The sequence below is a fragment of the Aegilops tauschii genome, chromosome 3, assembly GCF_002575655.3.
Source record: "Aegilops tauschii subsp. strangulata cultivar AL8/78 chromosome 3, Aet v6.0, whole genome shotgun sequence".
In the NCBI taxonomy this organism is placed as follows: domain Eukaryota; kingdom Viridiplantae; phylum Streptophyta; class Magnoliopsida; order Poales; family Poaceae; genus Aegilops; species Aegilops tauschii.
In genome coordinates this window covers 133,515,081-133,587,169 of record NC_053037.3, presented here as the reverse complement: position 1 = coordinate 133,587,169, position 72,089 = coordinate 133,515,081, and the positions used below count along the sequence as shown (strand labels likewise).

At 46.6% G+C, this 72,089-nt stretch overlaps 1 protein-coding gene and 2 long non-coding RNA genes across 3 annotated transcripts; 2 read left to right on the top strand and 1 right to left on the bottom strand.

The window, feature by feature from the left end:
- Positions 1–19,367: 19,367 nt before the first annotated feature.
- Positions 19,368–21,892, bottom strand: LOC141042303 (uncharacterized). Its single transcript, XM_073510143.1, has 2 exons — positions 21,270–21,892; positions 19,368–21,193 (listed from the first exon to the last, which is right to left on the bottom strand). Exon 2 carries the CDS (start codon positions 20,145–20,147, stop codon positions 19,464–19,466), a length of 684 nt encoding a protein of 227 aa, XP_073366244.1. The 5' UTR covers positions 20,148–21,193; positions 21,270–21,892; the 3' UTR covers positions 19,368–19,463.
- A 9,798-nt stretch (positions 21,893–31,690) lies between these two features.
- On the top strand, positions 31,691–32,701 carry LOC120975408 (uncharacterized). Its single transcript, XR_005771178.2, has 2 exons — positions 31,691–32,250; positions 32,421–32,701. It is a non-coding gene; the product is annotated as an uncharacterized lncRNA (long non-coding RNA).
- An 11,789-nt stretch (positions 32,702–44,490) lies between these two features.
- Positions 44,491–47,533, top strand: LOC109777839 (uncharacterized). The gene is made up of 2 exons (XR_005772282.3): positions 44,491–46,120; positions 46,990–47,533. It is a non-coding gene; the product is annotated as an uncharacterized lncRNA (long non-coding RNA).
- Positions 47,534–72,089: the final 24,556 nt, after the last annotated feature.

Here is a 72,089-nt window from a genome sequence, read left to right as displayed (position 1 = left end):
TGGGATATTGCGAGGTTTGAATCCCCGCGCACCTGCAGGCACTGTATTCCCATGGAGACAGCCATCCGAAGACCATGCAATAAGGCCTCATATTCGGCTGCGTTGTTGGAGTCTGTGTATAATATTTGGAGCACGTACTGAACTGTGTCTCCAGTGGGGGACGTTAAGACAACGCCCGCTCCTAAGCCCGCCAGCATGTTGGAACCATCGAAGTGCATGACGCAGTTGGAATATGTGCCGTACTCTTTAGGGAGTTCGGCCTCTGTCCATTCGGCGACGAAGTCGGCCAGTACTTGGGATTTAATGGCCGAGCGCGGTTTGTATGTTATGTCGAATGGAAGGAGCTCAATGGCCCACTTTGCGATCCGGCCCATGGCATCGCGGTTGTTTATTATGTCATTGAGTGGTACTTCGGAAGCCACCGTGATTGAGCACTCTTCAAAGTAGTGTCATAGCTTCTGGGATACCATGAAGACCGCGTATGCTATCTTTTGGTAATGAGGGTACCGGGATTTGCATGGTGTGAGAACAGTGGATACGTAGTATACCGGTTTTTGAAGTGGGAATTTGTGTCCGTCCTCCTCTTGCTCGACGACGAGCACCGCGCTCACCACCTGGTGTGTTGCCGAGATGTATAATAACACGGGCTCACCGACGTTCGGCGCGGCCAGGATTTGGTTGCTCGCTAAAAGAGCCTTTATCTCTTCCAGTCCTTCCGTTGCCGCATCCGTCCACTTGAAGTGGTCGGTGCGTCGGAGAAGGCGATAAAGCGGCAATGTTTTTTCTCCTAGTCTGGAGATAAAGCGGCTTAAAGCTGCCACACATCCGGCTAGTTTTTGGACCTGTTTAAGATCTGTTGGTGTAGCCAATTGTGACAAAGCTCGGATTTTGGCTGGATTTGCCTCAATTCCTCTATTGGAGACGATGAAGCCCAGCAGCTTTCCGGCGGGAACGCCGAAAATGCACTTTTCCGGATTGAGCTTGATGTCATATGTACGGAGGTTGTCGAATGTGAGACGCAGATCATCTATCAATGACTCAACGTGCCTAGTTTTGATGACGACGTCGTCTACATATGCTTCCACTGTCTTGTCGGTCTGTTTCTCCAGGCATGTTTGAATCATGCGTTGGTAGGTGGCGCCGGCGTTTTTAAGTCCAAAGGGCATAGTGTTGAAGCAGAACGGCCCATATGGAGTAATGAATGCCGTTGCAGCTTGGTCGGACTCCTTCATTTTGATTTGATGGTATCCGGAGCATGCGTCGAGGAAACACAGTGAGTCGTGTCCTGCAGTAGCGTCAATAATCTGATCGATGCGAGGGAGGGGGAAGGGATCCTTAGGGAAGGCCTTGTTGAGGTCTTTGAAATCGACGCATAGGTGCCAGGATTTATCCTTCTTTGGCACCATCACCAGGTTTGCTAGCCAGTCCGGGTGTTTTATTTCTCTGATAAATCCGGCCTCGATTAACTTGGCTAGCTCCTCCCCCATAGCTTGTCGTTTGGGTTCGGAAAAGGGCCGTAGTGTTTGCTTGACCGGTTTATATCCCTTCAATATGTTGAGGTTGTGTTCAGCCAACTCGTGTGGGATTCCTGGCATATCAGAAGGGTGCCAAGCGAATATGTCCCAGTTCTCGCGCAGGAACTCTCGTAGCGCGACGTCAACCATTGGGTCCAGTTGTGCCCCGATGGATTCTGTCTTCTTGCGATCCGTCGGGTGGACTTGAAATTTGACTATTTCATCCGATGGTTTAAAGGAGGTGGATTTGGGTCGCTTGTCCAGGATTACGTCGTCCTTATCCACCGTGGAGCGCAATGCGGTTAACTCTTCGGCCGTCAGGGCTTCAGACAGTGCCTCGAGGGCCAGGGATGCGGTTTTGTTTTCGGCGTGGAGTGCTATGTCCGGATCACTGGCAAGAGTGATAATACCATTGGGCCCGGGCATCTTGAGCTTCATGTATCCATAATGAGGTATGGCTTGGAAGCGTGTAAATGCATCTCGCGCCAATAGGGCGTGATATCCACTGTTGAAAGGGGCCACTTGGAAGGTTATATCTTCGGACCGATAATTCTCTGGCGTGCCGAATACCACGTCGAGCGTGATTTTTCCCGCGCATAGCGCCTCCCGACTGGGAATGATTCCATGGGAGGTCATGCTACTTTGCTCGATGCGGCTCCTGTCTATTTCCATTTTGTTGAGTGTGTCCTCGTAGATGAGGTTTAGTCCACTGCCGCCATCCATGAGCACTTTGGTGAGCCGAAAACCGTCCACAATTGGATTGAGGACCAAGGCGGCTGGTGCCCGGACTGTCCGGAATTTTGGTTCGTCACTGGCGTTAAAAGTTATCGCTGTGTCGTTCCAGGGGTTTATTGCTACGATTTGGCATACTTCGGCGAGATCGCGGAGGGCCCTTTTGCGCCGATTGTTTGAAGCGAAGGTCTCGAAGACCGTCAATACTCTGAGGTCGTCGTCTTCTGGGGGGTGTTGCTCTGAGGTACTTTTGGTGAGGAGATCCTCGCCGCTCTTGGCCACTTGCCGGAGTATCCAACATGCTCTAAGGTTGTGGGTTGGTGTGGTATCCGGTGTTGTGTGAATTTTGCATGGCCTATCGAGCCATCCCTCCAGAACGGTTCCGTGCCCCATAATGGGCTTAGATTTCTTTACTATTGGATTGGGCGCCCCACGAGGGTGCATCCTTTTTGCCCGGACGAGGGGTTGAGTGGAAACTGGTGGCTCCCAGCGAGCTGCCTGGGTTTTCCAGGTGCTTTCCATTGCGCAGTACTTATGTACTATGGTTGCCAAGTCAGCGAAGTGTAATACGCGACAGCGGTTGATGGCGTTGAGGATTCCTTCGTCCGTGCAATTGTTGCAGAATAGTGAGATCGCGTCTTCGTCGCAGCAATCTTTAATCTTGTCTTTGACAAGGAGGAATCTAGCCCAAAAGTGATGGACCATTTCCTGAGACTGTTGTCGTATGTACATGAGATCGCGTATATCTGGGTGGGTGGGTGGCTTTAAATCTGAACCCTGGCCCAATTTGGGATCCGGAGTTTGAGAAACTTCCGAACTCAATAGTTCGGTCTCCGGGATATCAACTGATTTTTCAGGCCCGTCGTCCGATTCTAGGTTCGGAGGGCGGGGCGTGTCGTTCCGCAGACAGGTATCCGGCTCTTCGAGCTCGGAAATCCGAACATAGTTCGTCCTTGATATAGAGTAAGAGTTGTTGTCTTGCTCCTCTACTACCGCTATCTGATGGGTGATCGGTGGAGATTTGATTTCTCTCTGATCGGGTTTAAGCCCAATCCGATCGTAGTCCATAGCGACCCCCAAGGCGGCGATGCAGTCAAGGAGTTCATTTAAAGACGACAACTCCGTCGGATTCATCCATTTGGAGTATTCGGAGTCAACACGGAGGCGATTTTCGATGACCCGAGAAGTCATCGTCGGCTTAACGGCCGAACGGGCGGTCATGGTAAAGCCGCCCAGCCGAAGGGTTTGGCCTGGGGCCAGGGCTCCTCCGGAGGTGATACTGTCCTTGACAACAAGGCGAGGCATCAATCCTGTCTTTGATGTCACAGCGGAACTCTCAATGAAAGCACCAATGTCGGTGTCAAAAATGGTGGATCTCGGGTAGGGGTCCCGAACTGTGCGTCTAAGGTCGACGGTAACAGGAGACGGGGGACACGATGTTTACCCAGGTTCGGGCCCTCTCTATGGAGGTAATACCCTACTTCCTGCTTGATTGATCTTGATGAATATGAGTATCACAAGAGTTGATCTACCACGAGATCGTAATGGCTAAAACCTTAGAAGTCTAGCCTATATGATTGTGATTGCCTCTACGGACTAAACCCTCCAGTTTATATAAACACCGGAGGGGACTAGGGTTCTACAAAGTCGGTTACAGAGAAAGGAATCTTCATATCCGAACGCCAGGCTTGCTATCCACACCAAGGAGAGTCCCATCCGGACACGGGAGAGGGTCTTCTGTCTTGTATCTTCACGGCCCATCAGTCCGGCCCATGTCACATAGGCCGGACGCCCGAGAACCCCTTAATCCAGGACTCCCTCAGGGGGCACCCCAAAGGTACACCAAGATTTGTCTTAGCCGTGTGCGGTGCCCCCCTCCACAGTTACACACCTCGATCATATCGTCGTAGTGCTTAGGCGAAGCCCTACGCCAGTAACTTCATCATCAGCGTCACCACGCCGTCGTTCTGACGGAACTCTCCCTCGGCCTCAACTAGATCAAGAGTTCGAGGTACGTCACCAAGCTGATTGTGTGCAGATCGCGGAGGTGCCGTGCGTTCGGTACTTGGATCGGTTGGATCGCGAAGACGTTCGACTACATCAACCGCGTTACCAAAAGCTTCCGCTTTCGGTCTACGAGGGTACGTAGACACACTCTCCCCGCTCGTTGTGATGCTTCTCCTAGATAGATCTTGCGTGATCGTAGGCAATTTTTTTAAAATACTACGTTCCCCAACAAGAATGCTGACAAGGAATGCAAGCTCCAGCGCTCTATCTATGGGCTGGTGCAAGCATCTCAGAGTTGGTTCATTCGCTTTGATGAAATGATCAAAGCGTTTGGGTTTATACAGACTTATGGAGAAGCCTGTATTTACAAGAAAGTGAGTGGGAGCTCTGTAGCATTTCTCATATTATATGTGGATGACATACTGTTGATGGGAAATGATATAGAAATTTTGGAAAGTATAAAGTCCTACTTGAATAAGTGTTTTTCAATGAAGGACCTTGGAGAAGCTGTTTACATATTAGGCATCAAGATCTATAGAGATGGATCGAGACGCCTCATTGGTCTTTCACAAAGCACATACCTTGACAAGATATTGAAGAAGTTCAATATGGATCAGTCCAACAAGGGGTTCTTGCTTGTATTGCAAGGTGTGAGTTGAGGACAGCTCAACGCCCAACCTTGGCAGCAGAAAGAGAAAAGATGAGTGCCATCCCCTATGCCTCTGCCATAGGCTCTATTATGTATGCCATGCTGTGTACCAGACCTGATGTGAACCTTGCCATAAGTTTGGTAGGGAGGTACCAAAGTGATCCCGGAATGGAATACTGGACAACGGTCAAGAATATCCTGAAGTACCTGAAAAGGACTAAGGATATGTTTCTCGTTTATGGAAGTGCCGAAGAGCTCGTCGTAAAGGGTTACGTCGATGCTAGCTTCGACACAGATCCGGATGACTCCAAGTCACAAACCAGATACGTGTATATTATGAATGGTGGGGCAGTCAGCTGGTGCAGTTGCAACCAAAGTGTCGTGGCAGCATCTACATGTGATATTTGTAAAGTACATACGGATCTGAATGTCGCAGATCTGTTGACTAAACCTCTTCCACGAGCAAAACATGATCAGCACCAGAACTCTATGGGATGTTTGATTCATCACAATGTAACTAGATTATTGACTCTCGTGCAAGTGGGAGACTGTTGGAAATATGCCCTAGAGGCAATAATAAAATGGTTATTATTATATTTCCTTGTTCATGATAATTGTCTATTGTTCATGCTATGATTGTATTAACCGGAAACCGTAATACATGTGTTAATACATAGACCACAACATGTCCCTAGTGAGCCTCTAGTTGACTAGATCGTTGATCAATAGATGGTCATGGTTTCCAGACCATGGACATTGGATGTCGTTGATAATGGGATCACATCATTAGGAGAATGATGCGATGGACAAGATCCAATCCTAAGCATAGCACAAGATCGTGTAGTTCGTTTGCTAGAGCCTTTCTAATGTCAAGTATCATTTCCTTAGACCATGAGATTGTACAACTCCCGGATACCGTAGGAATGCTTTGGGTGTATCAAACGTCACAACGTAACTGGGTGACTATAAAGGTGCACTACAGGTATCTCTGAAAGTGTTTGTTGGGTTGGCACAAATCGAGACTCGGATTTGTCACTCCATATGACGGAGAGGTATCTCTGGGCCCACTCGGTAATGCATCATCATAATGAGCTCAATGTGACTAAGGAGTTAGTCACGGGATCATGTGTTGTGGAACGAGTAAAGAGACTTGCCGGTAACGAGATTGAACGAGGTATGGGTATATCGGCGACCGAATCTTGGGCAAGTAACATACCGATGGACAAAGGGAATTGTACACGGGATTGATTGAATCCCCGACATCGTGGTTCATCTGATGAGATCATCGTGGCACGTGTGGGAGCCAATATGGGTATCCAGATCCCGCTATTGGTTATTGGCCGGAGAGGCGTCTCGGTCATGTCTGCATGGTTCCCGAACCCGTAGGGTCTACACACTTAAGGTTCGGTGACGCTATAGTTGTAATGGGAAATGTATGTGGTTACCGAAAGTTGTTCGGAGTCTCGGATGAGAGCCCGGACGTCACGAGGAGTTCTGAAATGGTCCGAAGGTAAAGATTTATATATGGGAAGTCCTATTTTGGCCACCGAAAAAAGTTCGGGATTTTTGGTATTGTACCAGGAAGGTTCTAGAAGGTTCCAGAGTGGGGCCCACCTGCATGGGGGGGCCCACATGAACGTGGGTAGTGGGGGAAAGGCCCCACACCCCTGGTCAAGGCGCACCAAGATCCCCTCTTAGAAGGAATAAGATCATATCCCGAAGGGATAAGATCAAGATCCCTAAAAAGGGGGGATAACAATCGGTGGGGAAGGGAAAGGATGGGATTTCTTTCCTCCCACCTTTGCCAATTCCCCAATGGACTTGGAGGGCAAGAAACCAGCCCCCTCCACCCCTATATATAGTGGGGAGGTGCATGGGAGCTGCAGCCCTAGCCCCTGGCGCAGCCCTCTCCCTCCTCCAACTCCTCCTCCTCCTCTTCTGTAGTGCTTGGCGAAGCCCTGCCGGAGAACCACGAGCTCCACCACCACGCCGTCGTGCTGCCGGAGTTCTCCCTCAACTTCTCCACTACCCTTGCTGGATCAAGAAGGAGGAGATGTACCGGGTTGTACGTGTGTTGAACGCGGAGGCGCCATCCGTTCGGCACTTGGATAGGATCTTCCGCGATTTGAATCGCCGCGAGTACGACTCCATCAACCGCGTTCTTGCAACGCTTCCGCTTAACGATCTTCAAGGGTATGAAGATGCACTCCCTCTCTCTCGTTGCTAGCATCTCCTAGATTGATCTTGGTGACACGTAGGAAATTTTTTGAATTATTACTACATTCCCCAACATGCAGGAATTGGCACCGCGGGCATACGACATGGTTCCGGCGCGAAAGAGGGGAACGAGTACTGTTTTCAAGGACATTGCGCAGGGTGGATGGCCTAGGGACATCGGTCCTATCATCGACATGGATGGCCTTGCGGAGTACATGAGCGTCTGGCCTAGTATAGCAGCGGTGCAACTTCAGGACGGAGCCGCAGGTACTATCATGTGGTCATGGGAGAAAAATGGTGAGTTCTCAGCCAGATCGGCATACACGGCCAAGTTCGCAGGACGCCAGGTATCACCCACCGTGGCATTCACATGGAGCTCACGGACCCCGCTGCGATGCAGATTCTTCGATTGGCCAGCGATCATGAACCGATGCTGGACCTCTGACAGATTGGCGCGACGAGGGCTGCCACACCAGGATTAATGCCCTTTTTGTGACCAACACGACAAGACGATCGGCCATTTGCTCATTGAGTGTGTGCTTGTGTGGGAAGTTTGGGCCAAGGTGTTCATGGCCTCAGGAATTCCGCACGGCGCGCCGCATGCGGGTGAGGCACTGCAGGATTGGTGCACAAGGCAGAGCACGCACGGGCGGCAAGCATAGACGATCCTCACCATTTTCCTTCTCACGATGTGGGAGTGATACGTCTCTAATGTATGTATAATTTTTTATTGTTCCATGCTATTATATTATCTATCTTAGATGTTTTATATGCATTTATATGCTATTTTATATGATTTTTGGGACTAACCTATTAACCTAGAGCCGAGTGTCAGTTTCTGTTTTTCCTTGTTTTTGAGTTTCATAGGAAAGGAATATCAAACGGAATCCAGTTGACCTGAAACTTTACGACGATTGTTTTTGGACCAAAAGAAGCCCTCGAAGCAAAAGAGTTGGGCCAGAAGAGCCACGAGGCCTCCTCAAGGGTGGAGGGCGCGCCCTATCCCCCCTGGGCGCGCCCTCCGACCTTGTGGTTATCTTATCGGATTGAGTCTTTAATGATTTGAGAAGACTTAATGTATGTCTTGCATGTGCTTATTTGTGGTGACAATGGGATATTCACGTGATCTACTTGATGTATGTTTTGGTGATCAACTTACGGGTTCTGTGACCTTGTGAACTTATGCATAGGGGTTGGCACACGTTTTCGTCTTGACTCTCCGATAGAAACTTTAGGGCACTCTTTGAAGTTCTTTGTGTTGGTTTGAATAGATGAATCTGAGATTGTGTGATGCATATCGTATAATCAAACCCGCGGATACTTATGGTGACATTGGAGTATCTAGGTGACATTAGGGTTTTGGTTGATGTGTATCTTAAGGTGTTATTTTAGCACGAACTCTAGGGTTGTTTGTGACACTTATAGGAATAGCCCAATAGATCGATCAGAAAGAATAACTTTGAGGTGGTTTCGTACCCTACAATAATCTCTTCCTTTGTTCTCCGCTATTAGTGACTTTGGAGTGACTCTTTGTTGCATGTTGAGGGATTGTTATATTATCCAATTATGTTATCATTGTTGGGAGAATTTGCACTAGTGAAAGTATGAACCCTATGCCTTGTTTCGAAGCATTGCAATACCGTTTTCGCTCACTTTTACCACTTGCTACCTTGCTGTTTTTATATTTTCAGATTATAAAAACATATATCTATCATCCATATTGCACTTGTATCACCATCTCTTCGCCGAACTAGTGCACTTATACAATTTACCATTGTATTGGGTGTGTTGGGGACACAAGAGACTCTTTGTTATTTGGTTGCAGGGTTGTTTGAGAGAGACCATCTTCATACTACGTCTCCCACGGATTGATAAAACTTAGGTCATCCACTTGAGGGAAATTTACTACTGTCCTACAAAACTCTGCACTTGGAGCCCAACAACGTCAAAGGATAAAGTTGCGTTGTAGACATCAGGGAGTTATGGAAGCATAGGAACGCCATCGTCTTCGACGAGGCGTCGGTCTGTCTTACACGACTTCTAGACCGGATCGCGAGCGAAAGCAAGGTTTAGATGCAGGCAGGTCTATTGCGAGGAGATTTGGTTGCAGCCTTCATGACGGCGCCGGAGTGCGCACATGGCGAATAGTCCGATTAGCTCATAGGTGGACGGCGATGTAACGCCTTGTAATCTGCGTTGTAACTTAACTGTGGAAGACATTTCACACTTTCTTTTATAATATATGGTACCCACACTTGTACGTATTCGAGGGAAAAAAAAGAACCAGCCAGTTTTTCGTGGAAGCAAATTGGAAAATGTACGCCACCGCCCACCAGGAGAAAAGCATAGTACTAGTACGAGTACCTATGCTGACAAGGTGATAGATCCAGATACACGGCATGGCTCATGCACACATGTCGGGACGGATCATCGTCTCAGGTGCACGCATAATCCGAGGTGAGAGGTCGTCGTACGACATGGATGTACCCACCAACTGGGGATCACCATGGCCGGCCTGATCGATCGATCGAGTCTCAAGCGCTCACACGCGCGCGCGCGCGCACACACACACGCAACGAGAAAACATCATGGGAAAAGGGGAAGGACCAATCGCCTGCACGATCGGACGAATCGGGACCATGCCGGCCGGCCGCCCGCCCTGCCCTGCCCACCACCGGCTTTGCATCGATCCTGCCGATCCGTGCTAAGCTCCAAGGAGATGAAGGTCTTCCCTTCTGCTCCCTCATAACGGCATGGGTAAACGATCGGCCGATGCGTTGCGATATCGGCCATCCTGCATGCTTGCTGGCCCTTAACTACACCCAGCTTTCACGACGCAGACCGCCGCTGCCTTCATGTGATCGACATTGTCCTTCCTCGGCACAACCTAGCGGACGTCGTCGTCTCTGCCCCAAGTCTTACCACCCTGCTGCGTGGCTGCGTCAAATAATCATTCATGGCAGTTATGTAAAGGCTGTGCGCATCAGAGGCCCGTCCTCAAGTAGTAACGAAACGCGGCCTACATCGATCAGTCGGTCCACGGCTTGAGCCGGTATGATGATCAATTTGACCGAGGCTCAGAGGCAGTTAATTACGCAAGCTCCGGGAAGGCAGGACACGCACTAGAGGTTATTAGTGCTCCGGCAGCTTGCAAAAGCAACACGTACGACCGCAACGGGTCAAAGTTGAGAGGTGTTCACAGACTCAATCATGTTTCACAAATAGTTTTGGGGAACATAGCCGTAGACAGACACGAGTCCACTGGCTACCGACACCCATGTGACCCATGTGTAGGAGGGTGACCCCGGTCACGGTGCGTCACGACGTTTTGGCATCTTCTCTTGCTCATTTCTCGTCCACGAGCTGTCAATCTGATGGAGATTGGAATTTTGAATTATTATAATTTTTGCGAATCGGGCTACCCCGCTGTGTGTTATACTCCACTGCATCTATATAACGAAATAAAAGAACCCGTATTTTCTCTCAAATCATTTGGCTCGTTTGACCACATAATCTGTGTTGTACTTTGCACCAGTTTTGCATGAATTTTTGGAACTGTGCCTTTTTTTTAGAAAACGTAAATATCTTACCAAATCATGAACAAATTTAAAATCTCAAACATTTTCCGAAAATTCTAATGTTTTGAAAATCTGTTTTTTTTTAATATGATTTTTCAGAAACATCTGGATATTTTTTTAAATGTGAACATTTTTTAAAGCATGAACAAACTTAGAAATTGAGAACAATTTAAGAATGCGAACATTTTTTGAAAGTGCAAACATTTTTATAAAAACACGAATAATTTTTTGAAAACGTGAACAATGACAAAATAAAAAAAATAGAACCATTTTCGAAACAAGAGAACCATTTTTAAAAATTAACGGGGCTAGTTGAACAGTTGGCTGCATATTTACCGAGGTGGAAAGCCGCAAAATGCCTAAGAGCGGTAGGATGGTCCTCATTCAGTCAGTACTCAGTGTCGTACCCTTACATGCAATGATGGCATTGGACATTCTAAATAAAACGATCAAGGCGATGGTCAAAATTTGTCAAGGGTTCTTATGGTGCGCACGAGTGGAAACAAATGGGGACCAATGCTCAGTGGCCTGGGACGATGCTTGGTCGCCACGGTGGGCTGGTGGTCTTGGCATTCCAAACCCGAAGTGGTTAAACGTGGCGATGCTAGCCAGGTGGCCGTGGTTGAAATAGGTCGACCCCTCAAGGCCATGGGCGGAGTTCGATATAACAGTGCCACATGAGTCAATGCAATTGTATAGAGCTCCTACTTGACCTCGGATGGAAACGGAAACAGAGTGCTCTTTTGGGAGGATAGGTGGCTCTAGGACCATCCTGTGGAGGATCTTGCACCTACCATATACGCCCGGGTTAGACAATCCACAAGGGCTACACACATGGTTCACCAAGGTTTGTCGGATGGAAACTGCGCGGTGGATATTGGGCCAGAAGTCACGGGACCGATACTGGATGAATACCTACAGCTTTGGGACCAGATAGTGACTGTCCATCTTGATCCAGAGATCGACGACTCGTGTCGATGGGCATGGGACAAGAGTGGATGGTACACAACGAGATCGGCCTAGGCAACACGGTTCTGGGGGAGAGAGGTGGTGACAGCTGCTAAATTTACATGGGAGTCTAAAGCTCCGCTGAGATGCCAGTTCTTTGCATGCATTGTCCTACAAAACAGATGCCAGACCTCGGATAGACTCGCACGGAGGGGATTAGACCACCAAGAAAACTGCCCATTCTGTGATCAGGAGGAAGAGACCATTGACCACATCCTGCTGTAGTGTGTCTTCGCAAGGGAGGTGTGGACCCGTGTGTGCCTCGCGATGAACATGCCTTGGATACCGACCAATGGATCGATGTTGATGGAATGGTGCAACGAAAAGAATGGGAGCGTCCTACGCAAAAAGGATATTCGCTCGATTATGCTTCTTGTAATGTGGGAGCTATGAAAGCATCGGAACGGAATTGTGATTGACGGTGCTACCCCATCAACCAGACATGTAATTAATAGAATAGATGTTGAGGGAGAGCGTGGATGGCAACGGGCTGCTCAAGGCCGACTTGGAGGCCTTCCTAGTGTCGTTATCGGTGGGCACATTCGCGACTAGTTAGCAACATAGCGGTGGAGTTGGGGTTGCGTATCTGTTGTAGTATGAAACCGCCAGCATGGATGGGCTCTTTACCCCACTCCTTTAATATATAGCACGCACACTCGTGCGTATTCGATGAAAATAAGAAAAGAAACTGAAAAAAAACCAAGAAAAGGGACAATAGAAAAACCAAAAACCCGATCAAGACCTTCTAGAAGTTTCACAAAACTGGCAAATAGCGGTTTGAACCTTCTACAAGGTTCGAGAACAAGAATCAGAAGTACTTTGCCAACTGCTAAAATGGGCCAGCCCAGTTGCTTCGGTACACTTGTCCTGTGCAAAAAGACAGTCGTTTGCGTGCAGCAATTAAAACCCACGAATGCTATATCCTACCGAGAACAAGACTAGCATCTGTCTCACCCGAAGCTTTCTTGCATCGCGCATGCGTATGAGCCGGCCCAATAACGTGTTACTCGTTCGGCGGTCGGTCTGTTCGATTATGTGTTCGTTCGGTTTTTTCTTTCTTTTCCTTTTTCTTTTTTGTTCTGTTTGGTTTTCTTATTTTTTCACCGTTTTAATTTTGGTTTCTTTGTTTCGTCACTATACTTCGCCAATCACTATTTTTCCATTACTGTGCACTTGTTTCTTCGGTTATGTTTGTTGTTTTATTTTTTCTTTGATTTCCTTTATTTCTTTTTTGTTTTTAGAGTTTTTTCATTGTTTCTTTTCGCTTTCATTCCACATTTTTGTATACATCAATAACATTTCCATAATACCATTTATTATTTTTAGAATACATGTTTAACATTTTATTAATATACGGCCAACATTTTTTCTATACACAACTTAATATTTTTCAAATGCTTGATTAATATATTATAAATACAAGATTAACATTTTATAAATACATGCTCAATTTGTTTTCTGTACATAGTTTAACATTTTGCAAATGCTTGATCAACATTTTTCCAATTTAACATTTTTCTATACCCGTTTAACATTTTTTAAATGCTTTATTAACATTTTTGAAAATGCAAAATTAACATTTGCAATTTAAAAGAAATTTTTCGAATGCTTGATTAACATTTTCTAAATACATGATAAATTTTTACATACACAATGTATTTTTTGCATACAGGAGAAACATTTTCTCTATACACATTTAACATTTTTCAAATGCTTGGTTACACATTTTTCAAATATTTGATGTAAAGCATTGTTTGTTAAAAAAGAATGCAAAAAAGAGAAAAACATGAAAAAAGCAGGAAAAAAAATGAGGTTGTAGCCTCCCGCCAAATGGGGCCGCCAATCTGGTGCTTGCCTTGACGCGAGGGTTTCCTACGTCTCCCTACAAACGGGACATAAGGGCGCCCAATAAAATTTGAACCGTTCACATACATACATTAGCTTAGGACATGTAGTGAACAACTGGAAATGTTTTGGGACCCAAAATTTATGTTTTAAAGATATAGGACTAATTTGACACACCCTGAATAGTTATAGGACATACGATTCATTTTACTCTTTAAAAAAATATACGTGATGAAAAAATGTTCATGGGTCCAAGATATGTTTGGGATTTCAGATGATGTCCGTGAATTCAAAATATGTTAGGGAATTAAGAAATATTTGTGAATTATAAAAATATTCGTGATTTCAAAAAATGTGTGTGAACTCAAAAAATCCCAAATTGAAGACACGTTCATGATGTCAAAAAATGTTCTCCAATTTGAAAGTACCATGTGCATTTGTTTTGTTTTGTTTTCCTTTTTTTGAAATTCAAGAATAGAAAAGGCCAAATGGGAATTAAGAATAAAAGAGGAAAAAGATAAAGAGAAAGAGAAAATAAAAATAAAAACAAAAACAAAAACATTGCAAACCGAAATAAAAAAACACTAGAAAAGAAGAAGGTTGGAAGACTTGGTAACCGCTAATTGGGCCGGCCGAATTATTGGGTTGCGACCCACCACTATGCTCAAAGGACAAATGAGGCATCAAAACGAACTAACAAGCGTTTGAAGGTTTTCAGAGAATTTTCTGCAAGAAAAAAGTGAAATTTAGAAAAAGAAATGCATATACAGGTCATGGCTCTGTTTTTTTTAAGGAAGTCATGGCTCTGTTATGCATTTAGGAGGTGTTGAGATCAATCATGTCACGCATCCAGCTGGCTGGAGACAACAATTTTGGTGGAACTGTTTTTTAGAACTAATTTTGGAGGAACTACTCATCAAATTTCGTATCATGACCTTGGAAACAATGAGTTGGTACATCATTCAGGGCGCCCCTATACCTCACATCAAGCGTGCCGAGTCATCTGACTCGCTGAAGCACACGACGATACGGGCTGGCCCAGTTCACGGTATGTACACCGCCTTCTTTTCTTTTCTGTTTTCTTAATTGTTTTTATTCGTTTTTTGATTTCAATGTTTAGTTTTACATACACTTTTAGATATTATAAACATATCTATTAAAAAAATTACTTCATATAATACCATAAAAAAATGTTAATCATGCTTTAAAAAATGTTGAATGCGTATACAAAAAATGTTGACCATGTATTAAACAAATGATAAAATTTCTTGATCATGTATATAAAAATGTTAATCATGCATTAAGAAAATGTTGAACAAGAATTTTTGAAAACTTTGAAAAAATATTTAAAATGTCAAACAAGTACGTATTTGGAAAATCCTGAGTAAGTGTTAAAAAATGTTGAACGAGTATATGGAAAATGTTGAACAAGAATTTAAAAATGTTGACGAAGTATTTAAAATGTTGAAAAAGTATTTAAATAATGATGAATAAGTATTACAAAATGTTGTATGAGTATTTGAAAAATATTGAACAAGTACTTAAAAAATGTTGAATAAATATTAAAATGTCTAACAAGCATTTGAAAAAAATGTTTAATAAGCGTTTGGACAATGTTGAATGTGTATACAAAAATTGTGGATCACTTATTAAAAAAAGGGTTTTGATACATACGAAAATGTAGTGTGGAAACAAAAAGAAACATAAGGAAAACAAAAGCAAACAAAAAATGGAGAGAAAAAATGCAAGAAAAACGAAGAAACAAAATGAAAGAAAAAATGGAGAAGAAAAAATAAAAGAAATAAAAGAACACAGAAAAAACCTGGATCGAATAGCCTCACATAGGACACGCCCTACAACTTACCATGAGAGTGTTCCTAGGCGGAGTGGCTAGCAGCTCCCGATCGAAGCGTGGTTCTCCAACTTCATCTCCTATATTCCTAATCCGTACGCACGCGCCAGTAGGCCGGCCTAACGCATCCCCTCTCGCCTCGCTTAAAGTGACAAATAGTCGCTGCGCATCATCCATGTGGGAAAGGACGTAAGTATGCCTGCAACTGTGGCCTGGAAACAGCTATAGGCCAATAGTCAAGACAGGAAAGGGGCAGATCCTAAATGACGTCCGTCTGAGTCCGATCGCCGCTGTTTCGCTGAAGCGAACGAACAAGCAAACACAGGCCGGCCCACTTCGTGAAAGCACCCTGTTTTCAAAACCTTCTAGTACGTGCCCTGAACGGGAATTTTTTTGCTTTGGCCTTTTTTTTTGGTTTTTTCCTGTTTTCTTTCTTCTTTTTTGTTACTATTTCTTTTCTTTTATTTGATCACTTTTGGTTTTTATTTTATACTTTGTTTTCAAGAAAATGTTTTGGAATCCGATATTTTTTCCATGATTTCGAAAAAAAATATCACGGATTTCAATTTTTTTCTGTTTTTTTCACAATTTAAATTTGTTCAGCTTATAACACAAAATGTTCAATGTGTATCTAAATGTTTGTTCAGTGTATACCACAAAACTGCCCAATGTGTAGTTAAAATTTGTTCAATATATTAAAAAAAAGTTCAATGTATATTTTTTTCATCATATATAAAAAAATGCTTATTGTGTTTGAAATTTTGTTCAGCATATCACAAAGTGTTCACTGTTTAGTTGAAAATTGTTCAGCGTATATACTACAAATTTTTTTATGTATATTTGAACATTGTTCATAGTATGTATATAAATATAACTAATGTGTTTTTTTAAATCATGTTTTCAATAATTGTTCACGTTTTTGAAAAAATAAAATCATCTTTCAAAAGTTTGTTCAAGAAAACATTATTCATTTTTTAAGGAAGATTAACAAATGGATCTGCCGTTGTACATAGTAATTTTAGTTTAGTGCAATAATTTACGACAAACTCAGTCGTAGGTGCAGTGGCTGGCGATGCGTGAGCGTCGAGCAAAGGCAACACCTATTTGGTGCTTCAGCGACAAAAAAGAGTGTGTGAGTTGCGTGTTCGACTTTAACTCACAATCCCCCTGTACAATACGTACTACACTAACAACCCTGGTAATCAAGACTGTTGTGCTTACTCCCCCCCCCCCCCCCCCCCCTTTTTTTTACCTATTTATCTTTTTTTTTTTCGATTTCCTTTTCCTTTTTTTTTTTCGTGAACTTTCTCAAAGTCCATGAATTTTTATCAGAAACTGATGTTTTTTCAAATCGATGAACTTTGTGTGGAATTTGTTAACTCTGTTTTCGAAATCAATGAGTTCTTTTTTAAACCAACAAATATTTTTTTGAATTTCTAAAGTTTTTTTCAAAAAATGATGAACTTTTTTTGGAACCAATTATCTTTTTTTCGAATTTTTGAGCTTCTTTTTGAAAATGGATGAACTTTTTTCAAAATCAATGAATTTTTTTTCAAAATGAATGAACTTTTTTCAAATTTTGTGATCATTTTTTTCAAACCGATGACATTTTTTCCAAATTAATGAAATCTTTTCGAATTCGAAGATCATTTTTCAAAACTGATGATTTTTTGTTAAAATCTATTAACTTTTTTCAAATGGATGATTTTTTTTTTTCAAAATTGGGTGAACTTTTTTCAAAATTGATGGAATTTATTTCGAAACGGTAAACTTTTCTTTCAAATTTGATAAACTCTTTTCAGAACCGTTGAACCTTCTCAATTCGTGAACTTTTTTCAAAAATTTGACGAGCTTTTTTCATTAAAAAAAATCAAGGTGATGCTGCGTAGTAAATAGCACGGCTACGATGGTTCTTATATTGTTCGCGTTGGAAGCAATCGTTGTCGTTCAGTTGGCGTAGTGATTAGCTCAACCATCTGTGCAATATAGTGACGCGAGTTCGAGTCATTGTTCACATTTTTATTAGAATAGTTCATGGCTATTTCCTATTTGCCACTCGTTGCGTCGAAGTGTCGACGTAATGCACAGGAGAACCACATGAGCGCTGGATCTGGGCCGGGCCGCTGCTCAGAGCGTGATTACGGCGGGACATAACCGGTTTTGGGACCCTTCTAGATGGTTCCGAGAACCGGTCTCTTCTGTTTTTTTCTTCTATTGGGTTTTTGGCTTTTTTTTTCTCTTTTTCCTGTTCTTTTTTTCCTATCTTTCCTTCATCTTCTACTTTTTCTTTTTATTTGTTTCTTTTTATTTTCTTTTTTGGTTTATTTATTTTTAAAGTTTAATTTTCTAATCAAGCTTTTTCGAAATTTTCAAAAAAATGGATTTAAAAAATTGTTCTTGTTTTCAAAATTTCTTCACATTTTTAAAAGAATGTTTGTAGATTCAAAATTTTGTTTGTATATTCATAAAATATCCTTGTTTGAATGTTCCAAATTTTATTCACACTAGCAGATTCTTTTTGCAATAAAAAAACAAATTTCGAAATTTGTCCGTGTTTTAGAAAAATGTTGAAATTTTAGAAGGACGGGCTCTCGCGACGCTCCCCGTCAAGCAGCTCAACGCTCCCGCAGCACCATACAATTAGGTGACTTTTTGGTTTGTCGAATTGAGGGCGCCCCACAGGCTGCGTTAACCACAGGCTGACCTGTGCCGGACATGATAGCTGCCTTATTTTTTGGCTGTGAAAGGAATTTTGATCATGCTGGATTATCTTCTGTTGATTGCGTAACTATGAGTTCGGTGCATTGCCACCTCGGGTGTCGTGCGCCCGCGGCTCGCCTCCTGACCATTCCATTAAAGAGGGTTTGGCACGGCGTCTGTGCTTGGGTCTATCCCTGCAGCGTTGCTAAATCCAAGCGATCGACCTCTGGCTCGCGGGGCAGGCCCGTGCACGTAACCTCATTAAGGTCCTTGTGTCTTACCTTTCCATGGGGTGGCTTCGAGACAGTCGGCGAGCGCGCGTCGCTCCCCATATTGCGGATTTCGCTAACATGCAGCTACATCAAGAACCTGGCGCAGACCGCCTAAAGACCGAGGAAGGAGTTCCTGAGCTCAGTGCCTGGAACATCCGACACCTCCTCAAGTTCTGCCCGTGACCATCACGCGTACGAACGAAATAGGGTTGTACATGCCCCGGAGACTCTCCATAGAGCTCCCGCCCACGCCCCAGTGGAAGCCCCATGCCCCGCGCTAGTGGAACGATCGAACCACGGTCATGCCCACGCCCCACTAGAAGCCCCATGCTCCGCGCTGGCGCGATAATCAAATGAGGTTGCCCCACGGGCCGCACTATAACCTCAGGCCGATCTGTGCCAGACACGGCGGTCGCAACCTTTCTCACCGGGCACGCGCTGGCCACCTCCTCCTGGGCCTCACGCGAGCGGGTGCTGGACACGGTGCCTGCGCTCAGGTCAGTCCCAGCAGCACTGAAAAACCCAAGAGATCGGGCTCCGCCTCGCGGGCCTGCTCCCGCGCACGTCACCCCATCAAGGTCCTTGGTGTCTAGTCTCCTCGCGTAACGCCCATGGATGAGTCGACAAGTGCGCGCCGCCCCCGAGGTGGAACCTTCTATATGGAGGATGCCTCAGGAACGTACCACTCGGAGACCTCGCGAGGCTCATCTTACAAGCGATGAGCCGGCAGGCGCTGCGAAAAGCTAAGTTTGAACACTCCCTGAGGTGGCCTCGTCAATGCTGGCCTTTTTTCCCTCGCGCTGGCCGCTTGTGCGTCAAAGGGGGACTCCCTCAGCATCGCCTCAGGAGTCCTCACCAGCTCCCAGAGCCCCTCACCTCTTATCCTTGTCCAGGCATCGCAACCTGATATCCCAAGGACGGCTGAGGTTCACACGGGGCCTGGGCCCTGCCGACGTAGAGCACAAAGGCAAGCGGAAAGGAAAAACAATCATGGGAAGGAAGCCTCGCATGAGCGCGAGCATTCATTACAAGCATTTTAAGTATTTAAATAAATAAAAACCGTCGTCTTCACGCCTCCGCAAGGTGGAATTAGTCTATTACAGGATGATAAAGGGGAGCTCTAAGAAGAACCGGGGTCGTCTCTGTCGTCTTCACGCCGTCGTCTCTGTCGCCGCCGTCCGCCTCAGCCCCGTCGGAGCCCTCGCCGCCGCTGCAGGAGAACTTCCCGAGCAGCACGTCCACGTGGCCCTCCACGGCGCCCGCGAGGCCGTCGCGGAGTTCTTCAGGAACAAGACCTATCACCTTGCCAAAGTCAAAGTTGGGGTCGCCATGGAGAAGGTGGCTGAAGACGCAGGTCGCTGCCAGAGAAAAGAGGTCGCGACACTCCTCCTCCAAGATGCCGTCCACCTTTCGGGCCCCGTCCTGGAGCCGCTCCACGAACTTGGAGGAGAACTCGGCGTAATCAGCGTCACGGGGCACGAGAGGAGTCTCGAGCCTCTCCCTGTAGATGGAGCGTAGGGCACCACGGGCTCGGAGCTCAAGAGATGAGAGCGCCGTGGGGCGTTCGGGCTGCTGCAGCTGCCCCCGGTTCGCGTCGAGCGCCGCCTTGAGCTCGGCAATTTCTTGCCGGAACTTCCCATGCTCCGCCTCAAAAGCGTCCTCCCCACCGCTTCTGCTCCTGGCCATGCTCCTCGGCAAGTTGGCCGCTGTCCGCCTCTGCCTTCGTGTCGGCGTCCGCCTGGATGTTCTTCTCCTTAGCCTCCAATTGGGCATTGGACTCAGAGACGTGCTTTGTGTGGGCCTCCTGAGCGTCAGTCAGCTGGCGCCCCAGTACCTCCAAGTGCTCGCGCTCCACGGCTTGCTCGGTCGATACCTTCACGAGGTCCGCTTCGCGGGCCCCGAGCTAGTCCTCCCGCCATTGGAGCAGTTGTAGTTGCGCGGCCTGCTGGTCCTGGAGCTCCCTCAGGCTGGCCTCCGCCTCTCTGTGGCGCTTGGTAGCCGCCTCGGCCTCCGCCAACACTCTTGGGCGGGTCGCCCTAGCTTCGGTGGCCTCCTTCTCGCTCTCTGCGTGGATGGCCTCGTTTTGACGTTGGCCCGTCTTCATGGCACGTCAAGCTGGCGCCACCCTTCAGCGAGCCTCAGGCGCTCCCCGGCGAGGCGCGCGTCAGCATCCTGGAAGTCCATCCTGAGCTGATCAAGCGCGGCCTTGGCATCGTCCAGGGCGCCGCGCCTGAGCAGAGCACGGCAGCTCACAAGCGCCGAAGCTCGGCCCGGGTTCGCTCCCTCGTTGCCCACGATTGTTACTACTAAGGGGGCCCCGACGTTGTTTCCCAGATGCGGAGGATTCGCCAGGGCAGCAGCCATGCTCGGGCCCGGCGGCGTGCCGTGGGGGCTTGCGGCGCTAACCCCAGGGGCCGTGAGAGCGGATACGGTCCGAGGAGCTACCGCGGCATGCCACACGTCGCTACCCCCAGCATTATGGATGGTGTCCGGTGCGATGAGGGGCGCCTTGGCCGCCTTCGTCACCGCGTCTTCCACCACGTCGGGCCCGGCCGGGGGCGCGCCCCCGCCCCCGTAAGGAGAAACCCGGGGCCGATTGGCTTCGATCTCGTCGATCGCGCTCGCCCGCGACTCAGGCAGAGCATCTAGCTCTCCCCCGCCTTCCTTGCGCCCAACCTCGGCGCCGGTGTGGTAGGCGGCCCCCTCGCCCCCCGGCTCTCTTGGCAGGACCCGACGTTTCCTTCAGGCTGGGGATCACCTTCTTTCCGACCTTCTTCCCGACCGTCTTCTTCCTTTTCTTCTGGTCGCTGACGGGCCGCCTGTGCAAACAAGAACCAGCTCAAGTCAGGGCGGAGAGCACGAGCTCGAGTCGCGGGGGCGCCGCGGGAAACTTACTCATCGGCGGCGACCCATTTCCTCTTCTTCTCCTCAGAGGGTGATGTGGTGTCTTCGATGACGAGCGACGTCCCAGCACCGCCCCAAGCTCGCGAGGCCCTGGTGGGGCTCGGCTACCGGGGGGGGGGGGGGGGGGGGGGGGGGCAGGTTCCGCCCCCGTCGTGAGCATCCCGTCCTAGTGCCGGGCCCCGTTTCGCTCGCCCCGCCGGTTGGGCGAGGAGACGTGTGTCGTCATCCTCAAAGCCAAGGAGGAGCTGGCGACGGGCGACGAGAGCGCGACGGCGTCTGGTCGAAAACCTCTTCCTCGGTCTCTTCCGAGTCTTCTACGCTATTGTTGCTCCCGGACACCTACACCGCCGCAAGGAGGCTCTCGTGAGGCCCGTTGAGGCGCCTCGGCATGAGCCCCCAGTGGTCGAAAAGGGGCATCCGCGCAATCAATTCCGCCCTCTCCTCGTACCGGCACAGGGGGAAGCTCCTTCAGGGGGGTCCGCACTAGTGCTGCCGAGCAAGGTCGCCAGGGCCACCTCCAATACCTCTGGCTTCAGGACACCGGCGTGCAGGCTCATTGCGCCCTTCAGGCCGGAGTACTCCCACGCGAGTCGGGGGCGCTGCTGTAACACCCCAAAATTTTTCCTTTGGATGTTCAAAGTTTTAAAATGGTTTTTATTTGGATGAGTTTTTGGTTTGGTTATTTTTTAAGAAAAAATATCAAAAGCATTTCTCATGTTAGAGGAATTTATGTGGCATTTAAAAATATTCCAAGGATTTGGTCACTTCACTCTTGTCAAAATACTTTTAACTCTTCCCAAAAAAAATATTCTGTCACTCTAAATTCCTCTCCTAGTCTTCCTCACATTCTAGGACAGTGTCTGACATCTTTCCTCTTCACAAAAAAATATTTTTCCCATATTTAATAAATTCCCAAGTTGGAATTTATATTTTTCAGGGTTTCTTTGGTTTACAAAGGAACCATACTCTATTTGACTCCTCTACATCCACAAAAATTACACCAACATATAGACAGTACCCACAACCCATTTCACCAAAAACATGGGGTTCCATAGTTCAAAATTTTCAAACTTCAGACAATTCAAATTTGGACCAGATTCACATTTCATGGTCAAAACCCAATTTTCCTTACTCCAATAATTCTGAAATTTTGCCAGACACTCTCTTATGCATCAACACATCACCACAAAAAATCTCAAAATTTGCTAAAATGCCTAGAGCCCTCTGGCATTTTATCAAACACCTACCGTGCACTGTTCACCACTGTCAAAATCAGTAAAATTCAGAAACGGACAGAGGGAGGGAGCATCGACGTCGTGCACTGCACTCCACTACATCTCCTCCTCATCCGCGCCTACTCTTGCCTTAAATGAGTCACCGAGAACACCCTGGTCAGTGCCTCACCGCCGACCAGCATAGTGGCTGGCCGGTGCACCTGCCATAGCCGTCGGCAGTGGCGGCCGAGCGGATCAGCTCGCCGACCAGTGCCTTCACTCCCCTACTGCTCCGCTTCGTACCTCCTCTCCACGTGGAACCTCCTCTATGGCGTTGACCCACCGCCCGAGCCACCCCGCGCCCTTCTGGCAGTCACCGGAGACGGACACCGCCGCCACACCCATGCGGACACCTCGCCGTGGATAAGTCCATGGAGCTCATGGACGTCGCGCTGGCGCTTCGAGAGACTCCCTCGACCTCATCCACTCCATGACGATCGAACCCGCCGTCCAAACCTACCTCGCCGGCTGGAGTTAACTCCGACGTGATCCACTGCGCCACTGACCTGCTCGGATTGCCTATAAAAGGCTACCCCGAGCCCCGTTCTTCATCCACACCACTCCACCACCATCCCAATCGACCAGCCGCACACCACCTCGACCTCGGGAAGGTCTTCTTCCCCGGCACCCTCCCCGATCAGCTCGACGCCGTTACTCCACCTCCACCTCCAAAACTCCACCAATAGCCTCTAAACACATCCAATAGTCGATCCCACGCTTCAATTCGACGCAAGGAGCCCTCTCCGGTGAGTCCCACAACCACCCGACGCCACCGTCCACCGGAGACGACCTCCCCGTCGTTCTGGTGCTCGCCGATGATGACCACCACCATCCACCGACGCGGGGTGCCACCCCGAACACATCCCGACCATCGCCGCCTCCTGAAACGCCGGTGATCGCCGCCGGTGACCACCGCATCCCCTCTACATACGCGTGCGGAGAGCGTGTTTGGATTTCAAACCTGACGGGTGGGGCCCACCCGTTAGTATTATGTTCTTTTTTGTTATTTTCGAAAGCGTCGTTTGCCTCTTTACGCTTTCTTCTCCAGGAAGCGTATTCCTATCCGAGGCGCTTTCAGTTATTACCACAGGGACCCTCTGGCAGTTACTTTATTTATAGAGAGGTCCCTGTTTTTAAATCCTCAATAACTTTTAAACCACATATCAGTTTCAACTGATTCTTTTTCTGAAATTCTTGTTTTTCACTCTAGTTTACTTTAATATTTAATGAAAAATATTTTGAGACAACATTTTGTACCGTTGCAAAAAAAATTGAATTTGGACTTTAATTTTCAGAAAACGAAGAGGGGGCCTATACCGGGAGTTTTGAAGAAACTCTTGCTGATTACTTTGGTCAAGGCAAGCATTATTGGACTTGGGTTATAATGAATTGCCTGCATGGTTGCATCAGAGTAGTTTTGCACCATATAGTAGTAGTAGAAGCATGCATTGGTCATGTCAATTTGAGCACTATTGCATGAACACTTTTTCATGTCATGTGAGCACTATTGCATTCATCAGGTATTTTGCTAACGTGTGAATATGGTAAGAATCCAGGAGTGTATCTCCTGCCTTGGACGTGCCGATGGGCACGGGCAGTGTTATGACACGACGGTGTCATTGTGGCATGAGAGATATGCCAGTCTTAATAACAACACCTCCCGAGTCGACCTAGAATCGAGTCTTTTTCCATTAAGCCTAACTACACAACGTGCTGCCACTTGTCTTCCCGCAAGGGGAGTGCGATTTAGTAAGTTGTTAGCCCCTTTCCGTGTACACACCACTTAGAGAGGCCACGATGAGGGTTCCACGGCCATGGGCCAATGCTAGTCATCGGGTCAGGGAGCATGGGTGCATCCGGCTAGGCCGAGAGGGGCGCACCCCTTGTAACCCGCGCGTATTAATAGTGATCCCATGCAATTCGAGACGATGGTCTCCCCGACTTAGAGTTTTTCTTGAAAGATGCTTTGGGTGATTCCTGGCATCCGGGAAGTTATTCTGGTGTGTGCTGGTCAGGTGTGTTTCAAACCCAAAAACCGGAATGGAAATTAGTCAAGGTCTAAACATTGGCTACAGAAATTCCATACATGTGGGTAAAGAGCGCAATCTCTGCAGAGTTACATCTATTCGAATAGCCGTGTCCACGGTCAAGGGCATAGTTGGGAAGGGTCAAGTATCGGTCCAAGTGTCAGTCTTTGGAGGAAAATAATTAAGTTGAGCTTGATTCATCTTGCAGGATAATTATGGTCACCACCGAGGATGTCATGAATATTATTGTTATGCATATTGTTGCTGTGGTGGACTAACCCGTTTCTCTTATTCAACTATACTGAGTGTCACTTGGGATGGCTAGACTACCCATGCACTCAGCTTTATTTTCATTTCTGAGTATCACTTGGGATGGCTAGACTACCCAGGTACTCAGTTTTATTTCGAAGACCTCTCATGGCCTCGCTTGAGTTCTCGGGCGGTCCTGTCTCGCCCAATTCTCTTTTAGACATCCATTTGGCATTTCTTTTCAAGACCTTACGAGGCGTCGCTTTTAGACACCCGTCTGGCATTTATTTTAAAGACCTTGTGAGGCGTCGCTTTCAGACACCCGTTTGGCGTTTTTCTTGGAATTTCTCGGGCGGTCTAACGCCCGATGTTCCATTTTAACTTCTTGGTCTTACTACTATTGTATGATTATTTTATCCACACCAAGCTGACATTATCATGCCATGATTTAAATCCAGTCAGCATGTGCATTTAACATAGCCCATCATGAGCATTTGCATTCGTTATATCTTTTGTTCATAATGTTTGCGAGTACATTCCAACATACCCACAGGCTTGTCCCTGGCTATTGTCTTGGCCAGACCAGGAGGAGGACGAGCTTGCGGAGGAAGAGTGCGCTAGCGAGCCCGACACGTAAAGGTGTTCCCAGTCAGTCACCTATGGATTTGGAGTTTACCACGTGTATCATCCACTAGTGCTTCCGCTACACAAATAAAATAGTCAAGTCTCACCCTGACGCTTGACTTACTTTATTGTATCGGTGCTATATCACCGTCACCCACTGTCATATTCCACCGCCACATGTTTACAAGTTTGTAACATATTGTAGAGCACTCTGGCTCAACCCGATGTAATATTATGTTTGTACTGGTTATCTATATCAAGGAAGTCCACCAGCAGTCCTGATCTTGGGGCTGGTGTGACTTTGGGCTATTCTGTGTTTAATTACGGAAGTGACCCTGACAAACCATGGTATCAGAGCCAGGATGACTATAAGAAGCCCTAGGTGCGTTCGCTAGTAATAGGATCACTCCTAACATTTTTAGCATGTATAATATGTCTTGGTGTACTTGCGACTTGGGGGGAGTTGATTTTTAGTCTCTTAAAGATTTGTTTTTCTTCTTAGAAATTCTTTTCTCATCATGTTACACCAATACCCCAGAAAGAAAATGCATCCTCCCTGGACGCGTTCTATGCCCAGTCTGCCAGAGGACAACTTTGCGTAGATGGGAAACAATTTCACACCTGGACAAACAAGTCAGCAAAGCAACGATTCCCCATTTTCACAGGTGTTCCGTCTGTACGAGCAAAGTCAACAACGACACTAGGAAATGATGCAGCATCTAATAAATATGGGGAATCACCAAGGACAACACCAACCCAGGTCAAAATTATCTGAACTCCAGAAGACCAACCCAACAGTCTTTTCTCACGCAGATAAACCTCTGGAGGCAGACGACTGGCTACGTGACATTGAAAGGAAATTGGTCATAGCCCAGTGTACGGACCAGGAAAAAGTATTATATGCTCCGCCTTATTTTTCTAGTACAACAACATCATGGTGGGAAAATCTATGCCACACGCATCCCAATGGAGGGGACATGACTTGGGAGCAATTCAAGGAAAACTTCCAGGGAGCCCATATCCCCAATAGTATCATGAAGTTAAAGAAAAGAGAGTTTGAGGATCACAAGCAACAGGGCACAAGGTAACCCAGTACCTTGACCAATTTACTCAGCTAGCCCGGTACGCCAACGATGAGTACATGACAGAGAGCAAAAAGATGGAAAAAATTCTGGACGGACTTGTTCCATCTCTAAAGTGCCAACTGGTGGTCCACGCCCTTCCAGATTTCAAGACACTGGTAGACAAGGCTCTTATTCTAGAAAATGAGCACCATAACTTGAATGAGATTCACAAGCGCCGCACCGGTCTGCAACACCAGGCCCCGAAATGAGTTTCAGAAGCCTGTGATACCCCGACCAGCAGTACCAACACCATGACCGCAACAGAATCGCAGCACTTTCAACAACCGGGCCAAGGAAACTGTATACCATCCTGGCATCACTTGCTATGCCTGTGGTGCGGAAGGGCAATACGCTAGGCAATACCCAAAACAGGGAAATAATGCTCCAAGACCCAACACCAACGGTCGCGGGACAAACGCAGCCCCACGACACAACAACCCCAATAACAACCAAAGAAAGGGACAGGTTAACCATGTGACATTTGAGGAAGCCCAGAATGCACCAGACATCGTGTTTGGTATGTTCCCCGTCAACACAATTAATGCTACAATTTTATTTGATTCCGGAGCTTCCCATTCGTGCATCTCTAAAAGATTTGCCTTGAAGAATCAATTTTCTTTTTCGCCTTTGGAAAATTCAATGGTTATTCAGTCCCCGGGATCTAAGCAAAGCACATAATGGTACTACAAGGACGTGAGCATTGAAATCAAAGGGCTGAAGTTTCTAGCCAACCTTATTGTACTGGAAGCAGTCGATCTAGACGTCATTCTAGGAATGGACTGGTTGACTACGAATAGAGGTTTTATAGACTGCTACAACCATACAGTAACTCTCACAGATTGTCACGGGAAAACAGTAAAGGTGGGTACAAGGAGAATGTCCACCTCGCAGGGAAAATTAAATCAAGTGGACATGACAGACTTAAGCAAAGTTCCTGTGGTATGTGAATATCCAGATGTATTCCCTGAGGAGCTACCAGGCATGCCACTAGATCGTGAGATTGAGTTCGTTATTGAATTAGCACCCGAAATGGCACCCATCTATAAGAAGCCATATCGCATGGCACCAACAGAGTTGGCTGAGTTGAAAAAGCAAATCAAGGAATTATTGGAGAAGGGTTATGTCCGACCCAGCTCGTCACCATGGGGATCACCGGTTTTATTCGCCAAGAAAAAGGATGGTACCTTAAGGCTGTGTATTGTTTAGAGGGCACTCAACCCGGTTACCATCAAGAATAAATATCCACCACCACGGATCAATGACTTGTTCGACCAACTGGCTGAAGCCAAGGTGTTCTCAAAAATAGACTTGAGATAAGGCTACCACCAATTAAGAATCCGACCGTCGGATGTACCAAAGACTGCCTTTACCACCAGATATGGATTATATGAGTTCACTGTGATGCCTTTTGGGCTCCTGCATATTTTGTGCATCTCATGAACAAGGTCTTTATGAAATACTTGGACAAGTTCGTGGTTGTATTCATCGATGACATACTTATTTATTCCAAGACACCAGAAGAACATGAGCAACATCTTCGGATAGTCCTCGAAGAATTACGGAAAAATCAACTCTATGCCAAATTCAGTAAGTGTGAATTTTGGTTACTAGAAGTTGGCTTTCTAGGACATGTTTTGACACAAGATGGTATAGCAGTGGACCCAAGTAAGGTAAAGGATGTCTTGGGATGGAAGCAACGCACCAGTGTAACTGAAGTCAGAAGTTTTCTTGGTTTTGCTGGCTACTACCGATGATTTATTGAAGGGTTCTCCACCATAGCCAAACCCATGACTAAGTTGCTCAAGAAAGATAAAAGGTTTGAGTGGACCGAAGCATGCGAGAAAAGTTTCCAGGAATTAAAGAAGTGATTAACAATGGTACCCGTTCTGACTGTGCCAGATGTACACAAAATTTTTGATATATACTGTGACACATCCAGAAAGGGCATTGGGTGTGTCTTGATGTAAGAGAGAAAAGTCGTAGCGTATGCTTCAAGGAAACTACGACGACACGAAGAGAATTATCCTACCCATGACTTGGAATTGGAAGCCGTGATACATGCACTCAAGGAACAGCGACATTACCTCCTTGGTAACCGATGTGAAATATACACGGATCACAAAAGCCTTAAGTATATCTTCACCCAGCCAGAACTGAACCTACGGCAACGCCGCTGGCTCAAATTAATTAAGGACTATGATGTGGGAATTCATTACCACCCGGGTAAAGCAAATGTTGTGGCAGACGTCCTCAGCCGAAACCCATGCACCGACAAGGATAGTGTGCGATTTCCACAGCATGAGTTCAACTTGGAGTTTGCCAAACTCAACATGATTTTAGTTACGGAAGGAACTGTTGCTCAGCTAGAAGTAAAGCCGACGATGGAAGCTCAGATCAAAGAAGCTCGGAAAGGACACCCCAGCATTGAAGGAATTAAAAGGAAGGTAAACTTAGGCAAGGCATCTGAGTTTACCATTGATGAGCAGGGAATCCTATGGTACGGAAGAAGGCTTTGCGTGCCCGACAACGAAGAACTAAAGAAACAAATTCTAGCAGAAGCCCATACGACTCCATACTCCATTCACCCAGGAGGAACCAAAATGTACAAGGACCTATAGGAGAACTTTTGGTGGCACGGTATGAAAAGATATATAGTTGTGTATGTTACAGAGTGTGACTCTTGTCAGCGTATAAAGGCAGAACATCAGAGGCCAACAGGATTGTTACAACCGCTCAGAGTGCCTGAATGGAAGTGGGATGAAATAGGAATGGATTTTATTGTTGGATTACCGAGATCATGACACGGGAATGATGCTATCTGGGTTATCACGGATTTATTAACCAAGGTGGCACACTTCATTCCGGTAAAAACAACATACTCAACTCACATGCTTGTAGGGTTATACCTCTCTCTAATTGTTTGCCTACACGGAGTACCCAAGACCATAGTCTCCGACAGAGGCACTCAGTTTGTCTCAAGGTTTTGGGATCACCTGCAGCAGGCCCTAGGAACGCAATTGGTGTTCAGTACGGCATATCACCCACAGACAGTAGGACAGACTGAACGGGTAAACCAGATATTGGAAGACATGCTGAGAGCTTGCGTTCTTACTTATGGAGTCAGTTGGGAGGATAGTTTACCATACACGGAATTTTCATACAACAACAGCTATCAGGCCAGTCTAAAGATGTCACCCTTTGAAGCACTATACGGCCGAAGATGCCGCACCCCACTCAATTGGTCTGAAACTGGAGATAGCCAAATCTTTGGCCCGAAAGTTCTCAAAGAGGCAGAAACAAAAGTGAAACTTATTCGGGACAGACTGAAAACAACTCAGAGCCATCAGAAAAGCTATTATGACAAGAAACACTGCCACAATTTTGAACCTAATGAATATGTGTACCTCAGGGTATCCCCAATGAGAGGACTGCGGAGATTTAAGGTCAAAGGAAAGCTAGCACCACGGTTTGTTGGACCATTTAGAATAATTGCAAGGAGGGCCAAGGTTGCCTGCCAACTGGAGCTACTAGCAGAACTGTCAGATGTTCATGACGTGTTCCATGTATCACAACTAAGGAGATGCGTTAGCAATCCGGACAAACAAGTCCAACACCAGGACCTGGATCTTCAACCAGAGCTTACATATAAGGAGCACCCGATAAAAATCTTGGAGGAGTCTGAACGGAGGACCTAACAGAGTGTGACAAAGTTTTATAAGGTTCAGTGGAGTAATCATACCGAGGAAGAAGCAACTTGGGAAAGAGAGGATCACCTCAGGACTGGATATCCGTACCTGTTTGAGGGTCAACTGAAATCTCGGGGACGAGATTTTTCTTAAGAGGGGTAGGTGTTGTAACACCCCAAAATTTTCCCTTTGGATGTTCAAAGTTTTAAAATGGTTTTTATTTGGATGAGTTTTTGGTTTGGTTATTTTTTTAAGAAAAAATATCAAAAGCATTTCTCATGTTAGAGGAATTTCTGTGGCATTTAAAAATATTCCAAGGATTTGGTTACTTCACTCTTGTCAAAATACTTTTAACTCTTCCGGAAAATTTATTCTATCACTCTAAATTCCTCTCCTAGTCATCCTCACATTCTAGGACACTGTCCAACATCTTTCCTCTTCACAAAAAAATATTTTTATCATATTTAATAAATTCCCAAGTTGGAATTTATATTTATCAGGGTTTCTTTGGTTTACAAAGGAACCATACTCTATTTGACTCGTCTACATCCACAAAAATTACACCAGCATATAGACAGTACCCACAACCCATTTCACCAAAAACATAGGGTTCCACAGTCCAAAATTTTCAAACTTCAGGCAATTCAAATTTGGACCAGATTCACATTTCATGGTCAAAACCCAATTTTCCTTACTCCAATAATTCTGAAATTTTGCCACACACTATCTTATGCATCACCACAAAAATTGTCAAAATTTTCTAAATTGCCTAGAGCTCTCTGGCATTTTATCAAACACATGCCTTGCACTGTTCACCACTGTCAAAATCTTCAGTAAAATTGAGAAACGGACTGAGGGGGGGGGGGGGGGGGGGGGGGGGGTAGCGACGCCGTGCAGTGCACTCCACTGCATCTCCTCCTCATCCACGCCTCCTCTTTCCTTAAATGAGTCGCCGGGACCCCCCTGGTCAGTGCCTCACCGCCGACCAGCACAGTGGCTGACAGGTGCACCTGCCACAGCCCTCGACAGCGGTGGCCGAGCGGATCAGCTCGCCGACCAGCGCCTTCACTCCCCTACTGCTCCCCTTCCTACCTCCTCTCCACGCGGAACCTCCTCTACAGCGTTGACCCACCGCCCGAGCCACACCGCGCCCGTTTGGCAGTCGCCGGAGACAGACACCGCCGCCACACCCATGTGGACACCTCGCCGTGGATAAGGCCGTGGAGCTCGTGGACGTCGCGCTGGCGCTTCAAGAGACTCCCTTGACCTCATCCACTCCACGTCGACCGCACCCGTCATCCAAACCTACCTCACCGGCCAGAGTTAACTCCGACGTGATCCACTCCGCCACGGACCTGCTCGGATCGCCTATAAAAGGCTACCCCGAGCCCCGTTCTTCATCCACACCACGCCACCACCATCCCAATCGACCACCCGCACACCACCTCGACCTTGGGGAGGTCTTCTTCCCCAGCACCGACCACCGATCCGCCGCCATCTTCCCCGATCAGCACGACGCCGTTACTCCACCTCCACCTTCAAAACTCCACCAGTAGCCTCTAAACACATCCAATAGTCGATCCCATGCTTCAATTTGACACAAGGAGCCCTTCCGGCGAGTCCCACAACCACCCGACGCAGCTGTCCGCTGGAGACGACCTCCACGTTGTTCTGGTGCTCGCTGGCGACCACCACCACCCACAGACACGGGGTGCCACCCCGAACACATCTGACCATCGCCGCCTCTTGAAACGCCGGCGATCGCCGCTGGTGACCACCGCATCCCCTCTGTATACGCACGCGGAGAGCGCGTTTGAATTTCAAACCTGACGGGTGGGGCCCACCCGTCAGTATTATGTTCTTTTCTGTTATTTTCAAAAGCGTCTTGTGACTCTTTACGCTTTCTTCTCCAGGAAGCGTATTCCTATCCGAGGCGCTTTCAGTTATTACCTCAAGGACCCGCTGGCAGTTACTTTATTTATAGAGAGGTCTCTGGTTTTAAATCCTTAATAACTTTTAAACCACAGATCATTTTCTACTGATTCTTTTTCTGAAATTCTTGTTTTCCAATCTAGTTTATTTCAATATTTAATTAAAAATATTTTGAGACAACATTTTGTACTGTTGCAAAAAATTGAATTTGGACTTTTATTTTTAGAAAACGAAGAGGGGGACTATACCGGGAGTTTTGAAGAACCTCTTGCTGATTACTTTGGTCAAGGCAAGCATTATTGGACTTGGGTTATAATGAATTGTCTGCATGGTTGCATCGGAGTAGTTTTGCACCATATAGTAGTAGTAGTAGTAGTAGTAGTAGTAGTAGTAGTAGTAGTAGTAGTAGTAGAAGCATGCATTGGTCATGTCAATTTGAGCACTATTGCGCGAACACTGTTGCATGTCATGTGAGCACTATTGCATTCATCAGGTATTTTGCTAACATGTGATTATGGTAAGGATCTAGGGGTGTCCTGCCTTGGACGTGCCGATGGGAACGGACAGTGTTATGACACGACGGTGTCATTGTGGCATGAGAGATATGCCAGTCTTAATAACACACTACAAAAAAAAGACACATACGTGACATTTTGGGCCGAACAATTTTTTTCTGTCATACTTATGACACTTCTATGACGATAATTGTGACAAAACCCGGTATCATCATAGATGTGGTGGGGTCCTACTTCTATGACAAAAATCATGACAGAAAATGGGCTTTTCGTCCTGGTCGGGCCGGAGACGCAGCTGCATGACATTCTTTGGGCCGTCCATGATAAAAAAACCATGGTAGAAGCGAGGGCGAGGAAAATATCGGGGTGTTCCCGGTTATGGTGGGTGGTAGGGGCCGAGCGATGCGCGTTTCTCTCGTACACGCACGCGCGTGGGTGCGAGGCATTGGGCTCTAACTGAACCCGAGCGAGGCGTTGGGCTCTAACTGAACCCGAGCGATTGCACTGCAGGCTACGCGTTACTGAACCCAAGCGATCGATCGATGGCTATTAACTGAACCCGATCGAGTGATTCCTTCGCTACTGCTGCTAACTGAGGCCGATCGATGTTGCCTCTAGATGAATAGTGAGCGTTGCTGGGGGGGTGGATGAACAGTTCCCGGTGGGGGTGGATGAACAGGACCCCGTTGAAAGATTGTGGATGTCGCCTAGAGGGGGGGTGAATAGGCGCTTTAAAATAATTACGGTTGAGGCTTGAACAAAAGCGGAATAAACCTAGCGGTTAATTTGTCAAGCACAAAACCTACAACAACTAGGCTCACCTATGTGCACCAAAAACTTATGCTAAGCAAGAAAAACTACTTAGGTGATAGCAAGATATAAGACAAGAAACAATATGGTTATCACAAAGTAAAGTGCATAAGTAAAGGGCTCGGGTAAGAGATAACCGAGGCACGTGGAGACGACGATGTATCCGGAAGTTCACACCCTTGCGGATGCTAATCTCCGTTTGGAGCGGTGTGGAGGCACAATGCTCCCCAAGAAGCCACTAGGGCCACCGTAATCTTCTCACGCCCTCGCACAATGCAAGATGTCGTGATTCCACTAAGGGACCCTTGAGGGCGGTCACCGAACCCGTACAAATGGCAACCCTTGGGGGCGGTCACCGAACCCGTACACTTTGGCAACCCTTGGGGGCAGTCACCGGTACCCGTCAAATTGCTCGGGGCGATCTCCACAACCTAATTGGAGACCCCGACGCTTGCCCGGAGCTTTACACCACAATGATTGAGCTCTGAACAACACCAACCGTCTAGGACGCCAAGGCACCCAAGAGGAACAAGCTCTAGGGTGCCCAAACACCCAAGAGTAATAAGCTTCTCAAACTTCACTTCCACGTATCACCGTGGAGAACTCAAACCTATGCACCAAATGCAATGGCAAGGGAACACGGAGTGCCCAAGTCCTTCTCTCTCAAATCCCACCGAAGCAACTAATGCTAGGGAGGAAAATGAGAGGAAGAACAAGAAGGAGAACACCAAGAACTCCAAGATCTAGATCCAAGGGGTTCCCCTCACATAGAGGAGAAAGTGATTGGTGGAAATGTGGATCTAGATCTCCTCTCTCTTTTCCCTCAAAAACTAGCAAGAATCCATGGAGGGATTGAGAGTTAGCAAGCTCGAAGAAGGTCAACAATGGGGGAAGAACACGAGCTCAAGAGATAAGGTTCATTGGGGAAGAAGACCCCCTTTTATAGGTGGGGAAAAATCCAACCGTTATGGTCACAGCCCGAACCGAGCGGTACTACCGCTCCAAGGAGCGGTACTACCGCTAGGGCGGTAGTAGCCCTTTGAAACACAACAGCGAGGAGGCAAAAAAGCCAGAAGAACCGTCGGAGCGGTAGTACCGCTTGACCTCACGGTACTACCGCTAGGGGTAGCGGTACTACTGCTAAGGGTAGCGGTACTACTGCTTGCGAGCGGTACTAAAAAATTACATCCGTGCCTACCACCGCTGGACTTGTGACGAGTTTTTGGTCCCGAGCGGCCGCCGTTCACCGGGGCTCCGGTCGCCGGCTTCCCTGTCATCAGTTCACCAACTTCCTTGACCTTCCGGCACTGGGCAGGCGTCAGCCCCCATACATGGTCTTACGACTTTGCGGAGACCTGTGTTTTTGGTAAACAGTCGCCCGGGCCTGGTCACTGCGGCCCCCTTTTGTGAGGGGGCACCCCTTCTAACTATGAATTCAATGTGATGCGGGCTTACAAATGCTCCTGCAACGTTTCAAGCACTCATGAATGATGTGTTCAAGCCCAGAAGATTTGTGTTGGTTTGATGATATACTTCTTGACAGTAAAACAGCGGAAGTAGCCGCGGTAGTACTGCTCCAAGCGGTAGTACCACTCCCAAGAGCGGTAGTACCGCTCCCAAGAGCGGTAATAAAAAATTACATCCGCTCCTGTCCGCGGTAGTACCGCTGCAGCCTTTTCAGAACACCAAAACTGACACAACTTCTGCAAACAGACTCCGATTTCGACGAAACCAAGTTTGTTGGAAAGCTAGCGACAAGGGCTAACACAATATTGATAGAAATACCAATAAGAAGGAAATGAGAAAAGGCCCAAAAGAAAATGGTGAGAACCCTTCCTCGGGTAAGACCGGTAAAACCTCCAACATCGAAAACATCATAGAAGACGCATGCAAACTCCGTTTTCGATGAACTCAAGCTTGTCATCAAGATGACCATAAGCTCTAAGACTCACAAAGAGAACCAAACAAGAACCAAGAAACATGATGCAAGGATGCAATGGTTTGAGCTCTCGACGAACGATATGATCAAGCTACTCACTTGAGAGCCCCCCTTGATAGTACGGCTGTCGATCCTATAACCCGGTCTCCCAACTACCACCATGAGACCGGTAAAATAGAAAACCTATCAAGGGCAAACCTTTGCCTTGCACATGGTCCACTTGAGCTAGATGATGACGATCTTGACTCCCTCAAGTTGGACCACCTTTCTTGATTGCGTTGGCTCGATGAAGATTAGATGATTACTCCCCCATAGTCCATTATGGGTGAGCCACTCTTCGGCACATCTTCACAAGTCCATTGTCACCACAATGGACGGCAAGCTTCAAGCACTTGATCTCTTCGTGATGCTCCACTTGAACTTGCACACGGCAATCTTGATGACGATCACCACTTGATGTCATCCTCTCCATGGGTTGAGTGATATCTTCCTCTTGACGCAAGCCTATGAACACGTACCTAACCCCACATAGAACTCTCACATAGACCATGGGTTAGTACACAAAGCACAATGGATAATGCTTACCATACCATGGGATCACTTGATCCCTCTCGGTACATCTTCTACACTTTGTGAGTTGATCAACTTGATTCACTCTTGACTTAGTCTTGATCAACCTAGAATCTTTCCAACTCTCTTCATTTGGATGATGTCTTGAAGGTAAACATGAATGATCACACAATCTTCTTCTTCAAGACATGCTTGCAATAAGCTCAACTCTCACATGACCAATCTTTGGATAATTCCTTAATAGCACCTTGGTCAACACAAACTCTCCTTGAAACCAACACATGTACTCCAAGAAAAGCCTATGGACAAAACCTTCAAATATAACTCAAGGCAACCATTAGTCCATAGAGATTGTCGTCAATTACCAAAACCAAACATGGGGGCACCACATGTTCTTTCACCCGTGGTGTTGCCTCTGGATGAACAGGACCCCGATCGATCGAGCCGGTTGGGGCTGGATGAACAGGACCCTGTGGAGGGCTAGATGAACAGGACCACCCCGTGAAGGGCTGGATGAACAGTAGATGGTGGAGGGCTGGATGAACAGTAGACGGTGGAGGGGTGGTTGAACAGGAGCCTGTGGAGAGGGCTGGTTGAACAGTAGCCGGTGGAGTAGCGCGCGGTGGAGGCTGGATGAACAGGAGCCCGTGGATGAACAGTCGCAGGTGGAGGCTAGAGGAGGTCGATGGTGGATGAACAGTAGCCCGTGGGGGCTAGAGGGGGTCGATGGTGGAGATGAACAGTATCCCATGGAGTCCCGTTTTGCTGTACGCCACACCCCTCCCGATGAACAGGACCCCCGTTTCGACTGTAGCGCTCCAACACACGTCCGTTTCCTCCGTTTTGCGGTACGCCACACCCCTCCCGATCAACAGGACCCCCATTTCGACCGTAGGAGGTCCGTTTCCTCCGTTTTGCGGTACGCCAGACCCCTCCCGATGAACAGGATCCCGTTTCGAACGTGGCCGGTCGAACACAAGGCCGTTTCCTCCGTTCTGCGGTACGCCAGGCCTCATTTCCATCGGCTGTTCCGTCCAAGCCCTCCCGATGACACGACGACGCATTCTGTTCCGACCCAGCCGGTTGGCTCCCCATGAACATGACGACGACGCAGTTTATCCGTTCCGACCCTGCCATGTACACGAGCCCTGGCCGTACGTATGCGCGAGTAGGCGTTCGAGACCCTGCCCGTATGTACGTACGTGGCCGTATTTTCTTTCTTGCACACTGGCCGCTGTACTTACGTGTACATGCTATGTGCGCGCCTCTACTACGACACGTGCGCGCCTCTACATCGACTAGTATGTACGTACACGTTCGCGACCAGAATGACAACGCCACGTACGCTTCGATCAGGTGGGTCCCGACTGTCAGGCACTTCCTTGCGTGCGAAGATGTAGCTGGTGGGTCCCAGCAGTCAGGGGGCGAATCGTTTTTTTTTTGCCCGGACGCACTTCCTTGCGTGCGAAGATATAGCTGGTGGGTCCCAGCAGTCAGGGGGTAACGTTTTTTCGCAAAATACGGTGGCCCGTTAAGTGGGTCCCCGCTGTCAGGTGGAGGAATAATTATTTTGCGCGTAATAAGGAGGCACTTCCTTGCTGCGTCCGTGGACCCAGCTGTCAGCCTCTCCACGTACAGTACTCTTCCGATGAAAGTCGTTCCTTGACCACGTTAACCACGCTGCGCCGAGAGCACCAGGGCGGTGGACGACGGTGAGGCCTAGGAAGAGGACGACGCGGAGCCGGGGAAGATGCGGCAGTGGAAGCCCGCGTGGAGAGGAGTACGAGGGTTCACTGGTTCGGCTGCGGTGTGAGGCTGCCGTCGCCGCAGGGCCTGGCCAGCGGTGGGAATAGTAGGGGGCGGTGAGGCCTCCGCGGCAGCACAGCCGGCCACGGGAGGCAGGAGCATGCGGCACGACCGGCGCTGCTTTGGGCGGCTGGAGCAAGAAGACCAGAGGTTGAAGAAACACTACGGCCGTTGGATGGACATCGTACGGTCACTGGAGCTAGAATCGTTTATATTGACTAAGTTGACAAAGCACTCCATCCCCGTCAACTTAGTAGGCCCACAAGTCAGCCACCCACCAAGGTGGGTCCCAACTAGCAGGGGGAGTATTCATTTTTTTTGTGTAATAAGGAGGCACTTCCGGTGGGTCCGAGCTGACAGCGGGGGGAACGTTTTTTCGCGAAATATGGTGGCCCGTCCGGTGGGTCCCAGCAGTCAGGGGGAAACTTTTTTTTTGCCAAATACGGTGGCCCGTCCGGTGGGTCCCTGCTGTCAGGTGGAGGAATAATTATTTTCCGCGTAATAAGGAGGCACTTCCTTGCGGATGCCGTGGACCCAGCTGTCAGCCTCACCACGTACAGTACTCTTCCGATGGAAGTCGTTCCTTAACCACGTTGACCACGCCGCGCCGAGAGCACCAGGGCGATGGACGACGGCGAGGCCTAGGAAGGGGACGACGCGGAGCCGGGGAAGACGCGGTAGTGGATGCCCACGCGTAGAGGAGTATGAGGGTTCACTGGTTCGCTGCGGTGTGAGGCTGCCGTCACCGTAGAATAACAGGGGGTGTGGGTGAGTAGAGGGATGGCCTGGCCAGCGGTGAGAGTAGTAGGGGGCGGTGAGGCCTCCGCCGCATCGCAGCCGGCCACGGGAGGCAGGAGCACGAGGCATGACCGGCGCTGGTTTGGGCAGCTGGAGCAAGAAGACCAGAGGTTGAAGAAGCACTACGGCCGTTGGATGGACATCGTACGGTCACTGGAGCTAGAACCGTGCATATTGACTAAGTTGACAAAGCCCTCCGTCCCCGTCAACTTAGTAGGCCCACAAGTCAGCCTGCCACTATACTGGGTCCCAGCTAGCAGGGGGAGTATTCATTTTGTGTGCGTAATAAGGAGGCACTTCCTTGCGTGCGAAGATATAGCTGGTGGGTCCGAGCTGTCAGCGGCGGTAACGTTTTTTCGCGAAATACAGAGGCCCTTTCGGTGGGTCCCAGATGTCAGGTGGAGGAATCATTATTTTGCGCGTAATAAGGAGGCATTTCCTTGCGTGCGGCCGTGGACCCAGCTGTCAGCCTCTCCACGTACAGTCCACTTCAGATGCATGTCGGTCGTTGACCATGTTGACCACGCCGCGCCGAGAGCACCAGGGCGATGGACGACGGCGAGGCCTAGGAAGGGGACGACGCGGAGCCGGGGAAGACGGGGCAGTGGATGCCCACGCGTAGAGGAGTATGAGGGTTCACTGGTTCGCTGCGGTGTGAGGCTGCCGTCACCGTAGAATAACAGGGGGTGTGGGTGAGTAGAGGGATGGCCTGGCCAGCGGTGAGAGTAGTAGGGGGCGGTGAGGCCTCCGCCGCATCGCAGTCGGCCACGGGAGGCAGGAGCACGAGGCATGACCGGCGCTGGTTTGGGCGGCTGGAGCAAGAAGACCAGAGGTTGAAGAAGCACTACGGCCGTTGGATGGACATCGTACGGTCACTGGAGCTAGAATCGTGCATATTGACTAAGTTGACAAAGCCTTCCGTCCCCGTCAACTTAGTAGGCCCACAAGTCAGCCTGCCACTATACTGGGTCCCAGCTAGCAGGGGGAGTATTCATTTTTGTGTGCGTAATAAGGAGGCACTTCCTTGCGTGCGAAGATATAGCTGGTGGGTCCGAGCTGTCAGCGGCGGTAACGTTTTTTCGCGAAATACAGAGGCCCTTTCGGTGGGTCCCAGATGTCAGGTGGAGGAATCATTATTTTGCGCGTAATAAGGAGGCATTTCCTTGCGTGCGGCCGTGGACCCAGCTGTCAGCCTCTCCACGTACAGTCCACTTCAGATGCATGTCGGTCGTTGACCACGTTGACCACGCCGCGCCGAGAGCACCAGGGCGATGGACGACGGCGAGGCCTAGGAAGGGGACGACGCGGAGCCGGGGAAGACGGGGCAGTGGATGCCCACGCGTAGAGGAGTATGAGGGTTCACTGGTTCGCTGCGGTGTGAGGCTGCCGTCACCGTAGAATAACAGGGGGTGTGGGTGAGTAGAGGGATGGCCTGGCCAGCGGTGAGAGTAGTAGGGGGCGGTGAGGCCTCCGCCGCATCGCAGTCGGCCACGGGAGGCAGGAGCACGAGGCATGACCGGCGCTGGTTTGGGCGGCTGGAGCAAGAAGACCAGAGGTTGAAGAAGCACTACGGCCGTTGGATGGACATCGTACGGTCACTGGAGCTAGAATCGTGCATATTGACTAAGTTGACAACGCCCTCCGTCCCCGTCAACTTAGTAGGCCCACAAGTCAGCCTGCCACTATACTGGGTCCCAGCTAGCAGGGGGAGTATTCATTTTTGTGTGCGTAATAAGGAGGCACTTCCTTGCGTGCGAAGATATAGCTGGTGGGTCCGAGCTGTCAGCGGCGGTAACGTTTTTTCGCGAAATACAGAGGCCCTTTCGGTGGGTCCCAGATGTCAGGTGGAGGAATCATTATTTTGCGCGTAATAAGGAGGCATTTCCTTGCGTGCGGCCGTGGACCCAGCTGTCAGCCTCTCCACGTACAGTCCACTTCAAATGCATGTCGGTCGTTGACCACGTTGACCAGGCCGCGCCGAGAGCACCAGGGCGGTGGACGACGGCGAGGCCTAGGAAGGGAATGACACGAAGGCAGGGAAGACTCGACAGTTGTTTCCCACGTGGAGGAGAGTACGACTGTACGAGGGTTTACTGGTTCGTCTGCCGTCACCGGAGAATAACAGCAGGTGTGGGTGAGTAGAGGGATGGCTAGGCCAGCGATGGGAGTACGGCGGGGCGATGAGGCCTGTGCGGTAGCACAGCCGGCCGCGGGGAGGAGGGAGCAGGCAGTCTCGCCGGCGCTTGTTTGAGCGGCTGAAGCAGGAAGAGCAGAGATTGAAGAAGCACGACGGCCGTTGGATGGACATCCAACAGTTAGTGCTTGTGCGTCAACATTTTTTTTAGGAAAGCTTCAAATCTGTGGAAAACAACATACAACCCATCTGCCATTATTTCTAATAATTTACAACCCATTTGCTAATTCTTAAGGTTTTTTTGAGCCCATATTCTTTTTGTTAGCATTACAGCCCATATTGTGGCCACGATTAAAAAATTATATGAAATTTTGTATATTTCGGTGCCGTCCGAACTGTTTTTAATCCCGAAATTTCGAGTCACATTCAAACTGATTTTAAAAATAAATGTATATCAATATAAAATCCAACAAATTGTCCATGCATAAAAATTAATGCAATTTAAAATCTCGAAATGAAAAAAAGAAATTTGAAACTAATTGCCGGTTTGATGTGTTTTAAAAATGTACATCCCATTTCTCATTATTGATAGGCCATTTTCTCGGCCAGCCGAATGAAGCTCTCCTCGTCTTGAAAGATTTGCAGCCCAACAGGCCTGACAAAGCGAATTACTTGGCAAATCACAAAAAAACTGGGCTAGCCATTTTCAGAAAGAAAAAAAAACTACTGGGCTGGTCTGTGGTAAACCTAAAAGAGAAGGCTGTCTAGACAGGCCAGAGTGCCCCGCACAGCCAGTTGACACCCTGCTTCCGTCTCAAAAACAAATTAGATAAATGCCACTCCAATTATGGTGATTCATAAAAATGCACTGCAATTTCCAAACTTTGAAAAATGCCACTACAATTTTTGCAAACTTTGGAAAACGCCACTGCAATTTGCAAACTTTGAAAAACGCCACTCCACACTTCGAAAAATGCCACTGAAAATGGCATGAAATGGCATTTTTCAAAGTTTGGAAATTGCAGTGGCATTTCTCAGAAACACCAGATTTGGAGTGGCATTTATCAAATTAACCCAAAACAAAAATAACTGGGCGAGCTGCTGGGTCCCTGGTGTCAGCCGCTCGTTGTGCAATTCTCTCGTTTATTGACTACGTTGACAATGGCATGGGACCCAGATGTCAGAAATCCATTAGGAGGAGACATTTTTTATTGGCTTGAATAAGGAGGCACTTGCTTGCATACTGCCATGACCTTGGCGGGTCCCTGCTATCATCCTCTCCACGTACAATCATCTCCTGATTGTGTACGCGTCAACTTGGTAGGCCCACAAGTCAGCTTCTAAACCTGTGGAGGACAAATACAACCCATTTAAAAAAATAACAGCCCATTCCATACGTTCAAACGGAAAGTTTAACATTCAGAGCAAAGTAACAGGTCCGATCCACATATAGAGTACTGAACTTCCACGTTGACAACAATCATAGCCAAGTTAACTATCTACTCCCACTAATACTCTAGTAGCTTACAAGTACTAACTTACTCTTAGCTAACTAGACGATGCCGGCCGCCATCTGTGGTACACGCTAAACGCCGGCACTGGCGTCCTCCGTCTCGCCTCAGACTTGCCAGAGGTGCGATAGGGCGCGGTGCTCGCGCGCGTTGGCCCTTTCCATGCCGACGTGGTCCACCGAAGCTTCGGCTTCTAAGCGGAAAACCCACTTGACGAGCTGGTAGTAAAAATCGGCGTCACGAACGCATGCGTGCCCGACAGCCTCCATGGCTATTTGCCGGGCGCCATCCTCCATGGCTATTTGCCGGGCGCCATCCTCCACGTAGTCGGCCCAGTTGCGGGCGCTCTGCTTGCGACTCAGAGCGTCGGTGTGCTGCTGCTCCATGTCCCGCTGGCGGCGCAAATCGGCGATACGCTGCTCCTCCGCCAAGCGGTCGCGCTCCAACAACTCCTGCTCCTCCGCCAGGCGGTCGCACTCCAACAAGTCCTCGATCTCCGCATTGCCATCTAAAGACCGATAGAATGCCTCCTCCCTCTGTCTGCCTTCCGGTGAAAAACCGAACACTAGTTCCAGCGGTGACCGCCTCCGGTGTCGCCTATCGCGGACGGGCGGGGGCATGGCGGACGTGGCGAGAGCGAGGATAAGTGGCGAGCGATGCCAGGCCGGTGGGGGCTTATGAGGATAGGGCGAGTTGGGTGATGGTGCCACCGGAGAAGCCCGGGAAACAGTAATTATAGGCGGAAGGTAGGCGAACTAGCGTGTCGCGGGAAACGCGACGGTCATCGCGGTCATCGGAATTCAATGCATAAGCAGGCATGGCCTTAGCGCGCCAGCTTGCCATGGAAAACTAGAAAAACTGAAATTATGACTGTGACGTCCCGTCCCGTCAGTGGTGCGTCCCGTCCGTGCTGGGTCGCACGCCGGCATGACGGTCAAACAAGTGCACTCAAATCATCTCCCTCCTTGTCAATAATGATTCCATGGATTTCAAAGGCCCGCAACAATTAAAGCGCATCTTTTTCACATTAGTTAGCTGCCTTAATTATGGCCGGCTGCATGCAGGCACTCAAAATCGCTCGCAGCCAGTACGCGAAGCAGCATGCAACGAGTCACAGCCGAGGGCATTATTTGATGAACTTTAGCTGGGAGATAAGGCATTTGCGAACGTTTTTGCTGGTAGTTTTTTCAGATTCGCATGGCATTTTCTTCAGAGCAGCTTATCAGTTTCTTTAGAGGTAGGCATTTTTATTCAAAAAACTGCCACTTCGGATCTTGCGTCGGAACTAAAACTGCCAGGAGCGCATTAGTAGGCTAGCTAGTGACCGATCAGTAACTTGTAAACACCGAGCGAACAGAAATAAGGAACTGCTAATGCATCTCAATGATTCACAGATCATATACAAAATATGTAGCTCCAAAAGCAAAGATCAGCCACTTTGGATCTTGCGTCGCAACTAAAACGAACTAGTATGATTCCCATACATAAGATTAACATGTTAATGCATCTCAATGATTCATAGATCATATACAAATATGTGGCTCCAAAAGCAAAGATCTAGAAAAAACATCTGTTCTGCTTACTAACATGGATGCTTCTCTTGGCACATTCAGTACAGACTGAAAGACAAATTTGTTTGTGAAGTCTACAATTCCTCTTACAAACGTAAGTGGTTTCACCAATAGCTGGAACCATGAGAATGAACCACACATGATGGAGGAATATCCACTGCAATATGATTTGGTCTTCTCTCGATCACACTGCAAGACTATTTTCGGAATACAAACTTTAACTTAGGCAAATGATGCCCATTGTATAATCAGACCAAAGCAATGAAGCACCTAGTGTTGGCCAATAAATAGTACAGTACTACTTTTCTGCTGTCCATGAAGTGACTATCCAATCTTTCTGTGTCTATTTTCAAATGGCACTCCATGCAGGGACTATACTATTCTCTTGTGCAGTTCAACCAAAATTGCGGTCACTTTGTGTGTTTGCCAAATAGCAACGGGCAAACATCTCTGTCTGCACAAATATCAAGCAGCTAGTAAACATATATCCCACCTTGTATTTTTGGTTTAAACATGTCTCTTCCGCTTAGCATCTGTCATGTTTTGCACTGGAAAATTTGATACAGTCATGTTTTGCCCTGAACAATTTCATACTGAATTGATTTGCTGGTTCAGAGCAGAAATATAGTGCCTATTCTTTACCAGACCAAGGATATCCATGTTCGCAGTGATGAAAGAGGTGAAATCGATACAACCGAAATTGAGCATCCAATCATTGAATCCTGTCCTGCACCTCCAATGTAGGTCCACCCTGCCAATAAATTCACATGCAAACCACTAGTATTACTATCTAATGACAGTAGTACAAAAAGAGTAGCAATATAGTAGCAAACCATGTACCTTCGTAATGAACAGCTCATAGTGCCACCAATTGGATATAAAGGTTTGGAAGAAAACATGCTCCTAATGTTGAACAAGTTGGACTTTTTGTGCAGTTCCACTAAAATCGAGCATCCCTGTTTGCATAGATATTGAAAGTGTGATTACTATAAAAGTGGCACTAGTTGAAGCATAGTCTCACAAATATAAGCATTCAAAATTCTTAATGGGAAAAGGTAGCAAGACTGTTTCTAATCACCTGTTTGAAGGAATAAATAAGGCAACAACGGCTGATGTCAGAAAGGCATATATAGTTCTTTCTGAAAGAATGATCGATTCCTGACCTTTCCTCTTCTTTTAAGCATATTTTGTGCAGTTCAACTAAAATAAAATGCCATCACCGCCTTGACAATTCAGTGACACTGTACAAAAGGAAATGACTTAACATTACATCATGATGTCAGGTATGTAGTCGACAGGCATTAGAGACAAACTTACAGACCTCCTCCGATAACATAATGAACATTAATTTTAACAAAGGTGTGACTAGCTTTACTGGGATAATTTGAGTGAACTCTACACCCTCTGTTCCTTAATATAAGACGTTTTTGCGGTTTAATTTAAAGTACCCAAACGTCTAGTATTTAGAAAAACAGGTAGCAGTTTTCTTGAGCACATATCTGGGAAAGCTTGCCACACTTTATTTATGTTCATACGCTAATGCAACACCATTTAAAATTTCGAATACTACAAATATAGACTAATCCAGTGGCTAGTGCAACAGTAGAGTAGTTATTTTATTACAGAGTACAGTACAATGATTTTACTGAACAGATTTCAATAAACTTAGAAGATACTATAAGAATTAACAATACAAAATGTAAAGGTAACACGTTTCAGCATTGATATATTAGCTGTGCATGAGCATTAAACCAAATACAAAAGTCTGAAGGTAACTAGCATTTATTATATTATATATAAAAAACGCTTAACGAGATAACCAGAAAAAAGAGAATTAGTCTAGAAAATCCTACAATAATTAGAAACATCTAGCCATTAATTTAAACTGATTAGGCGACCATAGCCAATGGGTTAAAAGGTAAAGAAATTACCCACCATTGCCTTTGATAAGTTATCTCACCCACGTCATCTACAAAAAACAAACTCGCCCACGTTAAAAAATATTACCAAGGCAACACAATTTTCGTGTAAGATCTCTCCTCTCTCATTAAGAAAAAAAAATGATGCCCGCTAAAGAAAAGGATTATTAGTTTTAAGTTAAAAAAACAACCCCCAAACCTCATAGCTATTCGCTCAATCTTTTCCATCTCTTCTTTCTCTCAAACGTGAAACAGCGGGAGCCAGGGAGGCGACCGGCGATAGCCACGACCGTAACCCAGGCCAGGAACGCTGGAGACGAAGGCTATCACCGGAGACCGAAGAAGACGACCAGGTACACCGCCGACTCCCTTCTTCCACTTATCCCATTGATATGACGCCCCTCCCCAAACCCTAGGCTGTAGATTGGTTAATGTCCATTGTCCCCATTACTTCTATCAAGATTTTCCCATCCCATCTCAATTTCCAACATAGGATGTTCAAAGGTTGATTGAGTAACTTAGTTTCATAGAAAACCATTTAGATTCAAGATAAATTACAGATTGGTTGTAGATAACTATGAATGAACTACAGATGTACAGCTCTCACTAGCCGCTTGCTGAATATGACTGTGTTTTGTTCTTTTTATATATGTTGCCAATCAGTTGTGAGGATCCCTAATGTGGAGCTCCAAGGAAGCGGTACATGAATCACCGTTCATTCAGAACAAAAAAAAAAAATCTTCGTTCAAGTGTAACTGAAAGTTGCATTTTCTGGTAACAAACCTATATGATAGTGAGTTATGGTCCTGCTCATTACGGTTTCTTCAAAGTACCATATTTAGTGGTCACCTTGAAATCAATGACAGCTTAATTATTTTGCTGAATATCTTTGTTTTGATACATATAGGTTGGTGTAACTTCAAGCTTTAGAATTTCAATACATTATTAGGTTATTCAAGGAACTAATATAATTACTCTCATGACCAGCTACAAAATTATCTAAAATACTACTTAATTTCCACATGAGAAGTGCTTCTCTACTTGCTTGTAGCTGAGTGACTAAATGTAGTTCAATGAAGAAATCTCAATGTGATCTGTGTGCGGTCCACTTTGCAAAAAAAGCAAAAAAAAAAAAATTCTTATCTAATTTCCACATGAGTAGAGCTTCACTGCAAAATTTATATAGTCCTTATGTTTCCTAATTGAACCACACGTGGACCAGGACTCCAGGAGCAAACTGATTGATGATGGTCGCCGCCGACTTCTGCTACCAGTTTATTGAATCTTCTTGAACGATCAATTAACCTACCTTGCGCACAGAGGTACATGTAACTCGGCTTCAGGTCCTAGCCAAATCAGTCCTACTGTGCGGCACAGGTAACAACACACGTACAGCTGCAGCCGAAGAAGGAGTTATGTGATATGTGGAGTACGTGCAGATGGAGGCAACAGTGGGAGATGGAGCAGAATAAGATTAGAAACCATGTTCCAGTGTGTCACTATATTGATTCGGCATTTGGTAAGTATGTGTCCGCTGGTGTTACAATAATGCTAGAGTGTGCAAAAAATTATGCCATTATGATCGTGATTTCAGTGCAAGAATTTTGTAGCCGGTGATATGCATGTTTGATAAGCTTTTGGACACTAGCCTACTGAAAACCAAGGCGCGAAATCAATGATTGTTCATCAAATAAAACCCATGTTTACATGTATACCTTTGAGTTAATTTCACTCACGGACCTGTATAACATTCTATAGTTACTGCAGCTATGCGCCTGGACATTAAAATTTATTATGTCTTTAATGGCAGGAAAGTATATAGTCTGTAATAACCGAAATGATAGAGAAGGGGTCCCGAATCTTTTGTTAGTTGGATTCGCAGTAGTGTTACACCCACCATGTTAGGTTCCAGGATTCAAGATGAGGTGGAGGTCCAAGTGAGAGTGCAAACATGTTTCTGCGGTCACCTAAATTTTCTTAGTGTCTAGAGATTTTGTATTCTCTCTGATGTTCTTTGAACTCATGATGTCCAAGATTGCCCATTCGATATGAATTAGAAAAGAATGAATGTACTAATTCGGTTGTTCCCTAGGTTCCTTGCCACCAAGAGGAGCTGTATAATTTTACTTGTGGGGGAAAAAGTAGACATGTGATGATTTGAGTTAAAAGAACATAGAAGGATTTGGCTTTCGTACTAGGTTGTTTACTACCATGAGGAGCTCCAGAGGCTTAACAAAAGCACTTAGCTTAAAGTTGTGGTTTCCGGTTCTTGTGTCTGAGACATGGCACATGAATTTCAGTGACCATTATTTGCAGGAAATCAGTGAGACGTTTGTGTAGTACTATCTTCATATTAATTTGTTCACAAGACTATTCTTAGAGGTGTAGTTAATAACATTGGCCATCATAGCTGCATCAGTAATAATGTTTTCCATAGCATTTTCTTCACAATATTATTTTTTGTACTCTTTTAGCTGCACCTTAAATTCATCTAATATCTAAAATACATGTACAGGACCCCATTGAATGTTGGTGTGATGTAGTTGCAAACAATGGTTATCACAGCCTCATAGGTGCGTCATCTAGATGTTTGTCTTATATGTAGTAGTGTGTATTCTCTCACTCTTTTCAACTATTCTCCATCCAAACAAGTGACACGATGCTAAAAAGTTTCTTCAGCTCGGAGTATTAGTAAGTAAATACTCTTTTGTATGTATATATTATATAGCTGTAAAGGATTTTTTATTTGATATATATTTTACTGTTTAAACAGCCTTGGAAGAGCCCTTGATTTATTTGGGAAAAGAAAGTGGATGCACCATGTGAGTTATTTGGAACCTTGATGTAGCAAATTAATACATATATGACCTTCAGCAGAGCTCATCTATTTAACATAAAAAGTAAATGATGGGTTAACTAGAAAAAAGAAAATACCTTAGAAATTCTAACAAAAATTAGAAACATCTAGCATTAATTTAATAATTCGGGAAACCACAGCCAATAGATCTCAACAATTACCTATCAACGTTACAAATGAAAGAAAATTACCCACCTATGCCATTACTATTTTCCTACGGTACATATGTGCATAAACAAAATCAATCAAAGGTTGCCTGCTATTGCAGCCGGGAAAAAAGGCACTAGAAAAAATAGAAAGAGAACTCCTCGTGAAAAAAAGGGAAAGAAAGCTGCGGGCTATACATCCTCCTGTGGCCGCCATGTCCAATCTATATGCGCCTGCCATGTCTGATCTGTATGCCCTTGACATGTCCTCCCTTCTTCATGAGTTTGATCTGCCTGTCCTCCTTCTCCATGAGTTTGATCTGCCTTGACCTATTCACTAATCTGCAAATAGGAGTAATCTACAAAAAGTTGACCTATCTGCCGCCAAAAATCATCAAGTACCATGGTTCCGAACGATGTTGTGTATGGGCTTCAGTTGTCCGTACACACTGGGTAAGAAAATCGCTTCATGCATCGCGACTGAAAGCAAGCTCTAGGTATTGGTAACTACTAATGTCTTCTGATTCCTCTATGTATAATACTAATTGTCTCCAGATTTATTTAATCATTGGATTAATCCTTTGCTTTCTTACACATTGCCCATGCAGGGGAGACCAATCAATCGACTAAATAGAAGAGTTGTGCTCATAATGGCTTGCATGCAACCATAATATGCATGGAACATGTACGCGTACATTTTTTATTTAATTAGTTCACGCGTCAGTTGCATTTGTGTTCCACTCTGATTTATCTATAATAGCCTATATCTCTATTCTGGGCAAAAATAATAGTATATATGTCTATATGACTGTTACACCATGGTGTTTCTGTCATTATCTATATCTCTATAACAAGTACCCTCTCCACCTGAAGAAACTCACTATTTTCGATCTATATGAAGTCGAGCAGACACTTTCATTGGTCATGTAAGAGGCACCGAAAGAATCAGATCTGCTTTTGTAGATTACTGGATAGCTCAAGGTAGATACATAACGAAACAGTTGTTCAATATTACATATATAGTTGAATTAATTGTCCAGTACATTGGAACCATAAGTACTGTCCTGGTGTGGTCAATAATCTAATGCATGGTCGATCAATTAGGTGGAAAAATACATTTGTTGATTCATATATATATCTTGCTTTGTTAATGTTTCAATAATAAGAGTTTTTGTGCGTGTTAATTATCTGAAAATGGGACCACAAATATACAGGAGGTGCCGACAGAGTAAGATCGGTGTTCGTAGATTACTGGACATGTAAGGTAGACAAGCGCGCTCTCTGGCTCTGTCTTAATCCAACTATTTTGTCATATTAGTTCATTGTAAGTATTCATATTAGTAGATGCCTTCCAAAAATGCTTTTCTTGGATCATTTCCTTTCCTCAGTAGTAGTATGTCATTTGGTATTTTGTTTTCAATTCGACGCTTTCTGATGATGTATTTCTTCCATCGCCAGCAGAATCCACACAGGAAAGCTACCAGACTTGATGGATCAATCGAATCAATCGACTACTTGCATCTAGCAACATGATACTCACACTGATCGGTTTTAATTGCGCCTGTTTCCATGTTTTCCACTACATGAATGAGCAGTCCAAGCGCTGGCAACATGCCTCCGCCGTTTAACCTAATAGGGCATCATGTGCCCATACAAAGTAGAAACTAACGTCACAAGAGGTAGTTTTTATCTTGATGGTGGGTAATTGTTTCGTCGCTACTCTTACAAATCCTCTTGGCAACTATATGCAATCCTTCTCAGAAGTCCTTCGCCGCCACACGAGAGCAAAAAAGTTGGTTGCCGGACATGTGGTTTTATAAGCCGCAGCCGCCGGGGAAGGCCAATGACGATGTACCCCTACAAGCAAATACATAGTCAAGATTTTTTTGGAGAAGACCAATGTTGATGCGCCAGGGTAAGAAGTACAGATAGTCTAGGTTACCTTTTTCTTTGGAGAAATTGAGTTGATTATGACGTTCTACTTGTAGCTCATTTCTTTATAAAATTTACCTATGGATCAAGCAGAGTAAGAGCATCTCCAGCCGTTCGGGCCCCCAGGGCGCCGCCGGCGCTAGTTCGGCCCCTGGGGGCGGCCTAGCTCCCAGCCACGGCCCCAGGCGCCCCCAGCCTTGGCAAATTCAAACTAGTTCATTCCCGCGCCCAAAAATAAACGCCACAATCCGGCGATCAAGCGGCGTATAAAAATCAGAACAGAAACGCGCATCAGACGGCGAGGTCGGCCTTCGGCGGGGCCGGCGTCGGCGGAGTCGGCGTGCGCGGGCTTGACGGGGTCTCTGTGCTTGGCGGCGTGGCTTCTGCGCTGCGGGCAGTCTCGGCGGCATCATCGGTCGGGCTTGTTGGCGGCGTCGGCGTGCGCGTGGGCATGGGCGTGGGCGGCGTCGTCGAGGGAAGCTGGTCCAGGATGAGGCCGACATGCGCCCTGTACCACGCCTTGACCGCCTCGTCGGTGCTCTGGAGCATGTCCGCCCCGCCCAGCAGGAAAGCCAGGTCGGTGTTCCTCTTCTTCGTGACGACGTTGGTCCGGAGAAGGTTGAGCTTGACGGCGCTTGTCGACATCAACGCCGACCACCGCGCCTCGGTCTTCTCTTCATGAAGGACGGCCCGGGCCTATGCGTCGGCGAGGCAGTGCTGGATGGATTCCTGCACGCGAGCGGTGGCCGCGTCGGCGTGTTTCCCCTTCTTGGCACATTTGTTGCCGTCCGGCCGCCCTTCTGACGCGCCCGGAGTCGGCGCGTCCGACTTTATGTCTCCTTGGCCTTCTCGAGGGTGCGCCGGACTTCCGCCCACTTGTCGCACTTGTCAATGCGCTTGTAAACGTGGAGGTACTTGAACTCGGTATCGTTGTTGCTCTGCCTATACAGGCCGAACATGCGCAACAACTGCGCGGGGACGAACAAACAGTTGGCGGGCGCACACGGCGAAGAGAGAAGGGAGACCGGCGTGGCATACCTGATCCTCAATGCTGGCGCCGCTCTCCGGGCGAGCGGCCACCTCCTCGACGACACCATGTCATTTGTTGCACGCCCCTGGATGCGCCCCCAATCGATCGCCATCGCCTTCGACCCGCGCTGCATGTAGACGCCTTTGAAGTAGGGGTCGACGAGCTTGCGCTCGTCGAACTCGGCCTTGATGCGCGTCCAGTACGTGTCGATGCTCTGGTTCGCCCCGGTGGTCGGGTCGAGGCAGACGACTTTCCATGCCTCGGCGAGGCATTCCTCCTCCTTGGACGCCCACTTGATGCGCGGCTCGGCTGACCTGGCCGTCCGCTTCTTCTTGCGCCTCCTCGCCGGCTCCTCCTCGTCCTCGTCCTCGTCCTTTTCCTCCTGCTCCTCGTCGCCGTAGACGTAGCCGAGCTCGCCGTCCATGCCGCCGCTGAGATCCACCGCCTCATCCGCGGTGAACCCGGGAGACGCGGCGGCCGCGGCCGATCCTTCCGCGATGATGTCGTCCATGTCGGTCTCGGTCTCGTCGGCGTCGCCGAGGTGCGAGAACGTGACATTTGGGTTGAACCCACCGTGCACGTCCCCGTCGGCGTAGCCCGGCGATCCCCATGGCTGCGACGTTGGAGACCCGACACCTTGCTGGCCCCAGGGCGCGTACGGCGCGTGGTTGCCGGGGGGATTCATCATCCCTGCGCGTCCCGCCTCGGCCTCGGCTTGGTCCGCGGAAGCGGCAGCGGCAGCGACACCCGCAGCCGCGCGTGCCGCGTAGTCACGGGCCTTCTTGGTGAGGGCCCTGTTCCGCCGGTCGGCGGTGACGGCCTCCCGTCGCTGTACTTCTACCCTCCAATCGGCGTTTGTCATGCCCGGCGGCTTGGACGGCGGCGCCCTCGGCTTCCTCTGCTTCGGTTGGTCGACGGAGGCGGTCGCGGTTGCCGCGGCGCGGGGGACGACGTACTTCTTCGGTGCCATGGCGGCCGGCTGGGAGGCGAGCGGGAGAGAGAATGGCGGGAGGAAAGGAGAAAATGGGAGGGAACTGGGGGAAAAGCGGGGAGAAACGGCGGGAAGAGGCGCTCGACTCGCCGACAGGGCGGACCCACGCGCGCCTTTTCGCTTGTGCCGGCGCCCCAGGCGCCCCCCAGGGCGCCGGGTTCTGCCTGGGTCCGCCGACACCAGATTCGGCCCGAGCCGGCGAAAAACGGGCTTCTGGGGGGGGGGGGGGGGGGCGACTGGGCCGTTTTTTCGGCGCCGGCGCGGCATAAACACATGTGGAAGGCCTATTGGAGGCGCGGCTGGAGATGCTCAAGAGACCCCACACACTGATCCGTGATCAATATTTCAATTTATGACCCTGAATTGTGCAATATAGTATTAGTCTCTACCAATGTATCTAGATATTATTATTTTTTGCTTCTGAAGCATGTGCTTCTATGGTCCTTTCTGGGCATTAAATTGATGTCAGTACATTCATATAATCCTTTCGTAAATATACAAAACACACCATTAACTATAAAGACAAAGATGGGGTCCTGATATTTTTAAAATATGGTAGATAGACTCTTCGAGACCGTTTGAATTGGTGATTTTTTGTAAAAAAATTGAAGGACTACAATTATAGTATAGTGGTGCTTTAAAATTCCTATGCACCTAACAGAAATTCTCTTTTGTGTTTCACAATTCTTTCTTCAACATTTATTTATTCATTTTTTTCATGGAATTTAGCATGCCACAAAATCCTAAATCTTGATGCAATAAAAGTTATGAAAACTTCAAGATCCGCCAATGTAGCAATCTCACGTATAAATGTGTTTTCACACAAATTGCTACATTTAACCTACTAAATCCATTTTATAAACTCAAATGAGAAAACACAATTAAATTTGTTTAAATATATTAGATTAGATATTCAAATGCTAACTATAGAAGTGGTAAAAAATATTAATTTAAATTTGTATTCAATCTCCAATATCATGTTGAATTTTATCTAACTTTGTGCTATTACGCCATACTTTTATTTGTAATAGAAATTATTTTGAAAAAAGACGTAAAAAAAACTAGATGTACTCTACAATGCTTGTATATTGTACTCCAATTGTGGTCAGAAAAATAACAAATTTTTATCACCGTTCTAATTTCTAATGCAAAGGTCGTATTTTAACAACATCTATTTTCTACAAAGGTACCCAAAAATATTATAATGTTTGTTGGCATTATGCTCTTTTATGATTGGTCATTATCTGACAACTATGTTACAAAAACACTACTTACTCCAATCTATATTAGTTGTTTCTGAAACAAATGTATCGTAATTCAGTGCTAGATACATCTATTTGAGCGACAACTAATATGGATCGGAGGGAGTACATAGATTTATCAAAAGTGATCCCTTGCAACATTAAACATTACTCCACACAATTGTAAGAGTTAAACCAAAAATTGTTTGATGCATACAAGATATGGTAATATATTAAAATTTAAATCATTTTTTATATTGTAAAGGGTTGCCCACACATTGTGTGGGCCAAGTGAGAACTACTAAATCAGTGTTTTGAAGAAAATATAAAATAAAGCAACATGGTAAGAATGCCGAAATAATGATTCAAATATAATTTGCACAACACGACTAATCTAAAAAATAAATTTACGTTAATGACTAATAGATAACATAGACATAATTAAATATCAATATAAATCAAAAGTACCTAGGATAAAATTATGTTTAAAAAAATCTTATATTTGTAATTTTCATGACATTGGGTTTTAACATTTTTATAAAATAATCAAATAATATGTTGTTATTATTGAACTTTTTAATGTTCTAGCCCGCGCATCGAGCGGGCCACTTTCCTAGTTATTAACTAATGACAGTATAAAAAAAATTGCAAACCATGTACCTCCAAGGTAAATATCATTTCGAACTCGGGGGACCTTAAAAATTGCTATCCCAATCTTGATAATCGATCAAACATAAAAACTTGATCGAACGAATCAAGAGAACAACCGGAGGAGAAGGTGCCCACTCTTGACCTTTCCTCTTGTCTTCATAATTTTTTTGTGCAGTTTAACCAAAATAAAATGACATCAACGCCTTGGCATTTTCGTGACACTGTACAAAAAAATTAACTTATCTCATGAAAGTGAGGTATGTAATCTATAAGCATTAACAGTGCAAAAATCTAAAGATAGTAACAAGTTTCATCGTTGGTATACTGGCTGTGCAACAACATTAGAATGCCTTAGCTGAAAAATCTTTAATACATCCATAATCAACAGCTAACCCTGAAATAATCCAGTGACATTAAATGACATTGCTTAAATTTATCGGTGGCATTAGACTGAGTGCAGCATTAGTGTAGCGACCAGACCTCAAATGGCCTGTGCTGCTGTGCACCAGTGTCATCCCTGGATCAGTATCAGTAATGCTGACACGCACAGTACAAATGGAGGATTTATAACAGAGTAGCAATCACACACTTATTACATCGGATATCTCCGAAGAGATTAAGTATAAACATGGCTTAAGGCCATCTAATAACGATAACAGCGGAAGACTTGGAAGATAAGTGAGTCCATCAACTCCAGCGGCATCACTGAGTATAAGACCACGACCTAAGGCACCTTACTCGTCGTCTGAAAAGTCTGCAACATGAAACGTTGCAGCCCGAAAACGGGTCAGCACATAGAATATGCTGGCAAAGTAGCACATAGAGAATAATGATCAATGGTAAGGCTATACTACATGCATATATGGCTGGTGGAAAGGCTCTATGGTTACAGTTTTTGCGAAAAGCCAATTTTATCCTACTGCAAAGGAATACATTTTATTTAACTATCATGGTGGTTGAAACATTGAGAAGGTACCTCCAACTCAATCCCAATTAAGTGTCATCATTAACCCAACCAAATTAATTAAAAGTATCACGGTGATGAGATTCAAATGATAATCCAGATACTAGATACTCAAGTTGTCCATAACCGGGGACACGGCTAATCATGATCAGTTTGTACACTCTGCAGAGGTTTGCGCACTTTTCCCCACAAGACTCGATCGCCTCCGCTTGATTCTCGCACTACATGATGTTTGAGAAACGGATGACCGAGACACAGTCTTTCAGAAACAATCACTCTTTACTCTGGATGGACCGGTACACCTACTTTCCCCTACATCTGCTAGTCCACCTCTTCAAGAGATCCTGTAACCTACTCAGCTATGCTAGAGCCCATAATAGCTTGTGGCTGCACACGGAAGTTTCTAGCATGAATAATCTTATGATCCCTTTGAGCCTGGGTGGCGGACCTTATACAAACAGACAACACTGGGTTCTCCAGGTGCCTCAATCCACCCAGATGTGAGTTTTAGTTGCCACCTTAAGTTGAACCATTATTAAGCATCTCACATCTGTCATGAATATCTCTCAAACCCAATCCACGTCTACGAGCATAGCATGGCATAGATAAAAGCAACGTAGAAGTAACTCCCAAGGGTTTGATGAAATAAAACAGGTAATAGGTACTACCTCAACTACTTCCCAATACCCACAGTTTAATTAGATCCTAATCATGCAATGTTTGAGGATTGGTCTAATGCAATAAAAACTGGGTATGAACGGGGTATGATCAAAGTGTTACTTGCCTTGCTGATGATCCGCAAAACCTAGCGAGTCGAAGTAACAAGCGGCACACTCCGGGTACTCTATCGCAAACAAACAAGCATACAATCAGTACTCATCTAATGCACAGGTAAAACTCGAATGAAAGATCCAACCAGAAAGTTCAACTTAAGAACTCCGGTTTGCAAAAAGAATCAACTCGAAAGAAGCAACGAAAGTCAAACGGCGAAAGAAAGAAACTTCGTTTGCTAATCTGGATCTAGGTCAAATTTTACTGTAGCAAAAACTTGTTTGAGTAGGTTAAACGGAAAGAGAATTTCGAGACGAAACTCCAGGCGCTTGAATCGCCTGATTCCGATAAACGAGCGAGAAGTTAAACAGATTCGAAAATTCGATCAGAAATCGAATCTGAGAAAATAACGAGAAAATCCGACGAAAAAGAAAAACGGACGAACGGTTAAATAACGGACGTTCGTTAACAGAGAAAAACCGACGAACGCGTTCGTTAAAACGAACGGTTCGGTGAACGCTCGTGAAATAAGAAAACCGAAAAAAACCGATCTAGGGGTTTTTTAAAAAAAAAACAAAAGGTTTTTTTTTACAGAAAACCGGTCAACACGAGACGACCGGCGGCAGTACCTCGGCGGCGGCTCGGCGAGGGGCTCCGGCGGGCGGGGGCTCCGGCGGCGAGGGGTGCGGGCTCGGGGGGGTGCTCCGGCGGGCGGGGGCGGCGGCTCCGGCGACTCCCGGCGGCGACGGCGAGGCGAAAAGGCGGCGGCGGCGGGGCTAGATGCGGGCGGCGGCGGCGTGCTCCTCCGGCGGCGGTGGCGAGGAATACGGAGGGGGGGTATATATGGAGGGGGGGTGCGGGCGGCTTGGGGAAGGGGCAAACCCGAGGCGGCGGCGGCTCCCGTGGCGAGCTCGGACTCCGGCGGCGGCGGGCGTGCGGGAAGAGGAGAGGCGACGGGGCGGGCCGTCGGCTGGGCTTGGCCCAGTCGGCGCGGGCGCGTTTTTTTTAAATAAGGTCCGCGGAAAATATTGCGTAGAAAAATAAATAAAAATCAGAAAAATATGAAATAAATTTTCCCCGTCTAGTTAGAAAATCTAGAATAGGGTGAACATTTTTAAAATAAAAAATAAATATTTTGAAAACATGCATATTTTTAAATGCAATAAAAATTGCAAATAAAATCCAAATAAATCCCAGATAATGTTTTTAACATTTTTCCTCCAGTATTTCAATGTTTTGGAGAAGTCATATTTTCTCCTCTCGTTTATTTAAAATGAAATATTTTTCCGGAGAGAAAAATAATTAAAACCAAAAATCCTCGTTTGAAAAATCAAATAAGAAAATTCGAGAAAATCCCCAACTCTCTCCGAGGGTCCTTGAGTTGCTTAGGATTTATCGAGGATTTTGTCAAAATGCAACAAAACATGATATGCAAATGATGATCTATGTAGAACATTCCAAATTGAAAATTTGGGATGTTACAAACCTACCCCCCTTAAGATGAATCTCGCCCTCGAGATTCGGGTTGGCTAGAAAACAGGTGGGAGTGGTTTTTCCGTAGATCTTCCTCTCGCTCCCAGGTGGCCTCATCTTCTGTGTGGTGACTCCACTGGACTTTGTAAAACTTGATAACCTTGCTGCGGGTAACTCGGCTGGCATACTCGAGAATCTTAACGGGTTTCTCCTCAAAAGTCAAATCACTTTCCAACTGAATCGCTTCCAGTGGCACAGTATCTCTCAGTGGTATCTCAGCCATCTCTGCGTGGCACTTCGTCAACTGCGAAACATGAAATACATCATGAACTTCAGACAATCCTTCGGGCAATTCCAGCTTATAGGCAACTTCTCCCATACGTTCCAACACTCTGTATGGTCCGATAAAACGGGGCGCTAACTTTCCCTTAACTCCAAAGCGCTTTACTCCTCGAAGTGGTGATACTCGAAGATACACTCTGTCTCCGACTTCGTGAACTGTCTCCTTGCGTTTAGAATCAGCATAACTCTTCTGCCTGGACTGGGCTACCTTGAGCCTATCGCGAATCAACTTTACTTTCTGTTCAGACTCCTTAATCAAATCTGGTCCAAACAACTGACGATCTCCAACTTCGTCCCATAACAACGGTGTTCTACACCTCCTTCCGTACAAAGCTTCGAAAGGGGCCATCTTTAAACTGGTCTGATAACTGTTGTTATATGAAAACTCTGCATATGGCAAATTATCGTCCCAACTAGATCCATAGTTTAGTGCACATGCTCTCAACATGTCCTCCAAAATCTGGTTGACTCTCTCGGTCTGTCCATCTGTCTGCGGGTGAAATGCTGTACTAAATTCCAGCCTGGTTCCCAACATTTCATGTAACTGCTTCCAAAACTTCGAGGTAAATTGGGTTCCTCTGTCTGATACAATGGTCCTCGGAACTCCATGCAAACATACAATCCTGGTCATGTATATCTTTGCCAACTTAGCACTGGTGTAAGTGGTCTTCACGGGAATGAAATGAGCCACTTTCGTCAAACGGTCGACTACAACCCATATCGAGTCATAGCCTATACGAGTCCTGGGTAATCCCGTGATAAAATCCATGCCTATTTTATCCCACTTCCATTCGGGTATCGGCAATGGCTGTAGCAATCCTGCTGGCTTCTGATGCTCTGCCTTCATTCTCTGACATACATCACAAACTGCTACAAACTCCGCAATATCCTTCTTCATTCCAGTCCACCAGAAAGTATTCTTCAAATCCAAATACATCTTAGTATTCCCTGGGTGAATTGAGTACGGTGAATCATGGGCTTCTTGCAAAATCAACTTCCTGATCTCCGGATCATTTGGCACATATACACGGTCCTCAAACCATAAGGTATCGTGCTCATCCTCACGAAATCCCTTGGCTTTTCCTTTGCCCATCTTCTCCTTTATCTCTTCAATCTCCTTGTCTGTCTTCTGAGCTTCTCTGATCTTTTCCATCAAGGTAGACTGAATCTCCAATGTCGCTAAATAGCCTCTAGGGACTATCTCCAAACATAGCTCACGTAGGTCCTTGGCTAACTCCTGAGGTAACTCTCCTGTCATGAGGGTGTTGACATGACTCTTGCGGCTCAACGCATCTGCTACTACGTTAGCCTTTCCAGGGTGATAATGCAATCTCATATCGTAGTCTTTGATGAGCTCCAACCATCTCCTCTGTCTGAGGTTTAACTCCTTCTGCGTGAAAATGTACTTCAAACTCTTGTGATCCGTGTACACCTCACAATGGTTTCCGATGAGAAAATGTCTCCATGTCTTCAATGCATGCACCACTGCTGCTAATTCCAAATCATGCGTAGCATAATTCTTCTCATGGGGTTTAAGTTGTCGTGAAGCATACGAAACAACTCTTCCTTCCTGCATAAGTACTGCTCCAAGTCCTCGACGAGAAGCGTCGCAATAAACTCCATAGTCCTTGCGTTGATCTGGCAGAATCAACACTGGTGATGTAACCAATCGTTTCTTCAACTCCTGGAAACTAGCTTCACATTCCTCAGTCCAATTGAATTTGGTGTCCTTCTTCAATAGCTCAGTCATGGGCTTAGCAATCCTTGAGAAATTTTCGATAAATCTCCGGTAGTATCCTGCAAGTCCAAGAAAACTCCGGATTTCTCCAACTATCGTGGGTGATTCCCAACTTGTCACTGTATCAACTTTGGCAGGGTCTACTGCTATTCCTTCTCCAGAAATAGCATGTCCAAGGAATCCAACTTCCTTCAACCAAAATTCACATTTGCTGAACTTGGCATATAACTGATGTTCTCTGAGCTTCTCAAGTACCAATCGTAAATGCTCCTCATGCTCTTCTTCATCCTTGGAAAAGATTAAAATATCATCAATGAACACCACGACGAACTTATCCAAAAACTCCATAAACACTTTGTTCATCAGGTTCATGAAATAGGCCGGTGCGTTAGTCAGTCCAAATGACATAACGGTATACTCATACAATCCATATCTGGTGGTAAATGCTGTCTTGGGTATATCCTGCTCTCGAATCTTCAACTGATGGTATCCTGATCGTAGATCGATCTTGGAAAATACTTTAGCTCCTTGCAGGCGGTCAAACAAATCATTGATCATCGGCAGTGGGTACTTGTTTTTGATGGTCACTTCATTCAATCCTCGGTAATCAACAACCATCCTTAGTGATCCATCTTTCTTCTCCACTAGAAGTACTGGTGATCCCCAAGGTGACGAACTTGGGCGAATATAGCCTTTATCCAGTAACTCCTTGATCTGCTTCTTAATTTCCTCCAAATCCTTTGCGGGCATCCTGTACGGTCTCTTAGATATTGGCCCTGTGCCTGGCAAAAGTTCAATCAAAAACTCAATGTCTCTATCTGGTGGCATGCCTGGCAACTCTTCTGGAAATACATCCGGATAATCCTTCACCACTGGTACTTCCTCCTGTACAACTCCTGATAAGGAATTCACTTGAGTCCTCTTCGGCATATGCCTGGATACATACTTGATCCTTTTTCCTTCCGGGGTGGTAAGCAAAATAGTCTTGCTGGCACAATCGATGTTTCCTCCATACAACGATAGCCAATCCATTCCCAAAATCACATCCAAACCTTGTGATTCCAAAACAATGAGGTCTGAGGGGAAAACATGCCTTCCAATGGCCAACGGTATCTGAAAACATCCTTGGGTGGCCATATACTCTGCTCCTGGCGAGGTTACTAACATGGGGCTTTTGAGAACTTGGGTGGACATCTTAAACTTGTTTACGAATCCCCTTGATATGTATGAATGCGATGCACCAGTATCGAAAAGAACAGTTGCAGTAAATGACTTAACCAAAAATTACCTATTACTGCATCAGGCTGAGCTTCAATCTCCTCCACGCTCACGTGGTTCACATGTCCTTTGTTGAACGGGTTCGGCTTCTTCCCAGAGCTTCCATTGCCATTTCCATTTTGGGCTTCGGGACAATCGGTAGCGTAATGTCCCGTCTTCTGGCACTTGAAACAGGTAATGTGACTTAGATCTCTCTTGGTTGGGGTAGATGGGTTGGTGCGGTTCTGTCCGTTTCCTCCTCCATTCCCATTACCATTCTTGGAGCCATTATGGTTGTGCGAACTACCTCCTCCATGGGTATGCTGAAACTGTCCTCCCGGCTTCGGGGTAAATCGTGGCTTCTGCTGGGCTCCAGAATTATACTTCCCTTGTCCATACTTCCTCTTGCGGTTTTCAATCTGCTGTTGCTTCCCTTCAATCATGAGAGCTCTATCTACCAGCTCCTGGTAGTTGTTGAAGGTTGCTACCATCAACTGCATACTCAGCTCATCATTCAATCCTTCCATAAATTTCTCCTGCTTAGCAGCATCTGTAGCAACGTCATCTGGTGCATAACGTGCTAACTTACTGAAATCCTCCACATACTGGCCTACGGTGCGTCCTCCTTGGCGTAGGTTGCGAAACTCATGCTTCTTCATAGCCATAGCTCCTGCTGAAATATGAGCTGTACGGAAAGCTTGCTGAAACTGGTCCCATGTGACAGTGTCAATAGGGTGCGTGGCTGTATAATTCTCCCACCATGATGCTGCGGGTCCATCAAGCTGATGTGCGGCAAAACGCACTCTTTCCGCATCTGTGCGTCCTGCAGTGGTCAACTCCCTTCCAACTTTGCGGAGCCAATCATCTGCAACAATCGGCTCGGTGCTACTGGAAAACACCGGCGGGTTTAGCCTTAAGAAACGGGCTAAGTGATCAACAGGTGGTGGTGGCGGTGGGTTGTTGTTGTTGTTGTTGCCTTGGTTCTGCACTAACACTTGCATCAGGGCATTCTGTTGCTGAATCAACTGGGTGATCTCTGGCGGGAAAACAAATCCGGTGTCGCGTCTCGGAGGCATCTGATAGGTTTAGAAAAGATGAGAATTAAGAATAGAATGAGGTCTAGAGGGAAAACACTACCCATATGCTCATGAGACAAATTCAATCAATATCACTCAATCAATCCAAACAAGGCAAAACAATCGATCTAACTAACGTTACAAAGTGCTTGAGCTATACTACTAAATGGGGGAAAAACTACTACTAATATGGGGGTCTACTAAAAATTCTGATCCGTTGAAGACTCCATGATGTCTGCTCCAGCTTCATCAATCCATTCGTCTTCACTTGGTTCCGAGTCGGTGTCGTCGATGATGATGTAGTTATCCGGACAAGTGCATTCGTCGACTTCTGCTTTCGGCACTGGATTTCCCACGAATGCTCCAATCTTATTCTCCAGGTCGTCAATCTTCCCGACTAGTGCGTTGATTTCCTCCAAATAATCCTCGCGGGTAGCCTTGAGTTCTCCTTGGAGTTCCTTGATCTTCGTGAATGCCTTCTTCAGTTCTTCCTTGTCCGTGCATATCTGGTTCTCCTGGCGTCGAATATGTTGGTTCTGCTCCTGGATGAAAGCTGCAATTGATCCATCCTTCTTGGTCTTGATCATCTCCCATTGCGCGTCTCGACGTCCACAAATCTGATAAATCGTATCCTTAAGCTCCTGGTGATAGACTTCTCCAATGCGTCCCATGGCGATATGTGCGGCCATGCTCTTCCCTAAGCTCCAAGTTGGTGCTTCGAAAACCAATCTCATGGGTTCCGTAACAGCGGAAGACTTGGAAGATAAGTGAGTCCATCAACTCCAGCGGCATCACTGAGTATAAGACCACGACCTAAGGCACCTTACTCGTCGTCTGAAAAGTCTGCAACATGAAACGTTGCAGCCCGAAAACGGGTCAGCACATAGAATATGCTGGCAAAGTAGCACATAGAGAATAATGATCAATGGTAAGGCTATACTACATGCATATATGGCTGGTGGAAAGGCTCTATGGTTACAGTTTTTGCGAAAAGCCAATTTTATCCTACTGCAAAGGAATAAATTTTATTTAACTATCATGGTGGTTGAAACATTGAGAAGGTACCTCCAACTCAATCCCAATTAAGTGTCATCATTAACCCAACCAAATTAATTAAAAGTATCACGGTGATGAGATTCAAATGATAATCCAGATACTAGATACTCAAGTTGTCCATAACCGGGGACACGGCTAATCATGATCAGTTTGTACACTCTGCAGAGGTTTGCGCACTTTTCCCCACAAGACTCGATCGCCTCCGCTTGATTCTCGCACTACATGATGTTTGAGAAACGGATGACCGAGACACAGTCTTTCAGAAACAATCACTCTTTACTCTGGATGGACCGGTACACCTACTTTCCCCTACATCTGCTAGTCCACCTCTTCAAGAGATCCTGTAACCTACTCAGCTATGCTAGAGCCCATAATAGCTTGTGGCTGCACACGGAAGTTTCTAGCATGAATAATCTTATGATCCCTTTGAGCCTGGGTGGCGGACCTTATACAAACAGACAACACTGGGTTCTCCAGGTGCCTCAATCCACCCAGATGTGAGTTTTAGTTGCCACCTTAAGTTGAACCATTATTAAGCATCTCACATCTGTCATGAATATCTCTCAAACCCAATCCACGTCTACGAGCATAGCATGGCATAGATAAAAGCAACGTAGAAGTAACTCCCAAGGGTTTGATGAAATAAAACAGGTAATAGGTACTACCTCAACTACTTCCCAATACCCACAGTTTAATTAGATCCTAATCATGCAATGTTTGAGGATTGGTCTAATGCAATAAAAACTGGGTATGAACGGGGTATGATCAAAGTGTTACTTGCCTTGCTGATGATCCGCAAAACCTAGCGAGTCGAAGTAACAAGCGGCACACTCCGGGTACTCTATCGCAAACAAACAAGCATACAATCAGTACTCATCTAATGCACAGGTAAAACTCGAATGAAAGATCCAACCAGAAAGTTCAACTTAAGAACTCCGGTTTGCAAAAAGAATCAACTCGAAAGAAGCAACGAAAGTCAAACGGCGAAAGAAAGAAACTTCGTTTGCTAATCTGGATCTAGGTCAAATTTTACTGTAGCAAAAACTTGTTTGAGTAGGTTAAACGGAAAGAGAATTTCGAGACGAAACTCCAGGCGCTTGAATCGCCTGATTCCGATAAACGAGCGAGAAGTTAAACAGATTCGAAAATTCGATCAGAAATCGAATCTGAGAAAATAACGAGAAAATCCGACGAAAAAGAAAAACGGACGAACGGTTAAATAACGGACGTTCGTTAACAGAGAAAAACCGACGAACGCGTTCGTTAAAACGAACGGTTCGGTGAACGCTCGTGAAATAAGAAAACCGAAAAAAACCGATCTAGGGGTTTTTTTAAAAAAAAACAAAAGGTTTTTTTTTACAGAAAACCGGTCAACACGAGACGACCGGCGGCAGTACCTCGGCGGCGGCTCCGGCGGCGAGGGGTGCGGGCTCGGGGGGGTGCTCCGGCGGGCGGGGGCGGCGGCTCCGGCGACTCCCGGCGGCGACGGCGAGGCGAAAAGGCGGCGGCGGCGGGGCTAGATGCGGGCGGCGGCGGCGTGCTCCTCCGGCGGCGGTGGCGAGGAATACGGAGGGGGGTGCGGGCGGCTTGGGGAAGGGGCAAACCCGAGGCGGCGGCGGCTCCCGTGGCGAGCTCGGACTCCGGCGGCGGCGGGCGTGCGGGAAGAGGAGAGGCGACGGGGCGGGCCGTCGGCTGGGCTTGGCCCAGTCGGCGCGGGCGCGTTTTTTTTAAATAAGGTCCGCGGAAAATATTGCGTAGAAAAATAAATAAAAATCAGAAAAATATGAAATAAATTTTCCCCGTCTAGTTAGAAAATCTAGAATAGGGTGAACATTTTTAAAATCAAAAATAAATATTTTGAAAACATGCATATTTTTAAATGCAATAAAAATTGCAAATAAAATCCAAATAAATCCCAAATAATGTTTTTAACATTTTTCCTCCAGTATTTCAATGTTTTGGAGGAGTCATATTTTCTCCTCTCGTTTATTTAAAATGAAATATTTTTCCGGAGAAAAAAAAAATTAAAACCAAAAATCCTCGTTTGAAAAATCAAATAAGAAAATTCGAGAAAATCCCCAACTCTCTCCGAGGGTCCTTGAGTTGCTTAGGATTTATCGAGGATTTTGTCAAAATGCAACAAAACATGATATGCAAATGATGATCTATGTATAACATTCCAAATTGAAAATTTGGGATGTTACAATTAGTTAAATGTGGCATCACTTTAGCAGTAGCATTGCTTGACTTGACTGCCGGCGTTATACTAACAGCAAAAAAGTGACAATAAGAGCATGGGAGGCCCATACGGACAGTGGGCGCACCTGTACGATGTACCTCCACGGACGCATAGAGTGGTGAGGGAGGTATGGTTGCCCAGAGCAACAAATATCCAGGCAGCATATGTGGATTACGTTCCATTTTTGTTTCGTTTAGCCACCTTTTTCCTATGTGAGGATAACAAACCGATCGACCTAGTCATTCTCTATTGCGTTGTCATGCCTTTCTACCCTTCTTCAATCAAGAGACACGAGACTCGTTCCTTAGCTACTGATTTCCCCCTTTTCAACCTAGATGCGGGTTCGATGCCTACTCCCTTGGACAGTACAGTCTCCCTTCCTTTCCTTATTCAACCCAGACATGGATTAGTCTGCATGAAATAGGGTTTCCTTTAATAGTGCAAATTAAGGTTTTCGTCCGCGTGACCAGCAGAGCAGAGGATAGCAAATTGGGAAGATGGTGGAGTGGAAAAAGATCCACATGCAGCGACGTGGCAGATGGGGCAATAGAACAAGGGTATGGTTCGAAAAGAGGTAGCATACCTGAGGGTCGGCGGGAAGTGGCTTCGCTCGTGGTCGTCGTCCTCCGCACACACTACGGTAGCGAGCTTGGGGACGGAGGCCATCCCACGCGGGCGCTAGGTCTGAGAGGACGACCTTGTCGTCAGTTTGTGACCTCGCTCGCCGACGACGAGTGCGTCAACGCTGCACGTCCTTTTCTTCCCCGGCGGATCTGTGACCACCGGTGAGGAGGGAGAGAGAGGCAGTCTTTTTTAGATCTGGAGAGAGGGTCATAGTGTGAGAAGCAAGTGGGCAGCCCTTAGCAAGAAAGCTCTGAAGCTCCAGCCTATATATCTTTTTTATACTACTAGTAGTACTAGAGGTGGAGTAGTGGTAGACTAGTTTATATTTTCTCTGCAAACAGTACCAGTTAGTCGTGCTTTAAAACTGAACGGCACGCCATTAAAAAAATAAAGGTCGATAACTAATGCGGCACCTCGGGCCAACGCGGCCAGATCGCATTTTGCACGAGAAATTACACACCATGTTTCGTTGACATGTGGTCCCGTTCCAACATGTCAGTGAGACGACGGCGAGTCCTTTTGTACAATTTCCGAAAGGACGTGTAGGCCGGGGCGCCTCTTCGTGTACCGTGGCAAACTGGCAACCGTCCACCGACTCTTCGCCTTTCCCTCTCGATTTGGAACTGTTGTCGCACGCTCTTCCTCCCTCCTCCATTTGCCTTCACCCTTCCTTCTGCCATTGTTCGATCGTCTTCTCCATGGAGGGAACAAGCCAGAAACGACCCCGTTATTCTTGCCCCGATCTGAAAGATGACGTGGTGGGGGAACTCATTGATCGGTGCGACGTCATCACCTCGGCTAGCATGGCAGGCTCGTTCAAGACCATTCTCGACTCAACTAATAACATCATTACAAGGAACCCAAGGGTCCAGGAGCGGTTTGATGTCCCTTATCTTCTTCGCTATAAGCCTGTTCACATGGGCGCGGACGACGGAGGCCTCGCCTTGTGCAAGTTGATGCCGCTTGATAACGATACGTGTGATGTCAAGATGCCATCGCTTCAGGGTAAGGCCTGGGCTGGCGCAAATGGAGATTGGGTTGTTTATATTGGGTACAATTGCGAGTGGGAACTTGTGAATGTGTACACTCGTCAGCGGATTCCACTTCCAAAAATCTCCGAGTGCCCTGAGGTTGAGCACACAGATGATCTACGTACGTTCAAATACGATCATGGTGACTATCGTCTACGGAAGATAGCAATTTCTCAAGTTCCCAACCGCTCTTGGAATTACGAGAACTATCAAGTTGTTGCTGTCTTCGACAAGCTTGTTGCCGTCGTTACTGATTCCACGGTTCGTCCATGGATATTGCTCAAAAATCAGTTTCTGTACACGGATGAGTACTGTGATGCAATTGAATACGAGGATCTTGTGTTTGCTACCACCACTCGTGGCACTATTTTTGCATGGGATCCTCGTAGTTTCGGTACGTTTGTCTTCCACCGTAATTATAATTGTTTAAGCCACATGCATGCGGGTTAGCAAGTTTCCCTTTACTAATTAACCTTCTTCTTGTGTTTCCAAGGTCCTGTGAACATTCCATCACTTATACTTGAAAATTTTTATAACCAAGGGGGAGATGACGATGGTGATGATCACGAGCATGAGGACGAGCAGAACTTATATACTCAGTGGCACCTGGCAACTAATTCCGATGGATCACCTCTTCTTGTCTGTATACAGTACACTATGATTGTTACTACTGAGGTAGCAGGTGTTGTCTCCCATGGTCGCCCTCTCCGGACCTATTCCAACACCCGTTGCAGGGTATTCGGGATGGATACTAGTGTGCTAGCGCCAACGCCTTCTCCCTGGTACAGTATTGATTGTCTTGGAGCAAACTCGCTCTTCCTTGGACCAAACTATCCAATGATGGTTAAAGGCGATCCAGCTGCTGTTGACACAGCGTTACTACCATTTATGAGAAGCAACTGTATCTATACCTCGGACATTGCGGTGGTTCCCTACCCTGCTCCTGATATATGCCGCTTCAGCCTGGATGATCAGTCCTGCGTTGCTCTCGATATTGACAATAGCTGGCCCTTCCCAGAGCACCTGTGGTTCACAGCAAGCGTTTCCAACACCAAAGATTGGTTGAGTTGAAGTTCATTTCATTGCTTGTTATTTGTTGTGTGATGAAAACTTCAGTATTTACTGGAATGTTTTGTTGGAAATAATCTATAATCCAACATGTATCATCGTTGTCGTTGTGTGTTGATGACTTGTTGTATTTAATTAATGGTACATTTGCAAATGCGTGTCATAGACTCAATTTATGAATGGTTTTCGAGTCACTTCTTGGAGTGTGAGTACCGTAGTAGTATAGCCAGCATCCGGTTAGTATATGAAGTTGCCACATCACATAGAGCCAACCTAAAATTGGAGTACCAGATCTGAGATGCCACGTGTATCAGATGAATGACTCCAAGTTCGACCACCATGATGCTAGGTGCGAGCGGAGGAACACTGTTGGAGAGACCCCCCTCATAATTTTCCTACATTGGTCGTTTGATTCATAGGATAGAATGCTATAGGATTTTTTCCTATGTAATCATGTTTTAATTGGCAATCTAGCATCCACTCCAACTTTTGTTTCACTTCCTTTGATCCTACGAAGAGAGTACTTGCTATAAATGATGTGCCGCTACAAGAGCCGCCTATATTAATTAACCATGCTCTAAAAAGGTGGACCAGCTTTGGCTGTAGTAGTACTGTACTAGGTTAGTAGGTGACCTTGCGCTTGGCTCTTCTCCTCTTCCGGAAGTCAAACAATAATGATGGTACTCTACTACTTCTGGCAATCTGACACCAAATGAACTGCTGCACGTCCACCGCTTGTAAGCAAAAGTTTCTCCTCGTGCTGCGAGCCACCGCGCAGGCGTTGGCGAGGGAGAAGGCGTAGTAAGCAAGCTTCTCGTCGTTCTGCGAGTTGACGGGACACATCAAAGTTATGTATTTATTAGTACTCTCTTCAAAAAGGGCCAGCCATGTCCATGGCTACCATCCCATGCTCTGTCATTGAGTACGTGCACTATTCACGTGCCATCGAGGAGAAAAAATATTGCGTAGTACTAGGTGCCATCGAATGCACAACTCACTTACGCACTGCATATCTCCATTTTCTTGCATGACACGCCACCTTGATGCTAGATGTCCCGCGTGTCATGGAGGCATATAGTATGATTTTGTAAAATGGAGGCATATAGATGTTCCACGTGTCGGCAACAGGATGAACAAAGCTCATGTCTTAAACGAAAGAGTGGAAGAACATAGATTCCCGACGATCGAGAAGGAGCTACAAACCTCGGGGTGGAGCGTCTGCACTCATAATATTTTATATTATTCAGCGATATAAAATCAACCAAATCTCTCCATGTTCCTATACCATTCTATAGTATGAGAATAACTTTGAACGTAAGCCATTGATTCACTCTATCCAATTGTCATAGTTGGAAAATCCAAACAAAACCAAGCATTGGATCAACTCTTTTTTTGAGATCAACTCTTTTAGCACTTAGATTGTTGCCGCCTGCCCACCTAGCCCACCTATATATCCACTCACGTGTGATGACCACAGGAGCTATCCACTCAGATTGTATGTTAAAAAAATAAAGGTCGATAACTAATGCGGCACCTCGGGCCAACGCGGCCAGATCGCATTTTGCACGAGAAATTACACACCATGTTTCGTTGACATGTGGTCCCATTCCAACATGTCAGTGAGACGACGGCGAGTCCTTTTGTACAATTTCCGAAAGGACGTGTAGGCCGGGGCGCCTCTTCGTGTACCCTGGCAAACTAGCAACCATCCACCGACTCTTCGCCTTTCCCTCTCGATTTGGAACTGCTGTCGCACGCTCTTCCTCCCTCCTCCATTTGCCTTCACCTTTCCTTCTGCCATTGTTCGATCGTCTTCTCCATGGAGGGAACATGTGATAGCCTGATTTTTGGCCCTTTCTTTTTCTTTTGTTTTTCTGAGGTTTTTGCTTGAGTTTTCTTTTTCCGTGGCTTTGTGGTCTGGAAACTGAAGAAGATGCCCTCTTCTTTGTTTCTAGAGTGGCTTGCCATTCCCAAACCCTTCCCTAGACCCTGTCATTTTCATTCTATCCCAAATCCCAATATTCTTTTCATTGGGAATATTCCTTTTCTATTAAAGGAATAACTCAAATTGCCTTAGGTTGTGAAGCAACCTTTATTTCCATCACTCCTAAAATTCCCAAATAATTCTCATAAATTTTTTGGGTCGTATCTTTCTCAAATATGATAAAATATTTCATTTGTCATGTTTATCATCATGCTCAAATAATTCATTTCCTATTCTGCCCTTAATGGCACATTGTGAAGCAAGTGCTATTTTCATTTTCCCAATTGACCTCAAACTCCTTGGACACCTTTTCCTGTCCATATCATTGCCACATGCCAAAATGCAACCTCATTTGCCTAGTAATTATTTAATTATGATTTTCCAAAGTTTCTATCCAAAAAGAAGTTTTGTGAAGGAGGTGCAAGCTAGGCATATCCAAATGAGTTGCCATTTTGCATGGTCCCGCATATCATCATATCATAGCTCTCCACCAAAGTAGAGCTCATGTCATGCCTCCATGTGAGCTCATCTTCAATTCTTTGATTCTGTCCAAAATGTCAGTTTGTGAAGCAAGTATATTTTATCTTGCTCCATTATGGCTGCCAATTTTTCTAGGCTTTCTATTGTCCATATAACCTACCTCCACCCATTTTGGGCATGGTTCATTGAGCCAATATTTCTCTAGAATTTTTCCAAGTTTCTGGACAGAAATGATGTTTGTAAAGCAAGTACCATTTTGGATGGTCCATTTGGTATGAGCTTTTTACATCATCTTTATATGTCCATATCATGAGGATTAGCCAAGTTGCATCACATTCCATAACTCCATGTGAAGTGCATCATCCAAATCAAGTTTCTGGACAACAAATGCAGTTGCAAAGCAACCCTATTATTTATTGGTCCATTTCTTCCCTAAACCTCTAGGATTGTAGTTCTTCCTTAGTTAAACCTCCAAGGCAACTCCATTTCTCCCAATCAAGTTTCTGTGGATCACCAGTGCACGGCCAAGTTTACTACAGTAAACTTCAGAGGTTAATTACCATTCAACCATAGCTCTTTTCATCGTTCTACCACCTTAGTTGTAACCTCCCCTGGAAGGACTTACCACTAGACAACAAGTTCCAGCCCCTCTCCCCCGCTACATGCCAGAGCACGCGGTGACCACGGCAATGGCGTGCCTGTGCACGCGCTCTGTGTGCAGTGGCCGCGTCCAGTAACTGTTTGTGCTGGACCCCCTCCTCCTCTCGTCGCCTTCGCGCGCGTGAGCGTGTCCAGCAGTTGGCCCGCGTCGTCGCCGTTCCCCTGGACCCCTCTCCCCTTCCGTCCGTTTCCTCACCGACGCCCACCGACGCTCGCCGCCGAGCGCCCACGAGCGCACCGTGGCCGACCGAGCTTTAATGGCGCTCGGCTTCTTCCTCTGCTTCTCCTTTGGCCTCCTCCTCCCTGTGAGCTCTCCTCTGTGCCTCCCTTGACGCCTGCCTCTGAGCCCATGCGCGCGCACACGCGTCCACGGCGCCGGCCACGCGTCCGCGGCGACGACAGCTCGGCACCTCGCCCCGCGCCTATAAATGACCCTCCCCGAGCTCTTCGAGCACAATACCAGCCTCACCCCACTCCATCAAGCCTCCCCGACCTCTTCCCCGAGCTCGAGAAGCTCTCCTGCCCTCCCTCTGTCGCCATGGCCGCCGCCTTGGCCCTCCTAAATTGGAGCGAACCCGAGCCCCTCCCTCGCTCCTACCACCACCAGTAGACCGCCCCCACTCCGGCGACCATCCCCAAGGCCTTTCCCCCTCGCCGGAGCCACTATGGCCTCGAGTCCCATCTCCACCCGAAGCCCCCTCCGCCGGAGTG

What these genes read in the sequence shown, in the direction of transcription:
- LOC141042303 (XM_073510143.1), bottom strand. Translation starts at nt 20,147, where the DNA reads ATGCCCAATTGGAGGCTAAGGAGAAGAACATCCAGGCGGACGCCGACA.